Source organism: Rhinopithecus roxellana, chromosome 8, assembly GCF_007565055.1.
Source record: "Rhinopithecus roxellana isolate Shanxi Qingling chromosome 8, ASM756505v1, whole genome shotgun sequence".
NCBI classification, from domain to species: domain Eukaryota; kingdom Metazoa; phylum Chordata; class Mammalia; order Primates; family Cercopithecidae; genus Rhinopithecus; species Rhinopithecus roxellana.
In genome coordinates this window covers 4,109,321-4,165,960 of record NC_044556.1, presented here as the reverse complement: position 1 = coordinate 4,165,960, position 56,640 = coordinate 4,109,321, and the positions used below count along the sequence as shown (strand labels likewise).

At 43.7% G+C, this 56,640-nt stretch overlaps 2 protein-coding genes and 1 long non-coding RNA gene across 7 annotated transcripts; 1 reads left to right on the top strand and 2 right to left on the bottom strand.

The window, feature by feature from the left end:
* Window positions 1-5,744: 5,744 nt before the first annotated feature.
* LOC115899190 (zinc finger protein 799) lies at window positions 5,745-11,513 on the bottom strand. 2 transcript variants are annotated; one of them, XM_030936596.1, is made up of 4 exons: window positions 11,311-11,513; window positions 9,071-9,197; window positions 8,380-8,440; window positions 5,745-7,820 (listed from the first exon to the last, which is right to left on the bottom strand). In XM_030936596.1, exons 1-4 carry the CDS (start codon window positions 11,311-11,313, stop codon window positions 6,179-6,181), a joined length of 1,833 nt encoding a protein of 610 aa, XP_030792456.1. In that variant the 5' UTR covers window positions 11,314-11,513; the 3' UTR covers window positions 5,745-6,178. The 2 variants fall into 2 exon arrangements, with proteins under 2 accessions (XP_030792456.1, XP_030792455.1); XM_030936595.1 differs by lacking the exon at window positions 11,311-11,513 and having other exon boundaries at window positions 9,071-11,302.
* Window positions 11,514-19,077: 7,564 nt separating this feature from the next.
* On the top strand, window positions 19,078-26,433 carry LOC115899195. Its single transcript, XR_004058892.1, has 3 exons — window positions 19,078-19,201; window positions 23,096-23,198; window positions 26,367-26,433. It is a non-coding gene; the product is annotated as an uncharacterized LOC115899195 (long non-coding RNA).
* A 3,162-nt stretch (window positions 26,434-29,595) lies between these two features.
* ZNF709 (zinc finger protein 709) lies at window positions 29,596-48,396 on the bottom strand. Of its 4 annotated transcripts, none has more exons than XM_030936656.1 (5): window positions 48,243-48,386; window positions 43,519-43,563; window positions 33,725-33,851; window positions 33,463-33,520; window positions 29,596-32,465 (listed from the first exon to the last, which is right to left on the bottom strand). In XM_030936656.1, the coding sequence occupies exons 1-5, from the start codon at window positions 48,345-48,347 to the stop codon at window positions 30,728-30,730; spliced, it is 2,073 nt and encodes a 690-aa protein (XP_030792516.1). In that variant the 5' UTR covers window positions 48,348-48,386; the 3' UTR covers window positions 29,596-30,727. The 4 variants fall into 4 exon arrangements, with proteins under 4 accessions (XP_030792516.1, XP_030792519.1, XP_030792518.1 ...); XM_030936659.1 differs by having other exon boundaries at window positions 29,596-32,297; XM_030936658.1 differs by lacking the exon at window positions 43,519-43,563 and adding an exon at window positions 38,256-38,415 and having other exon boundaries at window positions 48,243-48,353.
* Window positions 48,397-56,640: the final 8,244 nt, after the last annotated feature.

Below are 56,640 nucleotides of genomic sequence, written 5' to 3'. Positions count from 1 at the left end.
GCTAACACAGTGAAACCCCGTCTCTACTAAAAAAATACAAAAAACTAGCCGGGCGAGGTGGCAGGCGCCTGTAGTCCCAGCCACTCGGGAGGCTGAGGCAGGAGAATGGCGTAAACCCGGGAGGCGGAGCTTGCAGTGAGCTGAGATCCGGCCACTGCACTCCAGCCTGGGCGACAGAGCGAGACTCCGTCTCAATAAATAAATAAATAAATAAATAAATAAATAAATAAATAAATAAATAAATAAAATGAAAGACAAAACAAATACTTTTTCAAGAATAAAAACATACATATTGAAACAATTTGTTCCTACCACACCAGACCTACAAGATGAAAGAAAGTCCTTATGTCTGAAACCAAACGATGGCAAAATCCATAAGAAAAGACAGAGAACACCATTAAAGATCATTATATGAATATAAAATCCAGACTAAATGTGTATTTCCTCACCTTTCTTCTTACGGATTTACAAAGCAACTGTGTAAAATAATAACTAGTTGGTGAATTCTTGGGCCTAGAACACATAAAAATGTAACGCATGTTTTATATTTACAAATAACACTATAAAAACCTGAGCTAACTAAAAGACTACTAATGGGAAAGCAATAATTATAAGAAAGTACTGTTGGATGTGCAACCCTAAAAGTTATTACACATGAAATGAAACACCCCAGAAAGGCAAAAATATACCAAAGCTATACAGGATAAATAAGTTTTTTGGTTTTTGTTTTTGTTTTTTTCTTTTTGAGATGGAGTTTCACTCTTGTTGCCCAGGCTGGAGCACAGTGGTGCGATGTCAGCTCACCACAACCTCTGCCACCCAGGTTCAAGCAATTCTCCTGCCTCAGCCTCTCAAGTAGCTGGGATTACAGGCATGTGCCACCACGCCCAGCTAATTTTTATATTTTTAGTAGAGACGGGGTTTTACCATGTTGGTCAGGCTGGTCTTGAACTCATGACCTCAGGTGATCCACCCACCTCGGCCTACAAAGTGCTGGGATTACAGGCGTGAGCCACCGCACCAGGTGGATGAATATGGAATTTATCCATAAATTACTGGAAAACTGTCCCTGATTGTGATATTATCATTTACATGATAAACACTTGAATAATCACTACAAAAACCCAAAACAAGTATAACAAAAAATAGATCATCCCATACATTGCAAAGACATACTATGTGAAATCAGAATTTATGGTCCTTCCTTAATTAAATATTGACTCTACATCCATTCCATAACATTATGGCCCCAAGGTTTCCTGCATTCATCCAACTTGGAAATTTCCATGTTTTCTTTTTTTCTTTTCTTTTCTTTTTTCTTTTTCTTTTTTTTTTTTTTTTTTTGAGACAAAGTCTTGCTCTTGTCACCCAGGCTGGAGTGCAATAGTGTGATCTCAGCTCACTGCAACCTCTGCCTCCGGGTTCAAGTGATTCTCCTGCCTCAGACTCCTGAGTAGCTGGGATTACAGACACCTGCCACCATGCCTGGCTAATTTTTGAATTTTTAGTAGAGATGGGGTTTCACCATGTTGGCCAGGCTGGTCTCGAACTCCTGACCTCGTGATCCGCCCACCTTGGCCTCCCAGAGTGCTGGGATTACAGGCATGAGCCACCGCGCCCAGCCACATATCTCTTTTTCAACATTGACTCTGCTTTTAAAATCAGAAAATTGGCCGGGCGCGGTGGCTCAAGCCTGTAATCCCAGCACTTTGGGAGGCCGAGACGGGCAGATCACGAGGTCAGGAGATCGAGACCATCCTGGCTAACCCGGTGAAACCCCGTCTCTACTAAAAAATACAAAAAACTAGCCAGGCGAGGTGGTGGGCGCCTGTAGTCCCAGCTACTCGGGAGGCTGAGGCAGGAGAACGGCGTAAACTCGGGAGGCGGAGCTTGCAGTGAGCAAGATCCGGCCACTGCACTCCAGCCTGGGTGACACAAAAATAATAATAATAAGATATTATATATCAAAAAATAATAATAATAAGATAAAATAAAATCAGAAAATTATCTCTTGTGCAGGTCATGATCCCTTTCCATCCATTTCTTGAATTTGCAGCCCAAGAACAGAATTACAAGTCAATCATCTCTAATTGTTGCATTGCCTATTTCTGTGTTATTATGCTAGTACTAAACTGTTTTTATTAGTATGGATTTGTAATAAGTTTTGAAATCAGGAAGTGTGAGTTCGCCAACTTTGTTCTGGCTTTTTTTTTTTTCTTTTGAGACCGTCTCGCTCTTTGCCCAGGCTGGAGTGCACTGGCATGATCTCAGCTCACTGCAACCTCCACCTCTCAGGTTCAAGTGATTCCCCTGCCTCAGCCTCCTGAGTAGCTGGGATTACAGGTGCGTGCCACCACACCCAGCTAATTTTTGTATTTTTAGTAGAGATGGGATTTCACCATGTTAGTCAGACTAGTCTCAAACTCCTGACCTCGCGATCCACCTGCCTCAGCCTCCCAAAGTGCTGGGATTACAGGCGTGAGCCACCACATCTGGCCACTGTTCTGGCTTTTGGAGACTGTTTCGTTCATTCAGAGACCCTTGAGATGCCATATATAAAAAAATTTAAAAAAGTTCAAAAGTGGCTCCTAAGAAGGAATCAGGTGGTCAAACCTATCCCTAAAAGGCTACCAGGGAACAAAAAGTGCTATCTCTCAATAAGAAAATACAGGCCAGGAGCGGTGGCTCACGCCTGTAATCCCAGCACTTTGGGAGGCCGAGGCAGATGGAATATGAGGCCAGGAGATCGAGACCATCCTGGCTAACACGGTACAACACTGTCTCTACTAAAAATACAAAAAACTTAGCCGGGCGTGCGGCTGGGTGCCTGTAGTCCCGGTTACTCGGGAGGCTGAGGCAGGAGAATGGTGTGAACACAAGAGGCGGAGCTTGCAGTGAGCCGAGATCCCGCCAGCCTGGGCAACACAGCAAGACTCCGACTCAAAAAAAAAGAAAACACAAACCTAAGATGTTTTGGCATGTCACCTTGGGAAGTTCGTCATAAGGTAAGAACAAGCCAAGAAATCACACACTAAAGCAGAGAGAAGCCGAAGTTCCTCAAAGTGTTAGAGCTGCCCCTGCAGTGATAAAAATGATCCCTCTGGTTCATGATAAACTAAGGATAAAGACTAAGAAAGCATTAAGTGTGTGACTAGAGGACACATCACAGAACCACATCCCTGCTGATGGTAACATCATACTTGAAAAAACACTTAGCCAGGTCAAGTGCAGTGGCTCACGCATGTAATCCCAGCACTTTGGTAGGCCAAGGCGGGTGGATCACGAGGTCAGGAGTTCGAGACCAGCCTGACCAACATGGTAAAACCCAGTCTCTACTCAAAATACAAAAATTAGCTGGGCGTGGTGGCACGCACCTGTAATCCCAGCTACTCAGAAGGCTGAGGCAGGAGAATCACTTGAACCCAGGAGGCGGGGGTTGCAGTGAGCCAAGATCACGCCACTGTACTCCAGCCTGGGCGACAGAGCAACACTCCGTCTCAAAAAAAAAAAAAAAAGAGGCCGAGCGCGGTGGCTCACGCCTGTAATCCCAACATTTTGGGAGGCCGAGGCAGATGGATCACCAGGTCAGGAGATTGAGACCATCCTGGCTAACACAGTGAAACCCCATCTCTACTAAAAATATAAAAAAATTAGCTGGGCGTGGTGGCAGACGCCTGTAGTACTCCCAGCTACTCGGGAGGCGGAGGCAGGAGAATGGCATGAACCCAGGAGGCGACTGAGCTTGCAGTGAGTGGAGATTGCGCCACTGCACTCCAGCCTGGGCGACAGAGCGAGACTCCATCTCAAAAAAAAAACAAAAAACGAAAAGAAAAAACACTCAGCCTCTATGAGCATCACTATGAGGGGGCTGAGGAGAGCAAGAGGAAGGAGTCTAAAGCCAGTAAGTTCTGACTAGGCTAACTATGCAACACACTGCAGCCCAAGAACTTGAAGACCACAGGAGAACTGACATTGGCTGATGCCAGGGAAACAACAGCATTCCTAGAAGAGCTCATAAAACCGAAAAAAGAAAGACTACCTTCCAGAGTAAATCTTGTATTGTCATGAATCAGGCATGTTCTAGAAGATGCCCAATGGTACCTTCCTCCATCAGTGTAGGTACTGGGGTTCGAGGCCTGGAAAGATCACCTTATTCTGGTGCTGTCAGGCCATGCATAAGTTCACAAGAACAAGTGAGGCTTCGTCTACTGAGCGATCACCAGGTTCTTTAGGACAAAAGCAAAACTTCCTGGCCTGTGTCCTGGCAAGAACATAAGAAGGCTTTCTTCTACCAGTGCTTCACTCCTCATGTGATGGAATACCTCAAAAGAGAAGGGACTGCCACTCAAGGTCTTCTTCAGAATTGACAATACTCTGGGCCATCTCTCCAATCTCTTTGTTTTGCCTGAAAGAACATGCAAATGATATTTCTGCCTCCTAAAACTACATCACTGCTGCATCAGTAGATCAAGGCATCATCAAGTGCGTTAAAGTGACTTACATCCACCTGACCTCGGGTGAATTCATGGAGTCTTGATGCTAACCTTGAATGTACCACAGTGGTTTTATTGAAGAGCTTCACAATTACAGATACAATTGTGCTTACTGGAAAGGCTATAGATGCCCTAAAGCCCAGGACAGTCAATGCATGTTATAAGCCATCATGGGGTAAGAGAGTCAGTGATTTCAGGGGCTTCCCCACTATTAATGCAGTCATTAAGAATACGCAAGGCTGGGCGCGGTGGCTCAAGCCTGTAATCCCAGCACTTTGGGAGGCCGAGACGGGCGGATCACGAGGTCAGGAGATCGAGACCATCCTGGCTAATATGGTGAAACCCCGTCTCTACTAAAAAATACGAAAAACTAGCCGGGCGACAAGGCGGGCGCCTGTAGTCCCAGCTACTCGGGAGGCTGAGACAGGAGAATGGCGTGAACCCGGGAGGCGGAGCTTGCAGTGAGCTGAGAGCCGGCCACTGCACTCCAGCCTGGGCGGCAGAGCAAGACTCCGTCTCAAAAAAAAAAAAAAAAAAAAGAATATGCAAAATGTTGCAAAAAAAAGTTGGTGGGGAATGCTGTCTGAAATGACTGAGGATGACGTTAAGGAACACACAGAAGAGCAAAGAGAAACTCTTACCAACTAGGAACTACAAAGTCTGCTGAAATCCACTACAGATGATGATGATCTAGAAAATTTAGAAAACACAGAGCCACTGATTTGGACACTTGAAAAGTTTGCCACAGTTTTTCAGTAGGCAAAGGTGAAAAAGAGGTATGATCCTCAAAGATCCTACAACGGAAAAAAGCTTTCACTCCACCCGAGAAATAACATGCCTATAAACACTGTAAGGTTTATTTTTTTATATATAAAGCAAAGGAAAAGAAGAACTAGCTTCCTATAACTAAGAATCTGCAAAGAAGACGGAACATTCAATGGTTACAGATCTTCAGCCCTCAAGCCAAACAGATCCTAACATTAGCATTACATAGCCTCCTCAAATGAGTCCACATCTATAATCATAGTTGGTTCTTCCAACGTAAATGATAGTCCTGATGGCCTGTCAAGATTCAAGTTAACCTGATGTCTCACTACTTGCCCACAATGCCATACATCTAGTCATCTCAGCACATCAAAACATTAGGTGCCACAGAATAATCATCATTGTTATAATCACTATACTTGGGTTATCAAGAGAGAAGACCCAGGGTTTTGGTGAGTGTTAACATATTAAACAAAAGCAATATGGGAGGGTTGAAACAAAGAAACTTTAATGTTCTGGCTGACATATACTATGTTGACAGGCTCACAATTACTGCATCTATACTGAAAACAGACTCTTTTCCTTATGATTCCCTAAACAATACAACTATTTGCACAGCTTTTACAATGCATGAGGTATTTTAAGTAATCTAGACATAATTGAGAGTATACAAGAGGATGTGGGTAGGTTACATACAAATATGTCATTTTATAAAAGGGAGTTGACATGGCTCACGGAGTGCTGGAACCAATACCCAGCATGTATCAAGGGATGACTGTATTGGAAAGAAACTGAAATACTTAAGGCTTTACCAAGTGCTTACATTCACAGGGTTTATCTCCAATGTGTTTCTTCCAAGTTTCTGAAATGACATAAAACTAATAAATGCTTTCCTACATTCCATACATTTAGAGAGAATGCTAGTGAGTCTTTTTATGTCTATGCAAGGAATTGAGAGAAGCAAATGCTTTCCCACATTCCTTACATTCATACGGGTTCTCTCCAGTGTGAGTTTTTTCATGTCCTTGAAGGAAACGGGAATGAGTGAAGGCTTTACCACATTGTTGACATTCATAGGATTTCTCTCTCATGTGAATTCTTTCATGTCGTAGAAAGCAAGTGAGCCAAGAGAATGCTTTCCCACATTCCTTACATTCATAGGGCTTCTCTCCAGAGTGAATTCTTTCATGTACTTTTAAGTTACCAAAATGACTGAAGGCTTTCCTACATGTTTTACACTCATAAGGTTTCTCTCCTGTGTGAGTCTTTTTATGTTGAGAAAGATATTGGAAACAACTGAATGCCTTCCCACATTCTTTACACTCATACGGCTTCTCTCCAGCGTGAGTTGTTTTGTGATTTTGAAAGGAATAGAAATCAACAAAGGCTTTCCCACATTTACATGTATAGGGTTTCTCTCCAGTATGAGTTGTTTCATGTCTTTGAAGGGAACTGGAAATACGGTAGGCTTTGCCACATTGTTTACATTTATAGGGTTTCTCTGCAGTGTGAGTCCCTTCATGTCTTTGAAATACGCTGGGATAAACAAAGGCTTTCCCACATATCTTGCATTTGTGAGGTCCATCTCCAGTGTGCATTGTCATGTGTCTTCGAAAGCTTGAGCTATGAGATAACGCTTTCCCACACTGCTTACATTCATACAGTTTCTCTCCAGTGTGAGTTCTTTCATGACTCTGCAGTGAACTAGGACAATCAAAGCCTTTTCCACATATCTTACATTTATGAGGTCCATCTCTCGTGTGCGTTACCATGTGTCTTTGAAAGCTTCCCAGATGATGAAATGCTTTCCCACATCGCTGACATGCATAGGGTTTCTCTTCAGTGTGAGTTGTTTCATGCCTTCGAAGGGAAGTGGAAGCACTGAAGGCTTTCCCACATTGTTTACATGTATAGGGTTTCTCTCCAGTGTGAGTTCTTTCATGTCTTAGACAAGAACTGTAATCAGGGAAGGCTTTAGAACACTGCTTACATTCATACGGTTTCTCCCCAGTATGTGTTCTTTCATGTCTTAGATAGGAACTGTAAAAAGAAAAGGCTTTAGAACACTGCTTACATTCATATGGTTTCTCTCCAGTGTGCGTTCTTTCATGCATATGTAATAAACTGGGCCAAAAAAAGGCTTTCCCACACAACTTACATTTATAAGGTCCATCTCCACGCTGCACTGCCATGTGCCTTTGAAGGTTTCCCAAAGAGCTGAAGGACTTCCCACATTCTTTACAATCATATGGTTTCTTTCCAGTGTGAAGCCCTTCAGGTGTTTGAAATGAGTTGTGGTAACTGAAGGCTTTCCCACATTGTTTATGCGTATCTGGCTTCTCTCCACATTCATGATACTCATGTGGTTTGTGCCCAGCACCAACTCTGATGTAACAATTAAGGGATGAATGACCCAGGACGATTTCTCCACTCATATTGCTTTCACATGGACCTACTCCAGTAAGAGTGTTCTTCGTCACAATACTATCTTGAATCTGGTTAGACGTTTCTCCCCATTTACTTCCATCTTTATTTTCACCAAATCTCTCTAACATACGACATCTGTAAAAAAATGGGAAACATATTGGCGGGCGCCTGTAGTCCCAGCTACTCGGGAGGCTGAGGCAGGAGAATGGCGTGAACCCGGGAGGCGGAGCTTGCAGTGAGCCGAGATTGCGCCACTGCACTCCAGCCTGGGCGACAGAGCGAGACTCCGTCTCAAAAAAAAAAAAAAAAAGGGAAATATATCACTAAAGGTCTGTTTATAAATCATTTATGGGTATTAATAGGTATTGGATGTACATTTTTAACACTATCATGCAAAGTGTAGGCTTCGTGTCCTGCTTGAACGTGAATGGATGGAATGTTGTGCAACATAACTGGACCACAGGTGTTCTCAAGACAATGATATTCATATGTGGATACATAATATTGTTGCCATGGGAACTATTTTACAAACACTGAACAGCTATGGAACATTTAAGTATGTGTTTTTGGAGAACATTTTCTAAGAATAAATAAATTTAAGCTAAGCTTGTTCATTTTCTTTGCTTGTTTTTAAAATTTCATGTCATTCTCAAAACAGCTCCAGGGACATATCTGTTTCTTATGTGTAAATTACCTTAGATTTTTCCGGGAATATTTGTATTGATCTTCAATGTTCTGATCTTTCCATTTCATTCCTAAAAGGTAGACCCAGAAATATCATTATAAATTTGTACAAAATTATAGACACAGTAAGATTTTGATGTACACTGCACTCGTACAAAATGCATTCATTGAAGTACAGCTGACTCTTGAAAAACAGAGGTTTGAACTGCACAAGTCCATTTGTATATACATATATATACTGAATGTTCTTCAGTCTCTGCTACCCAAGACATAAGACTAGCCCCTCCTCTTACTCAGCCTACCCAATGTGAAGACAATGAGTATGAAAACCTTTCTGATGATGCACTTCTACTTAATGAACAGTAAATACGTTCCTCTTCCTTATGATTATCTTTTTAACATTTTGTTTCTAGATAACTTTACTGTGAGAATATAGGATGTAATAATATGACATCAAATATATGTATTAATCATTGCTTATGTGACTGATAATGCTGCCCATCAACAGTACGCTAAGATGCTGTGGACATAAAATTATACGAAGATGTACAACTGCTACAGGAGCTGGCACCCCTAAACTCTGGTTTTTTTTTCCAGGGTAAACCATGTCCCCTTTCCATACTCTAAATCTTTGAACAGCGTGAATGACCAAGAAATAAATGTCTCCAATTAAATAAGTGGAAATGTGATGTCATCCTTACCTACACAATTCAGGTTCCTGATGGTTTCCTGCATCACATCTTTGTAGAGATTCTTCTGACAAGGACCCAGCAAAGCCCACTCTTCTCGGGTGAAGTTCACAGCCACATCCCCTAAAGCCACTGAGGCCTGATCCATCCCACATGTACAGAAGAGGAAGGGTGAAAATCACAGTACTGAGAATCTATACTCACTTCATACATTTCGCAAGATGCTGTGGTTTCCAACCATTTTATTCAATGACATGGTAAACCCACTCTTATTCTGTCTACATTCACTTTCTCCTACACAGTAACTCTGAAGCCAGAGTTAAACATGTTTGGTAAATTAACAGTCGAACAGAAACATGCCACTTGGTGAACTAAGTGAGTGAATCACATAGCCTGGATCACCCCTAATGTCTATTTCCACAGTGGATCTGCAGTCCTTGGCACGATAAAGTCCTACTACTTATTGTGCAAAAGAGAGTTACCATTAGCAGTGCTGAGAGTGCGTGTCCTTACAAATGCTTGTTCACAAAGTTGGGCCTTTCATGGTGTCTAGACAATGTATTTAGGGGAGGGCCCCATGAGCGTAACTAATAACAGGGGTAGAGTGTGGCTAAATTGTTTATGCAAAAAAATATAGTATTTCCTTAACTCCCATCTTCCTTCTGAGAGTTTGGCATTTTGTTACATACTCAGCAGAAGGAGTGCACCTGATCAGTCACTGCTAGGTTTGAAATGCACACTGCATATTAATCTCCAAAGTGGCAGTAACAAATAAAAATAAAAGAAAAAAGAAAAAAAGGTGGGGCTTTAAGAGGCGATTTAGTCCTGAGGGTTTGGACCTCATGAATAGATTAATCCATAATGTGTAAATGAATAAATGAGCTATCTCATGTCCTTCTGAGAAGAGAAAGAGATCTGAGCTAGACTGCTCAGCTCCCTCACAATGTGATACTCTATGCCACCTAGGGACTCTGTAGCTAATTTTATTATTATCATTTATACTAGAGACAAGGTCTTGCCATGTTCCCCAGGCTGGTCTGGAACTACTGGGATCAAGCAATACCTCTGCCTTCGTCTCCCAAAGTGCTGGAATTACAGGAATGACCCACCGTGTTCAGGAACCCAAAACAATTCTTTCAAGAAAAAGCCATATGCATTGCTAACTGAAAACAAGATAACAAACTAGTGAAATATCGCCTGAGAACCAAAGAGTTCATACTGTTGCTGTGAATTAAGGAGAGAAAGTAAGCCTGGGAAGTCTCTGGAAACCAAGAGATTTGCTGCCAGACTTAGGAGGAGTTAGGATGAGAGAACACAGTGGTGGATTTGAGACCCTGCTGCACACATCTTTGGAAGACTCAGAGGGGAAACGGTCGCCCTTGGAAAGAAAGAAGGGACTGAGGACCAAAGATAACACAGATCCTCCCACACACAAACCCCACACACGAGTCTAGATTCAGCCTGGTGACTCGTCGTCACCGTGCAGCCTCCTCACCGGGCTCACAGGAACTGCCAGTCAGGCTGGAGGCGAGATTGCAGTTAGATATTAACCAGGTGCTCTCAGCCCCGCTGCCTCACGGGGTCGCCTCCCTGAGAGTCAGGTCACAGCAGACGCTGACCGCCGGCTTCCCCACTGTGCCTGGGGATAAGATCTCTGAGAGTTACTCAAGAGTAGCCGGAATTCTGTCTCAGATCCTGAATTCCAGTGGAAAGGCTGGCGCCAAACAGGCTGAAGACCCCACGAGGGAGCCCACTCAGCAGAAGAATACGTTTTCTTCACCTCCTGTCCCAGGATTCGCCCGTCACGTCCCCACCAATCAGCGACCCTACATCCCAGCCGCCCCTGACCAGACCCCAAATCCCTCAGGGAGGCGGATCTGGGGGTGTCCTCCCCTCTCCGGCTATTTAACTGTTTCTGCTGCAGCCCTCAGCGTCTCGGTGCAGTGACTCGGGCCGCAAACCTCTGTTGCTTACAGCCGCACAATCTGGGGAGACACGGAGCGGCGGCCTCGGAGTTGCCCAGAGAGGGCGCGAGGGCCGCAGTCGCCGCGCAGGAAGGGGACAGGACGCCCGGAGTCCCGGCTGCAGGCCCAGCCCCACTCTGCGGCCTAAGAGGGCCGAGCTACTCCAGGGGGGCCCGGGTCCGCAGATCCCGGAGTCGCCCGCGGGGAGGCCCAGTCCAGCCACAGCCGAATACGGCCGGTTCCACCCAGCCCCTCCCCCGCCTCGGGACGGCGGCCCCGGACACGCACCATTTCCCGACTTCCGCGGTGTCCCAGGTCCTCCCAACGGCTCCCGTTGCCAATGCGGGTTCCAGCGCGACAAAGGTTGCCACAGAACTTCCAGATCGTCTCTCAGCGACAGAGCCGGAAGCCGAGCACAGGTGAGAGCAAAAGACGCCGCGGGCTTTTTCAACCACACACACTCCTCCGGGAAGCGCGCCTGATTGACGGTTCCCACGAACCCGCCCCATGGCCCTGATTGGCTAGAGCGTTAGGTCCCGCCCCCTGTGGATTGAGTGACACAAGAAGCGATTTTGCACAGCTGCGTAGAGCCGGATGAACAAGTTCCTGACACAGCCGTTGGCAGGGCGGGCTTCATCCCTGCACTGTGATCTGAATCCTCCAGGGGGATATTTGCACTTCAGCGGAATTTTCTGCCTGTACTCAATAGGACCTCCTGCTTCTTCCTACTGGACATGGCTGACAAAACAATTATACTTTTTTTTTTTTCTCTAGAAGGAGTCTTGCTCTGTCGCCCAGGCTGGAGTGCAATGGTGGGAGGCTCACGGCAACCTCTGCCTCCTGAGTTCAAGCAATTCTCCTGCCTCAGCCTCCCAAGCAGCTAGGATTACAGGTGCGTGCCACCACGCCCGTCTAATTTTTGAATTTTTTGTTTGTTTGTTTGTTTGAGATGGAGTCTTGCTCTGTCGCCCAGGCTGGAGTGCAGTGGCCCGATCTCAGCTCACTGCAAGCTCCGCCTCCCGGGTTTACGCCATTCTCCTGCCTCAGCCTCCCGAGTAGCTGGGACTACAAGTGCCCGCCACCTCCCCTGGCTAGTTTTTTGTATTTTTTAGTAGAGACGGGGTTTCACTGTGTTAGCCAGGATGGTCTCAATCTCCTGGTCTCAATCTCCTGACCTCGTGATCCGCCCGTCTCGGCCTCCCAAAGTGCTGGGATTACAGGCTTGAGCCACCGCGCCCGGCCTAATTTTTGAATTTTTTAGTAGAAACTGGGCCTCACGATGTTGGCGGGGCTGGTCTTGAACTGCTGGCCTCAGGTGATCCACCTGCCTTAGCCTCCCAAAGTGCTGGGATTATGAGCATGAGCCACCATCTCCGGCCCTCTCTCTTTTTATCTAATAATATATGTTTTCTATATCTTAGTGCTCCAATGTTGGGTGCATATATGTTCACAATTGTTACATCATCTTGCTGAATGGACCCCTTTATAATTGTATAATGACCTTCTTTGACTTTTCTTACAGTTTTTGTCTTGAAATATATTTTGTCTAAGTATTGCTACTCCTGCTCTTTATTGGTTTCCGCTGGCATGGAATATGTTTTTCCATTCCTTTATTTCCAGTCTGTGGGTTTCTTTATAGGTGAAGTGTGTTTCTTGGAGGCAACAGATCATTAGGTCTTGTTTTTAAATCCATTTAGCCATTCTATGACTTTTGATTGGATAGTTTAGTTCATTTACATTCAGTGTTATTATTGGTAAGAACTTACTCCTGCCAATTTTGTTATTTGTTTTCTGGTTGTTTTGTCATCTTCTCTCCCTTCTTTCCTTCCATCCTGTCTTCTTTTTAGTGAAGGTGACTTTCTCTGGTGGTATGATTTAACTTCTTACTTTTTATTTTTTGTGTATCTGTTGTATATTTTTTGACTTGAGGTTACCATGAGGTTTGCAAATACTATCTTATAACACATAATTTTTTTTTTTTTTTTTTTTTTTTTTTTTTTGAGATGGAGTCTTGCTCTGTCGCCCAGGCTGGAGTGCAGTGGCTGGATCTCAGCTCACTGCAAGCTCCGCCTCCCAGGTTCACGCTATTCTCTTGCCTCAGCCTCCGGCGTAGTTGGGACTACAGGCGCCCGCCACCTCGCCCGGCTAGTTTTTTGTATTTTTTAGTAGAGACGGGGTTTCACCATGTTAGCCAGGATGGTCTCGATCTCCTGACCTCGTGACCTCATGATCCACCCGTCTCGGCCTCCCAAAGTGCTGGGATTACAGGCTTGAGCCACCACGCCCAGCAACACATAATTTTTTTTTTTTTTTTTGAGACAGAATCTCACTTTGTCGCCCAGGCTGGAGTGCAGTGGCACCGTCTTGGCTCACTGCAAGCTCTGCCTCCTGGGTTCACGCCATTCTCCTGCCTCAGCCTCCGAGTAGCTGGGACTACAGGCACATACTACCATGCCTGGCTAATTTTTTGTATTTTTAGTAGAGACGGGGTTTCACCGTGTTAGCCAGGATGGTCTCGATCTCCTGACCTTGTGATCCGCCCGCCTTGGCCTCCCAAAGTGCTGGGATTACAGGAATGAGCCACCGCGCCTGGCATAATACATAAGTTTAAGCTGATAACAACTTAATGCTGTTTGCATAAACAAAGAAACAAACAAAAAGAAATCTAATGACAACTCTATGCCTTAACATCATACCCCTGCTTTTTAACTTTCGTTTCTATTTATATATTGTTTATACTGTCTGTGTTTTGAAAAGTTGTTGTAGTTATTATTTTGCATTGGTTCATCATTTAATCTTTCTACTTAAGAATAATTTACACACCACAGTTACAGTGTTACAATTTATTTATTTATTTTTTTTGAGACGGAGTCTCACTCTGTCACCCAGGCTGGAGTGCAGTGGCACGATCTCGGCTCTCTGCAAACTCCGCCTCCCAGGTTCACGCCATTCTCCTGCCTCAGCCTCCTGAGTAGCTGGGACCACGGGCGCCCACTACCATGCCCGGCTAATTTTTTGTATTTTTAGTAGAGATGGCGTTTTACCATGTTAGCCAGGATGGTTTCGCTCTCCTGACCTTGTAATCTGCCCTCCTCGGCCTCCCAAAGTGCTGGGATGACAGGCATGAGCCACCGCACCCAGCCTTTTTTTTTTTTTTTTTTGAGATGGAGTCTTACTGTGTTGCCTGGGCTGGAGTGCAGTGGCATGATCTCAGCTCACTGCAACCTCCACCTCCCAGGTTCACGTGATCCTCCTGCCTCAGCCCCCCTAGTAGCTGGGATTACAGGCACACACCACCATGCCTGGCTAATTTTTGTATTTTTAGTAGAGACAAGGTTTTGCCATGTTGGCCAGGCTGGTCTCAAACTCCTGACCTCAGGTGATCCACCTGCCTCAGCCTCCAAAAGTGCTAGGATTACAGGCATGAGCCACCACACCTGGTGTACAATATTATTTTTGTGTGTGCATACTTACTAATACCAGTGAGTTTTGTATCTTCAGATGATTTCTTATTATACATCCTTTTCTTTGTGATTGATGTACTTCCTTTAGTATTTCTTGTAGAACAGGACTGGTGTTAATGAAATCCCTCAACTTTTGTTTGTCTGGGAAAGCCTTTCTTTTCCTTCATGCTTGAAGGATATTTTCACTGAATATGCTATTCAAGGGTAAAAGATTTTTTTCTTTCAGCACTTTAAATATGTCATGCCACTCCCTCCTGGTTTGTAAGGTGTCTACTGAAAAGTCTTCTGCCAGTTGTATTGGAGCTCCATTGTTTGTTATTTGTTTCTTTTCTCTTGCTGCTTTTAGAAGCCCTTCTTTATCCTTGACCTTTGGGGGTTTGATTACTAAATGCCTTGAGGTCGTCTTCTTTAGGTTAAATATGCTTGGTGTTCTATAACCTTCTCGTAGTTGGATATTGATATCTTTCTTTAGGTTTGGGAAGTTCTCTGTTATTATCCCTTTGAATGAACTTTATACTCCTATCTCTTTCTCTACCACCTCTTTAAAGCCAATGACTCTTAGATTTGCCCTTTTGAGGCCATGTTCTAGATCCTGTGGGCATGCTTCAATGTTTTTTATTCTTTTTTCTTTTGCCTCCTCTGACTTTTTTTTTTTTTTTTTTTTTCCTGAGGCCGAGTCTCGCTCTGCCGCCCACTGCTGGAGTGCAGTGGCCGGATCTCAGCTCACTGCAAGCTCCGCCTCCTGGGTTTAGGCCATTCTCCTGCCTCAGCCTCCCGAGTAGCTGGGACTACAGGCGCCCGCCTCGTCGCCCGGCTAGTTTTTTGTATTTTTTAGTAGAGATGGGGTTTCACCATATTAGCCAGGATGGTCTCGATCTCCTGACCTCGTGATCCGCCCGTCTCGGCCTCCCAAAGTGCTGGGATTACAGGCTTGAGCCACCGCGCCTGGCCTCCTCTGACTATTTTCAAGTAGTCTGTCTTCAGGCTCACTAATTATTTCCTCTGCTTGATCAATTCTGCTATTAAGAGACTCTAATTCATTCTTCAGTATGTCAATTGCATTTTGAACTCCAGAATTTCTGCTTGATTCTTTTTTTTTTTTTTTTTTTTTGAGATGGAGTCTCACTCTGTCACCCAGGCTGGAGTGCAGTGGCATGATCTCAGCTCACCACAACCTCTGCCTCCCAGGTTCAAGCAATTCTCATACCTCAGCCTCCCAAGTAGCTGGGATTACAGACATGCATCACCATGCCTAATTTTTGTATTTTAGTAGAGATGGGGTTTCACCATGTTGTCCAGGCTGGTCTGGAACTCCTGACCTCAGGTGATCCACTCACCTCGGCCTTCCAAAGTGCTGGGATTAAAGGCATCAGTGACTGTGCTCGGCCTTGATTCTTTTAAATTATTTAAATCTCTTCATTATATTTATCTGATGGAATTCTGAATTCCTTCTCTCTGTTATCTTAAATTTGAGTTTCCTCAAACAGCTACTTTGCATGCTCTGCCTGAAAGGTCACAGATCTCCATTTCTCCAGGATTGGTCTCTGGTGTCTTATTTAGTTCATTTGGTGAGGTCACGTTTTCCTGGATGGTTCTGATGCTTGTGGACATTTATCCCTGTCTGAGCATTGAAGAGTTAGGTATTTATTGTAGTCTTCTCAGTCTGGGCTTGTTTGTACTCATCCTTCTTGGGAAAGCTTTTTAGATATTTGAAAGGACTTAGGTCTTGTGATCTAAGGCATCTCTACATTAGGGGGCATTCCAAGCCCAGTAACACTGTGGTTCTTGCAGACTCTTAGAGGTACTACCTTGATTATCTTTGATAAGATCCAGAAGAATTCTCTGGATTACCAGGCAGAGATGCTTGTTCTGTTCTCTTTTTCCTTTTTTTTTTTTTTTTTTTTAGATGGAGTTTCACTCTTGTTGCCCAGGCTGGAGTGCAATGGCACGATCTCGGTTCACCACAACCTCCACCTCCCGAGTTCAAGCGATTCTCTATGTCAATTGCATTTTGAACTCCAGAATTTCTGCTTGATTCTTTTTTTTTTTTTTTTTTTTTTTGAGATGGAGTCTCACATCCAGCTAATTTTGTATTTTTAGTAGAGATGGGGTTTCACCATGTTGGTCAGGTTGGTCTCGAATTCCCAATCTCAGGTGATCCATCTGCCTCGGCCTCCCAAAGTACTGGGATTAGAGGTGTGAGCCACTGCACCTGGCCGATTCTCTTCTCTTTACTCCAAACAGCATGTCTCTCTCTTGCTGTGTTCTGAGCCACCTGGAGTTGGGGCTGGGGTGACATAAGCACCCCAGTAGCCACCATCACTGAGACTGTGCCGGGTCAGACCTGAAGTGAGCACAGCACTGGGTCTTAACCAAGGCCTGCTGTAATCACTACCTGGCTACCACCTGTGTTTGCTCAAGGCCCTGAGGCTCTACAACCAGTGGGTGGCAATACCAGCCAGGCTTGTTTCCTTCCCTTCAGGGTGGCAGGTTCCCCCAGGCCCTGTGTGGGTCAAGAGGTGCTATCCAGGAGCCAGTGACTGCAGTAAAATAACTCAGAAGTCTACCTGGTGTTCTAGTTGTACCATGGCTGAGCTGGCACTCAAATCATGAGATGCAGTCCTTTCCACTCTTCCCTCCCCTTTCCGCAGGCAGAAAAGCCTCACCCCATGGCCACTACCACCACAGGTCCATGGGGAGTACTGCCAGGCTACTGTCAATGTTCTCTTAGAGACCAAGGGCTCTTGAGTCAGCTTGTGGTGAAGCTGCATGGCCTGGGACTCACCCTTCAGTGCAGTGGGCTCCGCTCTGGCTCAGGGAAGGTCCAGAAATGCCATCCAAGATCCAAGGCCTGGAATCAGGGATCCCAACAGCCCGCTTAGTGCCTGCCCCACTGTGGACAAGCTGGTACCGAACATGCAAAAGTCCCTTTTGCTTTTCCCTCCACTTTTTTCAAGCAGAAGGAGTCTCTCCCCATAGCCACCACAGCTGAGAATGTTCTGAGTTTCACCCAAGGCCTATGGTGTACTACCAGGGTATTGCTGCTGGTTATTCAGGGCCCAAGGACTCTTCAGTCAGCAGATGATGGGTCCTTCCAGGACTGAGTCCTTTCCTTCAAGGCAGTGGGTCTCCTTCTAGCCCAGGGTGTGTTTAGAAATGCCATCCAGGAGCTAGGGCCTGCAAAGGGGACCTAATGACTGTGACTGGTGCCCTATCCTCCTGTGGCTGAGCTGGTATTCAAAGTACAAGATAAAGTTCTCTTTACTCTTCCCTCTCCTCACCTCAAGCAGAAGGAAGGGGCCTTTTTGGAGCTGTGAACTATGCTGCCTGGAATTGGGAGAGGGGTGGCATGAGCACTCCCTTAGCTGCCCTAACTGTTGTCTTAGTAGGTTGCATGCCCCCCAAGTCCACTGGCTCTGAACCAGCTCAGTACTAGGAATTGCCTCAGAGTTGCAGTCCTTGTGGCCTAGACTGCCTTCAAGTTTATTTAGGATTCCAGAGCATTTTAGTCCACAGTGGTAAGGCTCACTGGAACTCAAGTTCCAGCCACTGGCATGGATGATTCCCCTCTGACTAGAAATGATTATTTATTTATTTATTTAGAGATGGAGTTTGCTCCTGTTGCCCAGGCTGGAGTGCAATGGTGCAGTCTCAGCTCACTGCGACCTCCACCTCCTGTGTTCAAGCTATTCCCCTGGCTCAGCCTCCCAGGTAGCTGGGATTACAGGCATGCACCACCATGCCCAGCTAATTTTGTAATTTTAGTAGAGACAAGGTTTCTCCATGTTGGTCAGGCTGTTCTTGAACTCCTGACCTCAGGTGATCTGCCTGCCACGGCCTCCCAAAGTGCTGGGATTACAGGCATGAGCTACTGCACCCGGCCAAAACTCAAGTTTCTTAAGAGAGTGGGCAGGAAGGTCCAGCCCACCTTACCAGCCACTAGAGCTGATTTAAATGCTCCCACTGTGGGTGGGCATCAGCTGAATTCAGCCTGGTTTTGCTTTCTACTTGTTGGTAGAAGAGCTGAGGCAAGACTGGCTTGTCTGTCCTAATATAAAAGAGTCTTGGAAGATGTCTGGGATCCAGGGTCTAAAACCCTTCATGGCCTTTGGAACATGAAGCTCTGTGCCAAAGGGTGGAGGGCTGCCCTGCCACACCACAAATCCAAGCCCAGGGCATAAAACCCCTCATGGCTTAGATGGAATCCAAGGCTCAGGGCATAAAACCCCTCGTAGCCTCTGGAAGGTGTACAGACTTGTTGGTTGCTTTCCCAGGCTCATAAACATATTCTGTATTTTCTCAAGCAGCAGAGCACATTCTATGTGCATCAAAGAAAATGCTAAACCGTCACAGACACTTGATGCACCGCTACCTTTCTATCCTCACGCCCACACCTGTTTACCCCCACGTCCTCACGACCTGCTTCTTTGTTTGATCACCAATAAACAGTGTGGGCTCCCAGAGCTCGAGGCCTTCGCAGCCTCCATACCAGCGTTGGCCCCCTGGACCCACCTCATGCACTCTCACTCTTAACTTTCTCATTCCTTTGACTCTGCTGGTTTGTAGCCCCCCATGGCCTGGTGTTGGGTCTGATCACCCCAACATTTCAGGCACCCAACGTGGGGCTATGAACACCCCGGTGAAGGAACACTAGAGCATGTGGAAGCAGAAGACGCATTGTCAGAGGACACCTGAGGACAACTGAAAGAAGCTCGGTAGGTAAGCTGGGCACTTGGAAGAACCCAGATAACAATGGGACAGAATGAAAGTAAACATTCTGCTTACTTAAATTTCTTAAGGCATTTATTATGGAGAGGGGTAGTGAAAGTTAGTACTCAGAATTTATTAACACTCTGTAGTACAGTAGAGCAGTTTTGGCCATGGTTCCCAGAACATGGGACAATGGAGCTAGATGAATGGGAAAGAACTGGCAGACATTTTAAAAAGGCATATATAGAAGGAGCCAAAATTCCAGTTTCTGTTTGGTCAGCATGGGCGTTGATAAAGGCAGCTCTTGAGCCATTTCAAACAGATGACGAGGCAAATTCAGATGAGGAAGAGGTAGACGAGTGCAAAAAATTAACTTCAGATTCTGAATATGAGGAACAGCAACCAGAGGAAATTGAAGAAAAGAAAGGGAAACTGAAAAAGATATATTTTACTAGCTTTCCACCTGCTGAATTAAGTGAATGGCCACCTCCTCCTCCTCCTAATGGGTGAGAAGATGAATTAGCTATAAAACTTACTGCTCCGGTAGCTGCAACATTAAAACCTGGAGCATTGAGAGGCCAAGGCAGGTGGATCACAAGGTCAGGAGATCGAGACCATCCTGACTAACATGGTGAAACCCTGTCTGTACTACAAATACAAAAAAAAATTAGCCAGGCGTGGTGGCGGGCACCTGTAGTCCCAGCTAGGAAGGCTGAGGCAGGAGAATGGTGTGAACCTGGGAGGCAGAGCTTGCAGTGAGCTGAGATCGCACCACTGCACTCCAGCCTGGGCAACAGAGCAAGACTCCGTCTCAAAAAAAAAAAAAAAAATGCCTGGAGCAATTGGTGGTGCTATACAAAATTCTATTCAGAAGGCTAGAGCTGAAGGAGACCTAAAAGCATGGCAATTTCCCATTACTATAATCCAGCGAGGAGGATAGAATATAGCTAGTTGGGCCACCTTTTCTTTTAAGTTGTTAAAGGAATTCAAGCAAGCCATTAGTCAATATGGGCCAAATTCTCCTTTTGTACAAGCTTTACTAAAAAATGTGGCTCTTGATAATAAATTAATACCATATGACTGGGATACTTTAACAAAATCTGTTCTCACTCCATCTCAGTACTTGCAGTTTAAAACTTGGTGGGCTGATGAAGCTCAAGGCAAGAGAAAACACACAAGCACAGCCTCCTGTGCCTGTTTCCTTTGAACAGTTAATGGGCTTGGGCCCTAATTGGGGCCGATTAGACAATCAAGCAGTAATGAAAAATGTTTCCGTTGTTCAGTTACGCACTGTGTGCTTACAGGCATGGAAAAAAAATGTTATGGGGAAAAAATATCCTTCTTTCATTAGACCTATGAGAGGGAAGGCTCATTTGGCTGAGTATATTAAGGCTTGTGATGGCATTGGGGGAAATTTACATAAGGCTACTCTTTTGGCTCAAGCTGTGGCTGGACTAAAGGTGGGAAAAAATATGCCCCATTTCTCAGGCTCTTGTTTCAATTGTGGGCAATTTGGACACACAAAAAATGAATGTAGAAAAGAAATCAAAAGGCAAAAACTATTACCATCAATCAACAGAAAAGTCCCAGTGTATGCCCCTGATGTAAGAAGGGCAGTCACTGGGCAAATCAATGTCATTCTAAATTTAGCAAAGATGGGCAACCTCTTTTGGGAAACGGGAAGAGGGGCCCAAGACAAACCGAGGCGTGTCCGGCACAGTCAGTGCCCTTACAAACGTACAATAGTTGTCCCCCACCACAGCAGTGCTGCCATAGATCTCTGCAGCACAATTCCTGTTTCCCTACTTCCTGGGGAGCTACCAAAGAAGGTCCCCATGGGAGTTAGGGGCCCTTTACCCTCAGGAACAGTTGGTCTATTGCTTGGAAGGTCTAATTTAAATTTAAGAGGTGTCACTGTACTCTTCTGAATCACTGAATCATCAATAATTGTACTCACTGAATCATAAATAATTGATTCTAATTATACTGGAGAGATTCAATTAGTTATTAGTTCCTCAGTTCCATGGTCTGCTTCCCCAGGAGAAAGAATTGTTCAGTTGTTACTGTTGCCTTATACGAAACTGGGAAGCCTTATACAAAACACAGTAAAAAGAAAAAAAAAAAAAGGAGGCTTTGGTATGAATCCAGCAGGAAAAGCTGTATATTGGGTTAATCAAGTGTCTGATAAAAGACTTATTTGTACAGTAACCATGCAAGGAAAGGACTTTGTAAGGTTAGTAGATACTGGAGCTGAAGTTTCTATTATTGGTTTAAATCAATGGCCCTGGCATTGGCCTAAGCAAAAGGCATCCGTTGGTGGTGTTGGAGTAGGGGCTGGCTCAGATTTTTTCAAAGTTCTTTAATTTTGCCATGCCAAGGGCCGGATGTCCAAGTAGGGACAATTCAACCTGTTATTACACCTATTCCTGTCAATCTATGGGGCAGAGACTTATGACAACAATGGGGTACTAAAATATCTATTCCTATGGATCAGTATAATAATAACAGTAAACAAATGATGAGAAAAATGGGATATCTCCTGGGGAAGGGACTGGGAAAAAAAAATAAAAATGGCCAACCAGAACTTTTAGAATTAAAAGGGCAAACAGATTGAACTGGATTAGGGTATCATTTTTAGGAGCGGCCATTGCTGAGCCTCAGGCTCCCATTCTGCTTGTTTGGTTAACTCCCAGACTGGTTTGGGTGGAGCAATGGCCGCTGAAACAGGAAAAGCTAGAGGCTTTAAAAGAATTAGTGCAGGAACAATTACAAAAGGAACACATAGAGCCTACTTTCTCCCCCTTGGAATTCTCCTGTGTTTGTTATTAAGAAAAAATCAGGGAAGTGGAGAATGTTAACAGATTTGAGGGCCGTTAATGCTGTAATTCAACCCATGGGCGCACTGAACCAGGGCTGCCCTCTCCAACAATGATCCCAAAATACTGGACTCTTATAGTAATAGATTTAAAAGATTGCTTTTTTACCATTCCTTTAGCTACTCAAGATTATCAAAAAAATTGCTTTTACTGTTCCCGCTATAAATAACAAAGAACCAGCGGACAGATACTATTGGAAAGTACTGCCACAAGGCACGTTAAATAGCCCGACTATTTGTCAAACTTATATTGGAAAAGCTATTAAGCCAGTTAGAGAACAATTTTAAAAATGTCATATTATCCATTACGTGGATGATATTTTATGTACAGCTGAAACTAGGGAGGAATTAATGCTGTGCTACAAACAGAAAAGGCTGTAACTACAGCAGGGTTAATCATAGCCCCGGATAAAATCCAAACTTCTACTCCCTTTCAGTATTTATGAATGAAAGTAAAACAAAGTACTATTAAGCCTCAAAAAGTTCAAATCAGAAGAGATAATTTAAAGACTAAGTAATTTTCAAAAATTATTAGAAAACATTAATTGAATTTGTCCCACTTTAGGCATTCCTACTTATGCTATGTCTCACCTCTTTTCTACCTTACGAGGTGATTCTAACTTAAACAGTAAATGCTCCCTGTCCAAAGAGGCATTAGAGGAACTTCAATTAATTGAAGAAAAAATTTCTTGTTTTATTCCATTAGTGAGGACATCTAGGATGATGATGAATAGCAGTGGTGAGAGGAGGCATCCTTACCTTGTTCCTGATCTTAGTGGGAAAGCATCTAGATATCAAAATTAAGTATGATCTTAGCTTCAGCTTCTTTTTAGAGGTTCTTTATCAAGTGGGAGAAATTTGCTTCTATTTGCCATTAGGTTTATGGGCCTAAGCATGCCACCTAGTCATTGTTTTTCCCTTTTCTTTCTGTAAAAAATCCCTCAGAATTCATAGAAAGTTGCAAGTGTCAGGTTGGTTGGTTCTGACTGATCACCTGTGTTATGGACCATCTGTGTGATTATAGGGAAAAGTTCAGAACACCAGCAACCTACATTGGATGGGACCACTTCTGACTCCAGGGATTGCCACTCAAAATCTTTCTGAGATTAACACCCACATCCAATAAGGTAATTTTGTCTAAGACCCTGGTGGGGACCAGCAGCCTTATGATCTCAAGATAATCCCTTTGACATGCTGGTAAGCAGCAGTACTACAGAAAACAACGTAGGCCCCCTGGCTACTTGTTTTGCTTTGGGAGAACAGTTGCGTTACCTCCTCTCATGCTTTGGAAAGGACTGATACCAAATGTACCTTCTTTTCTTTCCTCATCAGTGCCTGACCATGGGGTATCATGGATGTGCATGTTTCAATAGCCTCCCACTCACCCCATTAGTGAGACAGGAATTAGGGCCGTAGGGCTATTTAGGTAGCCTAACACATGATATCCATCACTGGACAAATGCAACTAACAATAGTTTATTAGTCATGTATATTCACAGCCCAGATGAGGAGGGTACCATAAGTCATGCAGATCCACAAAGAAAATGCATTTGGGAGCAGAGGGCCCAAACATGGCTGTGGGAAACAGGCTTTGTAGTATTAAAAGGGTGAATTAACCCTTAGTTCCCCTGGGAGGATGTGATTCACTTCTTTGAATAATGTGTGGGTTAGCAAGGATCTGAAAACCCTTACACAAGAGATACAGACTATATAACTATGCTATAATAGTATAAAACTGTATTATGCAGTATAGCATAATAGTAATTATATATTTTAGTTATACATAACATATACCAGTTATGTATAATATATACAATTATATATCATTATGCAATATATTACATATATACACAAATATATCTATAAATGTACATGTAAACACACTATAGGCTATACTAGATAATGCTATACTATATAGTAGAAAATGGTCCACAAATACCTCTTTTGAATATAGCTGCAGAGGCCCAAAAAAATACCAGCAAATTGAATCCAGCAATATAAAAAAAGACCTATACAACATGACCAAATTGGATTGAGCTCAGAAAAGCAATGTTGGTCTCACATATAAATATATATTAATATACCATATTTACAGAATAAGGGATCTATTATCATAGGATCATCCCAAAAGGCACAGAAAATGATCTTTTTTTTTTTCTTTTTTTTTCTTTTTTTTTTTTTTTTTAAGACAGGGTTTTGCTCTGTCACCTAGGCTGAAGTGCAGTGGTGTAATCGTAGCTCACTGCAGCCTTGAACTCCTGGGCTCAACTGATCCTCCCTCCTCAGCCTTCTGAGTAGCTAGGGCTACAGGCATGCACCACAACACTCAGCTAATTTTTAATTTTTTTTGTAGAGACAAGGTCTTGCTCTATTGCCCAGGCTGATCTCAAACTCCTGGCCTCAAGTAATTTTTTTTTTTTTTTTTTTTTTTTTTTTTGGGCAGTGCCCAGTACAGGTGGCGGCACACATTAGGACTTCAAAATCCAGAGATTCCATGATTCTGAGTTACATGAGTTTGGGTAGAATCCTGTGCTCTGTACTTAACTTTCTTCATTTGTAACATGGGAGAACTGATTGGTTGGGCAATCAAATGAGATACTCATAATTATGAAATCACAGTGCCAAGTACTAACGTAAGTTATCACTGAAAAAAATGGACAAAGATTTATTTCCTTTGCTCAAATTTAATAAGACACAAATATTTGACTTTCCCCCCACTCTTCCCAAACGTGAATACCAAATTGGGATTTGGGGGCTTTCCGCATCATTGAAACAAAAAGATTCAAACTACTCCTCTTGTAAGAAGGCATTAAATTTTTCCTTATATGACACCAGATATTCTTCCTTTCTACTAAATTAGGCTATTATGCAAAATGATTCCCTGTCTGCAGCTCACCTCCATTATTTTTTGAAAATTACCCTCTAAACATCCATAGATCTTTTGGGTGGTACATATTGGGTGATTCTGTCTGCACAACAGCAAAATGATCATGCCGCATATCCAAGGCAACTTAAGAATCTTTCAAATGACATTAAACGGAAATGTCAACAGCACCAATACCTGTGGCCCAAATCAATAGGACATCTCAAATCCTAAATACTCACATCCAAACTCATGATCACACTTTACATGTCTCAAAACTTTTATCCATTATAAAAATAAAGATGAACCATATCTACACCTTTGTTTATGGGGAATCATTACTGTTCATCCCAGGGATGTAGGACTGTATTGTTCACCAGTATACATCAAACCTGAGCAGTTCCTCAGTGTTTTAATATGATGTTAGATAGGCTGGGTGCTGTGGCTCATGCCTGTAATCCCAGCACTCTGGAAGGCTGAGGTGGGCAGATCACGAGGTCAAGAGATTGAGACTATCCTGGCCAACATGGTGAAACCCTGTCTCTACTAAACATACAAAAATTAGCTGGGTGTGGTGGCACACACCTGTAGCCCCAGCTACTCAGGAGGCTGAGGCAGGAAATCAGTTGAACCTGGGAGGCGGGGTTTGCAGTGAGCTGAGATCGTGCCACTGCACTCCAGCCTGGTGACAGAGTGGGACTCTGTGTCAAAAAAAAAAAAAGAAAACAAAAAAAGGGCCGGGTGCAGTGGCTCACGCCTGTAATCCCAGCACTTTAGGAGGCCGAGGCAGGCAGATCACGAGGTCAGGAGATCGAGACCATCCTGGCCAACATGGTGAAACTACGTCTCTACTAAAAATACAAAAAAAAAATTAGCTGGGCGTAGTGGTGGGCGCCTGTAATCCCAGCTACTCGGGAGGCTGAGGCAGGAGAATGGCTTGAACCCGGGAGGCAGAGGTTGCAGTGAGCCAAGATTGCGCCCCTGTACTCCAGCCTGGCGACAGAGCTAGACTCTGTCTCAAAAAAAAAAAAAAAAAGATATGTTAGATAATGAAAATAAATGATCAATGACAACATTCTTACTCATGGTGGTCCCCACCTTCCAAAGCTAAGGTATCCAACACAACCATAGCTTCCCTATTGATCTCACAGGTTGGTTGTTATTTCATTTCCTTCAAAGATCTTAATTGCTTTCTAAAAACCAAACCCTTACCTTTTATTAACCATCTCTCTTTTCCCAAATCTATAAGCATCAGGAAGGCAAGAACTTGTTTCACGTTTCTATATCCATAGCATGGAATGTCTTGATCATTGTGCTGAATTGTGTATGCTTTGATACTACAGTGCCAGGCCTATCAGAAAGGTTAAAAAAATGAGCATCAAGAGCAACATGGCTTGATTTGAACAGTGATTCTGTCTTTCCATCTTGCTAGGTTTGTGGTCTCTGAAAACTTATCTACACTTATTGGACTCTGCTAGTGCACAAAGGAGAAAAAAAGGTATTATATAGTTTGCTAAAGACTAAGTGAACTTACATATTTTAACTGAGATATTTTGTGGAAAACATTGTCCAATACACCATAAGAAATATTTCCATGTTTAGATAATAAAAAAGGTTAAGAACAGTTCCACAGGACTAGGATCTGACCTCACACTCAGGTTAGGCCAAGTCTTATCCTGTTGAAAAATGTCACACTTCCTTCATCAGACAAAGCTACTCAGAAACCATGATGGATCAAGACAAAAACAATAACCTTGTCTCTAAAAATGGTGAAAGAGAACAGAGTTGAAGCCATTCAAATGACCAAAATTGCCCTCTAATCACTAATCCAAGTGAGTGGTTTCTTAAGAATTAGGTGGCCGGGCGCGGTGGCTCAAGCCTGTAATCCCAGCACTTTGGGAGGCCGAGACGGGTGGATCACGAGGTCAGGAGATCGAGACCATCCTGGTCTACACGGTGAAACCCCGTCTCTACTAAAAAATACAAAAAACTCGCCGGGCGAGATGGCGGGCGCCTGTAGTCCCAGCTACTCGGGAGGCTGAGGCAGGAGAATGGCGTAAACCCGGGAGGCGGAGCTTGCAGTGAGCCGAGATCACGCCACTGCACTCCAGCCTGGGCAACAGAACGAGACTCCGTCTCAAAAAAAAAAAAAAAAAAAGAATTAGGTTTAGCTCCACTTCATTCTTCCTGCCTCTAGATAAGAATTATGATTACCAGTGACACAATTAAGTTCACCTCACAGCATGCAACACACCCAGGAGTGTCTCAGTTTGTTGATTAGCAATCAAGTCACCTAACAAAAATCCAAATCCAAAAAGAAGTCTTTTTGAGCACCCCCTTTTTTTTTTTTGAGACGGAGTCTTGCTCTGTCGCCCAGGCTGGAGCACAGTGGTGTGATCTTGGCTCACTACTACCTCCACCTCCTGGGGTTCAAGCAATTCTCCTGCCTCAGCTTCTTGAGTAGCTGGGATTACAGGCGCACACCACCATGCCCGGTTAATTTTTGTATATTTTTTAATAGAGACGGGGTTTCACCATGTTGGCCAGGCTGGTCTCGAACTCCTCACCTTGTGATCTGCCCACCTCGGCCTCCCAAAGTGCTGGATTACAGGCATGAGCCACCGCGCCCAGCCGAGCACCCTCTTAGTGATACTCCCCAGAGTAATTTATGGTTTATGATCATTCTTATTACTACAATTCTTAACACTCCTCTCTTGACTACAGGTGTGATCCTGGTGATCTTTGAAAAAAAGGCACAGAAACAACCATGATTTAAGTTTTTGGTATGATGAATGCATGAGAAATTGACTTTCTGGGACGAAATCATAACTATATTAACAATAAAAAATAAAAAATTCCTAAGGAAAATACTTGATCTTGTATGCACATAATATTGACTCAAAATATATGAGGATTAACTCAATAAACTTAAAAACTTAATCTGAAAATCTATAATTGCAATGGAATATTTTAATATATCCTTGCAGAATATTCGAGACAAGTGACAGCATACAAGTTATTTGAAAACAGTTAATAAAATATTTCTAAGAATCATCTACAGAAGTTTCTGTTCAACAAAAACATACACATAGTTTTTAATCACATATAATGAAACAAAACTGAAAATGTACTGAGAGATTACATTCAACTGTAATAGGAAACACCAACGATCTGCTTGATATTAGGAAGGTGCTTATTCTTACACTGCAGGACTGGGTAAGTGCATTCAATACACAATGCAGTGGAGAGACAAACACCCATGTAGTTCTTTTTGACTGCATCACTGTAGTTGTCATGGTGGAATCAGAAACACATAGTCACTTGTATTGTTAACAAAACATGGTGTTTATTACATAAATAATACCTTTGATAAATTCAACCTAGAGATGAGGTAAGTCAGAGCATCAGAGAATATTCCCAACCTTAAGAGTCTAAATAGTTGCCTGGTGGACATATTAGAGTTTCTAGGAAAATCCAAACTGCAGTGCATCTTTGAGTAGAACTTTTGAAGACAATCTGTGGAAAACTACATCTCTGAAAATATGGCAGCTGGGGCCATGCACAGTGGTTCATGCCTGTAATCCTAGCACTTTGGGAGGCCAAGGTGGGCGGATCATGCAGTCAGGAGTTTGAGACCAGCCTGGCCAACATGATGAAACCCTGTCTCTACTAAAAATACAAACAAATTTAGCTGGGTTTGGTGGCGGGCACCTGTAATCCCAGCTACTTGGGAGGCTAGGGCAGGACAACTGCTTGAACCCAGGAGGCAGAGGTTGCAGTGAGCCAAGATCACGCCACTGCACTTCAGCCTGGGCAACAGAGCAAGACTCCATCTCAGAAAAAGAAAGAAAAGAAAGGGAAAGAAAGAAGGAAGGGAGGGAGGGAGGGAGGGAGGGAAGGAAGGGAGGGTGGAAGGGAGGGAGGCAGGCAAATATGGCAGCCAAGCAGTTAATGGTGGTTCTAAGAATACTCTCAGCTGGCAGAGCAAAGAATCAGGACAATGTGGTGGAAGCAGGTGTCCCTGAAGCTCCTATGCATCCATCTGTCTCCACATATGGTGGCTATAAAACCTGACTAATGCTTTCTTTACTTCTGCCTTCCATATCTCCTGCAAGTAGGCTATTGGTCAATTATACCATGGAGCCATAAAAGGATAGATTACAGAAAACATAAGTCACAACATCACCCATGTTAACACAATCCAGGACAGCCATTTCCAGCTATAGGTTATATGGTTCTATCTCAGGTCTCTCTTATTAATGCAAAGCCTATTATCCAAATCACAGCCAGAAAGAATTCCAAATAGCAAAGAACAGAAAATGAAAATAATAATTCCAATGAGAGAGTATACTGCATGATAAACTTTGCAGACTCAAAAATTTATTATGATTATTTTTTAGCATAAAAAATAGAAAAAAGGGTATTCTGTCTTCCTCTAAAAAAGCTTCTTTTGGTCAGAAAGAAAGATGAAATACATATAATGATATCTAGTACCTGCCACATAAGGCCAGTAGGAAATCCTAAAGATTACCAAATTGTCATTTTTTGATGGTCCGTTACAGCACAACCAAAAATTGCCTAAAAATCAAAACTACTAGCTTATTACAAATACACTTCAATTCACTCATGAGTCTAACAGACTTCAATATGGAAAGATAAAATTTCAGAAACTGATTTAATGAAAAAATACTATCAATTCAACTTGTGTACAACTGTATAAGAGCTTACAGAATTATCTCATCTCAATGTTCTTTTGTGAAATAGAAATCCGTAATTCAGAGATCCACTTTAAGAATCAGTAACTGACAATATATTTTATAACACTTCTGTCATGTTGTGAATTTTCTAGAACAATATACATGAATTAATTTGCATCAGGCTTTCCCATATTATCTACATTTATACAACACCTCCCTAGTGGGAGTTTCAACGAGATTGAAATTTCACACATAAGGGAGTATCACATGAGCATTTGTTAAAATTGAAAACATTGTTATTTCTCACTTTTATAGGATTTCTATCCAGTCTGCATTCTCACATATAAGTATGTGGGCCAACTGAAGGCTTTCTCACAATGTCTATATTCAAGAAGTCGCTTTCCAGTGTGAGTTTGTTCATGGCTTCCAAGTAAACTGAGACAAATAAAGGTTTTTCCACATTCTTTACAATTACAGAGTTTTCCACATTCTTTACATTTTTAAAGTTATTAATTCTTTATATTTATAGGGCATATGAAAATTCTTTACACTTCATATGCCTTCTCATGGTCCTTAAAAGGTCACATGACCATTGACGGTTTTCCCACATTGCCTACATTCGCAGGGCTTCCTGTCCAGTATGAATGCTTCCTCATATTCACATGTAAGAATTGAAGGTATCCCCATGTCTTATAGTCATAGGGTTTCTCTGAAATATGAATAATTTCATGTCTTCAAAAGGAAATGGGGGCTGGATGTGGTGGCTCACACCTGTAATCCAACACTTTGGGAGGCCAAGGCAGGCAGATCGTCGGAGGTCAGGAGTTCGAGACCAGCCTGGCTAACGTGGTGAAACCCCATCTCTACTAAAAACACAAAAATTAGGTGGGCATGGTGGTTCACACCTGTAGTCCCAGCTACTCAGGAAGCTGAGGCAGGAGAATCACTTGAACCCAGGAGACAGAGGTTGCAGTGAGCTGAGATTGCACTACTGTACTCCAGCCGGGGTGACAGAGTGAGACTTCATCTCAAAAAAAAAGAAAAAAAATGGAATAGGACAACTGAAAACTTTGCCATATTGCTTACATATATAGGGTTACTCTCCGCTATGAACTCTTTCATGTATTCGAAAGGAACGCGAACACTTGAAGGCTTTACCACATTGTTGACACGCATAGGGTTTCTCTCCAGTGTGAGTTCGTTCATGGATTCGAAAGGAACGTGAGCAACTGAAGGCTTTATCACATTGTTTACATTCATAGGGTTTCTCTCCAGTGTGAGTCCTTTCATGCATTCGAACAGAACTAGAACAACTGAAGGCCTTACCACATTGTTTACACTCATAAGGTTTCTCTCCAGTGTGAGTCCTTTCATGTATTCGAATGGAACTGGAACAACTAAATGCCTTACCACACTGTTTACATTCGTAGGGTTTCTCTCCAGTGTGAGTCCTTTCATGCATTCGAAAGGAACTGGAACAACTGAAGGCTTTACCACACTGTTTACATTCATAGGGTTTCTCTCCAGTGTGAGTCCTTTCATGCATCCGAAAGGAACTAGAAAAACTAAAGGCTTTACCACACTGTTTACATTCATAGGGTTTCTCTCCAGTGTGAATTCTTTCATGCATTCGAAAGGAACTGGAACAACTGAAGGCTTTTCCACACTGTTTACATTCATAGGGTTTCTCTCCAGTGTGAGTCCTTTCATGTATTCGAACAGAACTGGAACAACTGAAGGCTTTACCACACTGTTTACATTCATGGGGTTTCTCTCCAGTGTGAGTTCTTTCATGCATTCGAAAGGAACTGGAACAACTGAAGGCTTTACCACACTGTTTACATTCAAAGGGTTTCTCTCCAGTGTGAGTTCGTTCATGGATTTGAAAAGAACTAGGACAATCAAAGGCTTTCCCACATTCCTTGCATTTATAAGGTCCATTTCCAGTGTGCATTATCATATGTCTTCGATAGCTTGGAAGAGAAATGAATGCTTTCCCACATTCCTTACAATCATAGGGTTTCTCTCCTGTATGAATTCTTTCATGTTTTCTAAAGGAACTAGGAAAACTGAAGGCTTTGCCACATTTTTTACATTTATAGGGTTTTTCTCCAGTGTGAATCCTTTCATGACTTCGAAAGGATGTGGGACAACTAAGAGCTTTACCACATTGCTTACACTGATAGGGTTTTTCCCCAGTGTGAGTCCTTTCATGTATTTGAAAAGTTTGGTAATATCTGAAGGCTTTTCCACATTGTTTACATTCATAGGGTTTCTCTCCAGAGTGAGTTCTTTCATGATTTCGAAAAGAGCTGGGATGACTGAACGTTTTCCCACATTCTTTACATTTATAGGGTTTCTCTCCTGTGTGCATTCTCATGTGTCCTCGAAAGGTTGTGTGATAAATGAAGGCCTTCCCACATTCTTTACATTCATAAGGTTTCTCTCCAGTATGAGTTCTTTCATGTATTTGAAAGGAACTGGGCCAACTGAAAGCCTTACCACACTGCTTACATTTATAGGGTTTCTCTCCAGTGTGAGTTCTTTCATGGATTCGAAATGAACTTCGAAAGCTGAATCTTTTCCCACATTCTTTACATTCATATGACTTCTCTCCATATTTGTGATACTCATATGATCTATGTTCAGTATGAGATCTCATGTGCCTATTAAGAGACGAATGACACATATAGTCCTTTCCACACACACTACATTCATATGGTTTTACTCTAGTAAAAGTTTTCTTGTTTGGTTTAGGATTTGGAGTCTGACTGATGGTTTCTCCAAACTGACTACCTTCTTTCCTTTCACAGAGCCCCTCTACCATATGACTTCTGTGAGAAAAAAAAAAAAAAGCACACAATTAGTGGCTTTTTAAATTAATAATTTTATAATTATTATTTCACAATCATTAGTAGGTAGTAGAATTACACTTTTGCCATTTTCAGGGGAAGTGTATGTCATGAATGCTCAGGAAGGGTACTTGACCAGAGCTATTATCAAAACAATAAAACTCATAATATAGAGTTTCTTTTTTTTTTTTTTTGAGAAGAGTCTTGCTCTGCTGCCGAGGCTGCAGTGCAGTGGCACGATCTTGGCTCACTGCAACCTCCATCTCCTGGGTTCAAGCAATTCTTCTGCCTCAGCCTCACGAGTAGCTGGGATTACAGGAACCCACCACCACACCTGGCTAATTTTTGGATTTTCAGTAGAGGCAGGGTTTTGCCATGTTGGCCAGGCTGGCCTCGAACTCTACACCTCAGGTGATCTGCCCATCTCAGCCTCCCAAAGTGCTGGGATTACAGGCATGAGCCACCATGCCTGGCCAAAATTCATAATATAGAGTTTCTTAATATTGTTTCCAGGTGAAATATTTTTCAAATACTGAACAACTGTACCATTTTTTTTTTTTTTGAGACAGAGTCTCGCTCTATCCCCCAGGCTGGAGTGCAGTGGCGCGATCTCGGCTCACTGCAAGCTCCGCCTCCCAGGTTCACCCATTCTCCTGCCTCAGCCTCCTGAGTAGCTGGGACTACAGGCACCCGCCACCACGCCGGGCTAATTTTTTGTATTTTTAGTAGAGATGGGGTTTCACCTTGATCTCGATCTCCTGACCTTGTGATCCACCCGCCTCGGCCTCCCAAAGTGCTGGGATTACAGGCGTGAGCCACAGCACCCGGCCATCTATACCATTTTTAAGAAAACTTTCTTGGCAACAATTTTCAACAAATAAATATGAAATGGGGCTTCTTCCAATTATTCATTTTTTAAACTTAATGACATGCTAAGATTCTCTCAGAAGACAGTATTTCTTCTGTAAGTACAACTCACCTTAGCTTTCTCCCCTGATTTTTGTGGTCTTCAGTGTTCTTCTCCTCCCAGTTTTCCCCTAAAATGCAGGCCCAGAAAAATCATTAAAACTATTTGAAATTATAGAATAATTATTAGATTCTAAATCTAGGATGAGCTGTTATCCTGTCTGGTTTATTTACCAAAGTATTCCCTTTCAACATCCTAAACCTTGGAATCTTGTTGATGAACAAGAAACACTTGTTCTCTAATTGACTAAGTGAGGGAATAATTTCAGTCTTACCTATAGAGGCCAAGTTAACAAAGGTTTCTTGCATCACATCTCTGTAGAGTTTCTTCTGAGAGGGACCCAGCAAAGCCCACTCCTCCTGGGTGAAGTTCACAGCCACATCCTCAAAGACCACTGAGTCCTGAAACATCCCACATGTATAGAGGAGAATGGGTGAGACTGACAGCACTGAGGATATATACTCAGTTCACTAAAAGTCCATATATAATTCATTTTTCTCCATTTATCCTGTAACTTTGACATCAGAACTCAAATCTCTGTCCACACTTACTTCTTCATAAATTTAACACCGCCATGAATATTTGGAAATTATTTTTACATTTTTACTATGATCACTTCAAGTCTTATGCTCTCCAATGACAGGATACACAGCATCTTGGAGAAATGCTATAGAAATGAAACAAGTATTTCCAGTTTAAGACGAACAATTCCTTGTAAGAAAAATACTTTTTATCTCCTGCCTTATCTTGTACTATATCACTCACCATCCCATGAAACACATGGTCAAATCTGTACGAGATTTTTGTGTGTGTGTGTGTGAGATAGAGTCTTGCTCTGTCGCCCAGGCTGGAGTACAGTGGCGCCATCTCTGCTCACTGCAACCTCCACCTCCCGGGTTCACACCATTCTCCTGCCTCAACCTCCCCAGTAGCTGGGACTACAGGCACCCGCCACTATGCCCGGCTAATTTTTTGTATATTTAGTAGAGACGGGGTTTCACCATGTTAGCCAGGATGGTCTCGATCTCCAGACCTCGTGATCCGCCCACCTCGGCCTCCCAAAGTGCTGGCATTACAGACGAGGTCAGGAGATTGAGACCATCCTGGCTAACACAGTCAAACCCTGTCTCTAATAAAAATACAAAAAAATAGCTGGGCGTGGTGGCAGGCGCCTGTAGTCCCAGCTATTCGGGAGGCTGAGGCAGGAGAATGGCGTGAACCCGGGAGGTGGAGCTTGCAGTGAGCCGAGATCGCGCCACTGCACTCCAGCCTAGGTGACAGAGCGAGACTCTGTCTCAAAAAAAAAAAAAAAAAAAGAAGAGTGGCTTAGTGCACCTAAATGGTTTATGGAATCAATAGAGTATATACTGAACTCCTTTTTTCCTTCTTAGAGTCTGGACTTTTTCACATGCCAGGAAGATGCCTACTTGATCAGCCCCCCAAAAGCACTGTGAGCACTGGGTCTCTAATGAGCTTCCCTAGCAGACAATATATAGTATCACAACTTGTTGCTTGGGGAATTGAGCCCATTCCATGTGATTATATGAGGAAAGAACATTTAAAGGCTTGCATCTGCTTTCCTCCACACCAACTATGACTAAATAAGGCTAATGAAGGATATTTAACAATCCCAATTTAAAAAAATGTTATTGGGTAAAGTCAAAGGAGAATTAAATTAAGGTGAAAGTTGGTACATGTTCTTAGAACAAACTCAATGTCAACAAGATGCCACTGCTCCCAAATGATATCTTTATAAAATTCTACAAATCCATAAAACAGACTTATTAGGAGTCAAGAAAAACTACTTTTCCAAACCTAAGAGGAACAATAAATGTCAAACAATGGGTAAAGTCTTTTGAAGAGCAACATGAATACTTGCCTAGTATGTATCAGGGATCTTCAAACTATAACCCTCCTAACAGCATGACACGCAAAGAGATAAATAGAATAAGGGAGGGGGAAAGTGTCTTCAATGGACTGGCATTTATAAGGAAAATTGATTAATGATAGAGCAAGCATTGTAGGGGAATGGAAGAGATCACTAACACTTTAATACATGTAGAAGAGACAAACTGTTATCTAATTGGAAAAAGCATTGCATTAGCTCTATTCCATAGATAATAATCAATTTAATGTAGATTTAAATGTGAAGAATATAATTAAAACTCTTTCAAAAGTCACAGGCAATTTTTTTTAAATGCAAGAGTAGGGAGAATTTTCTTATGTAAGAGTAAGCCATAAAGGATGAGACTGAAAACTTCAAATATACTAAAATCAAGAAAGTTAAAAGACAAACCACAAAGCAGCAGAAAAATATCTGACATACGTGCAATATAAATGAACTAGTATGCAAAGTAAAAATAAATGAACAGGGCTGGGCGCAGTGGCTCACACCTGTAATCCCAGCTACTTGGGAGGCTGAAGCAGGAGAATCGCTTGAACCCAGGATGCAGAGGTTGCAGTGAGCCGAGATCGCAGCACTGTACTCCAGCCTGGGCAACAGAGTGAGATTCTGCCTATAAAAAAAGAATCTAGCCGGGCGTGGTGGCTCACGCCTGTAATCCCAGCACTTTGGGAGGCCGAGGCAGGTGGATCACGAGGTCAGGAGATCGAGACCATCCTGGCTAACACGGTGAAACCCCGTCTCTACTAAAAATACAAAAAATTAGCCAGGCGTGGTGGCGGGCACCTGTAGTCCCAGCTACTTAGGAGGCTGAGATAGAAGAATGGCATGAATCCAGAAGGCAGAGCTTGCAGTGAGCCGAGCCGAGATGGCGCCACTCCACCCCAGTATGGGAGACACAGCAGACTCCATCTCAAAAAAAAAAAAAAAAAAAAAAAAAGAATCTAAGCATCTACATTAGGAAAGCAAGAAAATATGAGCAAATTAAACCCAAAGTAAACGCACAAGAGAAGAAACAGTAAAAAGAGAAATTAAACAAAACCAAAGGTGTTTCTTTGAAAAGATCAATATATTTGATCAATGTACGGTTAAGCTAACTGAAAAACAGAGAGAGAACAGAAATTACTAATATCACAAATATAAGTGGGAAAAATAAAAATGAAAAAGTTATGGGCAAAATCCAACATGCATTTATGATAAGAAACTGGAGACAGAGAGACCTTCCTCTTTTTGGGAAGCAGTATTTATAGGAAACCTGCCGCTAATATCATATTTAATAGTTACAAACTAGATGCTTTCCTGGTAAGATGAGGAAATGGGCAAAGATGTCCCCTCTTACCACTCCTACTCAACAGATTATACTCAAAGTGTAACTAATGAGAGGAGAGGAGAGGGGAGGGGAGGAGAGAAGAGATACAGATAGGGAAGGAAGAAATATCACTGTCTTTGTCGCATGTGACATGATTGTCTAAGAATAAAATCTCGCCGGGCGCAGTGGCTCACGCCTGTAATCCCAACACTTTGGGAGGCCGAGACGGGCGGATCACGAGGTCAGGAGATCGAGACCATCCTGGCTAACACAGTGAAATCCCATCTCTACTAAAAACACAAAAAATTAGCCGGGCGTGGTGGTGTGCGCCTGTAGTCCCAGCTACTTGGAGGCTGAGGCAGGAGAATGGCATGAACCCGGGAGGTGGAGCTTGCAGTGAGCCAAGATTGTGCCACTGCACTCCAGCCTGGGCGACAGAGCGAGACTCCGTCTCAAAAAAAAAAAAGAATATATATATATATACACACACACATACACACACACACACACACAAGTCAATTGCTTTCTTACAGACTCACATTGGTGTAGTATAGACTCAATGAGTCATCTGATTTTCAACAAATGACCAATGGTAACTCAATGAAAAAAGATAGCCTTTGTCAACAGTGTTGGAAAAACTGAACATCCACATGCAAAACACAATGAAAAAAACACAAATCTAGAAACAGATGCTACACCTTAAACAAAAACTGGCTCAAAATGGATCATAGATCTAAATGTAAAATCTAGGCCAGGAGCAGTGGCTCATGCCTGTAATCCCAGCACTCTGGGAGGCCATGGTAGGAGGACAGCTTGAAGTCAGGAGTTTGAGACCAGCCTGGGCAACTAAGTGGGAACCGATCTCTACAAAAAATACAAAAATTAGCCAGGTGTGGTGGTGCACGCTTGTAGTCCCACCTACTCTGGAGGCTGAAGTGGGAGGAGTGCTTGTACCCAGGAGGTTGAGGCTGCAGTAAGCCAAGATTGCACTACTGTACTCTGGCCTGGGCAACAGAGGGAGACCTTGTCTCAAAAAAAAAAAAAAAAAAAAAAAGTAAAGCTATAGGATACCTAAAAGTTAACAAAGAAGAAAACCTAGGTGATCCTGGGTTTGGTGATAAATTTTTAGATATAAGCAAAATCCATACAAAATAAATCAGTAAGTTTGACTTCATTAAAATGAAAAAGCTCCTCCTCTATGAAAGCTCTGTGTTAAGAGAATGAAAAAGACTCTAGAGCCTTTTGTGGTAGGGGTACCCATTTAAGGTGGGCCAATTTGCAAGTAACAGCATAAATGGGCTTAAGTAAAATTTATAAACAAGGACTATGTTGCCTCCAGAACATCAAAAGAACCTAGAAGATGCTGTGGGTAGTCAGAGGGACAATAGTTATTTCATAGTAGTGTCAGGGATGGAGCGGCCCTCCTTTTACCAAATGGTTTTTGGGAATTTAACCAAAACATAAAGGTCTCTTATTTTATATGTGGAGCCATGGAGTTTTTGTAAGCTCTATTTTTTTTTCAGTATTTATGTATCCTGAATGAATGTCAAAACAGTGTCCTCAGACAAGGCTGTCATTAATGTAATGTCATACCTGTGCTCCTGGAGAAAGGTGGATGCAGTTCAGATTTTGCATGCAAAGACTGTGCGATGGCAAGGCTGTTGAGGTTCCCTTGGGAAACTAGGTAAAGGTGTGTAATCAGCCTTCAGAGGTAAAACTGCAAACTACAGCTAAGTGGCTGCTGAAATAAGCACTAAACAGAACAGACATAAACAAATCAGTGAGATGGTGAGAAACAGAACAGACATATACAAATCTGTGAGATGGTGAAATCTGTGAGATCAGTTGGATGGTGTCAGTAATTTCCATGTTGGGTATTGGTATAGGGGCTTAATGAGTGCAACCACAGCATTAAGGTTGTGGTAATTCATTGTGGGTTGCCATTCATTCTTTGCAAGTTTAAGAAAGGCCAAACTGTACTGTTAAAACAAGAAGCAATCACTTCCTCACTAAATAGGTTTTATATAATATTTTTCAATCCTTCAAGGCCCTGTTCAATTTATACTGAGCCATCGTAACTAATTTAACTAGGGAGTAAGTTCCATAGGGTCTCATTCTGTCAAGCCAATTTGAAAGTGCCAAAGATTTTATTTAAATTTAATTTAAATTTCACTTATGCCTCACTGGTTTAGAGTTTACCTGTTCACTCTGGGATATTTTAGGACACTGGATGCCATGAACATGGGGAATTTAGGCACAGTTATGATGGCTAAGATGAGAAATACTTATTTGTCCTCTATTTTATATTCAGTAACTCCCTTAAGATTATCAGGGGACACCCAGCTTAAATTTTAGTGGGTCTCCCAGATATAACCATAATTTGAGCCTTCATATTGGCTAATCCTATAGTGTGTCAACTAATACATTACATAAGATGTTAAAATTAATACACAGCCTGTGATAATAGAGGCTCTTTTATCTTTTTTGTTGTCTAAATTCCTTCAGTCTATTTGGAATTTCCAATTGGGTCAAACTGTGGACCTCTTTCTCAGCATTTTTTCTTTTGTTCCTTTCCTTCCAAACATGTTTGTTTTGTTTTTGTTTTTGTCCCTGGGTATATTTTGACAGCAAAATCCTCTCTACAGGGGAGGGGTGTTCTTTTCCCTCCAGAGAGCCACAAATCACTGTTATCAGACTTAGGGGCCTGTCCCTCATGGCTGCTTTACAGAGTTTAAGGACCTGGGCCTTAAGCTGGCTTTGAATGAACCCTTTGCAATGCTGCAAAGGAACCATGAGTGTACCCTATAATCCTGAGGGTCAGCATCCTTGCTGCAATAGAGCAACAGCAGCAGCACTTAAGGATCCTTGTGAGACCTGTGCTATTAGGAGTGTGGACTCGGCCCACCATCTAACAGCTGCCTTTCGCCCTCTCTTTTGTCTCTTTTTCCAAAATGACTGCTCTGGCAGGTAGTCTTTCCCATGAGCACCTTGTATGTCAGGTCAGCAGCAGTCACAGCTTCACTCCAAAACACACAGATAAGTCTAGGCCAAGAAACACTACCCAGGACCACTTTAAGGAGTATCCCAATCTCATATTCCTCTTCCTAAAAGCCAAAGAATTATCAAAACTGCCAACTCCAGTTGGCTAAACATAGAACCCAGACTTGGCAGGGCTCAACATGCAACACAGAGTAGCACAACTCAAAGTACTAGCTTCCCAGAAAGCAGCAGCTGAAAGTGCATGCTGGCCATCAAGCAACAGAGCAGGTAGCAATTCAGTGCAACAGACCCATGGGGTGACGGTCAATGTCTGAACACTATGTTCATGGTACCAATTCCTATGTTGTTCCAATGTTGACACTAGTAACAGCGTGGAAAACAGATACCAAAAGGGTATGAAAAGACTTACTACTGTGATCACTGAGGTCCTGGGGAAAGCAGGGCAGGCTGGTCAAGCAGGTGTGACATAGCTTCAGAGAGCAAAGAAAGCCTCCTGGCCTGGGTTTTTATTGTAGTTTGGGGGTGGGGCTACAAGAGAGTTCCTGCTCAACAGCAGGAGCTTCTGTGGTTTGAATTTCCTGCTCCCAGACTTTTTCAGCTTGCCCAGGTGTGCAACATGAGGAGAAGAGAGAAGGGTGAGGCTTATGATGTCCACAGCCAAAATCAAAACATGTGGAGTCCAACTACTCATTACAGAACCAACAAGAGTATGAAAAACATGCAGTTGAAATTGCTTGTTTTTATAAAAAGAAACACTCACAGTACGCTTAAGAAATTATTGAAAGGCCAGGCACAGTGCTTTATACCTATAACACCAGTGCTTTGACAGGCTGAGGCAGAAGGATTGCCTGAGCCCAGGCCAGGAGTTCAAGACTAGCCTGGGCAACATAGTAAGACTCTATCTCTACAAAAAATTTAAAAATTAGCTGGGAGTGGCAGGATACACCTGTAGTCCTACCTACTCAAGAGGGTGAGGTGGGAAGATCACTTGAGCCCAGGAGGTTGAGGCTGCAAAAAGCTATCATCACGTCATTGTACTCCAGCCTAGGCAACAGAGCAAGACCCCATCTCAAAAAAAATAAAAAATTATCAAAAGTGAGTATTTGGGGGTGGCGAGAGCAAGTGCCCGGGCTTGGAGTGGACCAGGATATGCTGGCAGTGAGTCTTTTCAAATTACACTCAACTATTGTAGATGTTTTTCAAACTTCCACATGCATGATTTCTTTAAAATAAACAGCTAAGGCCGGGCGCGGTGGCTCACACCTGTAATCCCAGCACTTCAGGAGGCCAAGGCAGGTGCATCACGAGGTCAGGAGATCAAGACCATCCTGGCTAACACGGTGAAACCCCGTCTCTACTAAAAATACAAAAAATTAACCGGGCGTGGTGGTGGGCACCTGTAGTCCCAGCTACTCGGGAGGATGAGGCAGGAAAATGGCGTGAACCCAGGAGGTGGAGGTTGCAGTGAGTCGAGATCATGCCACTGCACTCCAGCCTGGGCGACAGAGAGAGACTCCATCTCGGGGGAGAAAAAAAAAAAAGCTAAATTTAAATAAGCCATATTTTACTAGTTAATAATCTTCATTTTTAATAAACTTACTTTTGCTTTTTAAATTTTGATTTTAAATTTTCTTTTTTTTTTTTTTTTTTTTGAGACGGAGTCTCGCTCTGTCACCCAGGCTGGAGTGCAGTGGCCGGATCTCAGCTCACTGCAAGCTCCGCCTCCCGGGTTTACGCCATTCTCCTGCCTCAGCCTCCCGAGTAGCTGGGACTACAAGTGCCCGCCACCTCGCCCGGCTAGTTTTTTATATTTTTTAGTAGAGATGGGGTTTCACCGGGTTAGCCAGGATGGTCTCGATCTCCTGACCTTGTGATCCGCCCGTCTCGGCCTCCCGAAGTGCTGGGATTACAGGCTTGAGCCACCGCGCCCGGCCTTAAATTTTCTATGTATGAAATAATTCTAAGACTTAATCCAGACTTGGCACGATGGCTCATGCCTGTAATCCCAGCACTTTGGGAGGCCAAGGCAGGTGGATCACGAGATCAGGAAATCAAGACCATCCTGGCCAACATGGTGAAACCTCATGTCTACTAAAATACAAAAAAATTAGCTGGACATGGTAGTGCATGCCTGTAGTCCCAGTTACTTGGGAGGCTGAGGCAGGGGAATTGCTTGAACCTGGGAGGCGGAGATTGCAGTGAGCTGAGATCGTGCTACTGCACTCCAGCCTGGCGACAGAGTGAGACTCCGTCTCAAAAAAAAAAAAAAAAAAAAAAAGACTGAATCCAGCTGGGCGTGGTGGCTCATATTAGGGAATTTTGGGAAGCCAAGTTGGGAGGATTGCTTGAAGCCAGGAGCTCAAGACCAATCTGGTCGAGAGTGAGACCCTGTCTCTACAAAAAAGTATATATAATTAGCTGGGCATGGTGGCTCATGTCTGTAATTCTAGTTACTTGGGAGGCAGAGGTGAAAGGAGTTCGGGGCTGCAGTGAGTTATGATTGTGCCACTAGGACAACAAAGTGAGACCCTGTCTAAAAAAAAAAAAATTAATACTTTAAACACTGACAGTCACAAAAGTGCAAAATTTTCAAATCTCTTTCTAACTATAATGACAAGGTGCATTACTATGTGTCCTACCATCTCACACTGGGAGATGTTACTGGGAATGAGTAGCATATTATAATGCATTAGCATTTTATCTTAAGTATATTAGGATTTTCAAATATATATATATAAGCTTTGAGTAGTCATTCTACCAAATAAAGAAGTTTAGGCTGGGCGCGGTGGCTCATGCCTCTAATCCCAGCACTTTGGGAGGTCAAGGCTGGCGGATCATGAGGTCAGGAGATCAAGACCATCCTGCCTAACACAGTGAAATCCCGTCTCTACTAAAAATACAAAAAATTAGCCGGGCGTGGTGGCGGGCACCTGCAGTCCCAGCTACTCAGAAGGCTGAGGTAGGAGAATGGCCTGAACCCGGAGGCGGAGCTTGCAGTGAGCCAAGATCGCACCACTGCACTCCAGCCTGGGTGATAGAGTGAGACTCGGTCTCAAAACAAAAAAAGTTCAATTGCATTTTCCTTTTAATTCAAGTGGAAATTCATTTGCAATAGAAATCATATGGACTTTGAGGTTTTTTTGTTTGTTTGTTTTTTGTATTCGTTTTTTTTGGAGACAGGGTTTTAATCTGTCACCCAGGCTGAATGAAGCACAGTGACTCAATTTTGACTCACTGCCACCTCTGCCTCCCAGGTTCAAGGGATCCTCCCATCTCAGCCTCCTGAGTAGCCGGGACTACACCCAGCTAAAATTACCACACCCGGCTAATTTTTTTTTTTTTTTTTTTTTTTTTCTGTAGAGACAGGGTTTCGTCATGTTGCCCACACTAGTCTCAAACTCCTGGGCTCAAGCAATCCACCTGCCTCAGCCTCCCAAAGTGCTGGGATTACAGGCATGAGCCACAATGCCTGGCCTCTTTTAAATTTCAAAATACTTTGGCCAGGCGCGGTGGTTCATGCCTGTAATCCCAGCACTTTGGGAGGCCGATGTAGGCAGATCATGAGGTCAAGCGATCAAGACCATCCTGGCTAACACGGTGAAACCCCATCTCTACTAAAAATGCAAAAAAATTAGCTGGGCATAGTGGCAGGAACCTGTAGTGCCAGCTACTCAAGAGGCTGAGGCAGGAGAATGGCATGAACCCAGGAGGCGGAGGTTGCAGTGAGCCGAGATCATGCCACTGCACTCCAGCCTGGGCAACAGAACAAGACTCTGTCTCAAAAAAAAAAAAAAAAAATTTCAAAGTACTCTATGACATGCACATACAAAAACCAATCTAAAAATGAAAAATGTACCTGAGAATGTAAATACATCCATCTCTTATCTTGAGGTTCTCTTGCCTAAAAGAAACAAATATTCTGTTTGGTTCCAGAATTTTCTTTCTTTCTTTCTTTCTTTTTTTTTTTTTTTGAGAAGGAGTCTCGCTCTGTCGCCCAGGCTGGAGTGCAGTGGCCGGATCTCAGCTCACTGCAAGCTCTGCCTCCCGGGTTCCCGCCATTCTCCTGCCTCAGCCTCCCAAGTAGCTGGGACTACAGGTGCCCGCCACCTCGCCCGGCTAGTTTTTTGTATTGTTAGTAGAGACGGGGTTTCACCGTGTTAGCCAGGATGGTCTCGATCTCCTGACCTCGTGATCCGCCCGTCTCGGCCTCCCAAAGTGCTGGGATTACAGGCTTGAGCCACCGCGCCCGGCCCTTTTTTTTTTTTTTTTAGAGATGGGGTCTTACTCTGTTGCCCAGGCTGGAGTGCAGTGCACAATCTCGGTTCACTGTAACCTCCCCCGCAACCCGGGGTTCAAGCGATTCTCCTGCCTCAGCCTCCTAAGTAGCTGGGATTACAGGCGCCCACCAAAAATTACATGTCTGGTGAATTTTTATATTTTTAGTAGAGACAGGGTTTCACCAAGTTGGCCAGGCTGGTCTCGAACTTCTGACCTCAAGTGATCCCCCTGCCTCGGCCTCCCAAAGTGCTGAAATTAGAGGCGTGAGCCACCACACCCAGCCTGGTTTCAGAATTGTCTTGCCTTAGTTGCATCATACCTTTCAATTGACTTACATTTTCAAACCCAAGAAACAAAATTTAACACACATATGGAATAACATTAAAAAGTGTTAACAGGCCAAGCGCGGTGGCTCAAGCCTGTAATCCCAGCACTTTGGGAGGCCGAGACGGGCGGATCACGAGGTCAGGAGATCGAGACCATCCTGGCCTACGCGGTGAAACCCCGTCTCTACTAAAAAATACAAAAAACTAGCCCGGCGAGATGGCGGGCGCCTGTAGTCCCAGCTACTCGGGAGGCTGAGGCAGGAGAATGGCATAAACCCGGGAGGCGGAGCTTGCAGTGAGCCGAGATCACGCCACTGCACTCCACTCCAGCCTGGGCGACAGAGCAAGACTCCCTCTCAAAAAAAAAAAAAAAAAAAAGTGTTAACAGAAACTAGAATTCAGCTGCTGTAATAGTCAGCAAATAAAGGAATCCAAAGGAAAAAAAAAACACTAGCCTGGACAACAGTGAGGATCTACAAAAAATTTACAAATTAGCCATGTATGACAGTGCACACCTGTAGTCCTAGGTACTTGGGAAGCTGAGGTAGGAGGATTGTTTGAGCCAAGAAAGGTATTCGAGGTTAGTTAGCTGTGATCACACCACTGCACTCTAGTCTGGGTGACAGAGCAAGACTCTGACAAAAAAAAAAAAAAAAAAAAAAAAAAAAAGGAAGAAAGAAAAGAAAAGAAAAAAGAAAAGGAAAGAAAACCACACCTGTAATCCCAGCACTTTGGGAGGCCAAGGTGGGAGGGCTGTTTGAGGCCAGCATTTTGAGATCAGCCTGGCCAACAAAGTGAGAACCCAGCTCTAAAACACACACACACACACACACACACACACACACACACACACACTCTCTCTCTCTCTCTCTCTCTCTCTCTCTCTCCTTCTCCCTCTCTCTCTCAAGTCAGCTCAGACTAGCAGCCTGCTTCCCCGCAATTCAGAAGGAAAACCCACACTCAGAAAGCTAAACACATACACAAGCTTGGGGCCCACATTCTTGCTGTTGGGCAACAACCCTTAGTGTGAGACAGTCCTTGGTGACAGAGGGCAGGGGCACCTGAGGAGCCAAAGGAATGAACTCTGGGAGCTCCACACACTCCCTCACCCCAGGTGACAGTGAAATCGCCCCTTCAATTGTCATGAGGAAACTCTCAACTGGACTGAGATTAAGGTTCTGACCCAAATGAACTCCCCAATTCATTCATCCTGTGTCCAGGAGGCAGATCTCCTAGACTTTACAGACTTTCTCACTATAGAAAAATTACACTGAGTGCACCTACACGACAGATGCAAAACTCAAACCTAATGTCTAAAAAGAGGCCCAAGGAAACCACAAGCATGCCCTCAGGAAGGGCATCACTCGATTCAGCCAATCCCCTAATGTGCATTCAGACCCCCAGTTTTCCAGTGCTCAGCAGCTTCTCTCAGTATAAAGGGCTCCTTTAGGCCAGGCGTGGTGGCTCATGCCTGCAATCCCAGCACTTTAGGAGGCCGAGGCATGTGGATCACCAAGTCAAGAAATCGAGACCATCCTGGCCAACGTAGTGAAATCCCATCTCTACTAAAAATACAAAAAAAAAAAAAAAAAGGCCGGGCGCGGTGGCTCAAGCCTGTAATCCCAGCACTTTGGGAGGCCGAGACGGGCGGATCACGAGGTCAGGAGATCGAGACCATCCTGGCTAACACGGTGAAACCCCGTCTCTACTAAAAATACAAAAAAAAAAAACTAGCCGGGCGAGGTGGCGGGCGCCTGTAGTCCCAGCTACTTGGGAGGCTGAGGCAGGAGAACGGCGTAAACCCGGGAGGCGGAGCTTGCAGTGAGCTGAGATGCGGCCACTGCACTCCAGACCGGGTGACAGAGCAAGACTCCGTCTCAAAAAAAAAAAAAAATTAGCCGGGTGTTGTGGCGGGCGCCTGTAGTCCCAGCTACTTGGGAGGCTGAGGCAGGAGAATCTCTTGAACCCAGGAGGCAGAGGTTGCAGTGACCGAGATTGCGCCACTGCACTCCAGCCTGGCGATAGAGCGAGACTCCATCTCAAAAAACAAAAACAAAAACAAAGGGCTCCTTCCACAGTAGGTATGAGCAGGTAGGACACCTGCAGGGGAGGCTCCCTAGGAAGAAACAACTGGGCCTTCAATTACATCACTTGGCAGACCCAAGGGTTGGTCTTAGAGCTTGGAGTCACTGACCTCAGTCCTCCAGTCCTCTTTGCTCTCCAGTCAAGTGACCTGGACCACTACTGATATTTAAATGAGACAAACCCAGTGTTTGAAGAAATCAAAGGGGAGGCTGAGGCAGGTGGATGACTTGAGCCCAGAATGGAATTCCATGTGAAATCACCCAAAAGGAAAGAACAGACCTGAGGAACTTGCTACACATGCTCAGAAGAAAAATAGAGAAACAAAATTTTTAATAAATGCAATATAATACTGCGATATTTTATTATTATTATTATTATTTGCTGTTTTTGAGACAAGGTGTGAGACTTTGCTCAGCCTGGAGTGCATTGACACAATCAAGGCTCAAGGCAGCCTCAACCTCCCCAACTCAAGCAAACCTCCTGCCTCAGCCTCCCAAGTAGCTGGGGCTACAAGTGCAGGTCATTACGCACAGCTTTTTTTTTTTTTATTTATTTCTAGTAGAGACGAGGTCTCTCTATGTCACCTGGTCTTGAACTCCTGAGCTCAAGCAATCCTGACTCAATCTCCCAAAGTGCTAGGATTATAGGCGTGAGCCACTGCTCCCAGCTGGGTATTTTACTATTTTCTGAAATCTATCTCTTTCCTTCCATCTTTGGAAATATTTTATATCCACTCTAAATGTTTATTTTACTTTTTTTTTTTTTTTTTTTTGAGACAGAGTCTCACTATGTCGCCCAGACTATAGTGCAGTGGCGCAATCTCTGTTCAACTGCAACCTTTGCCTCCTGGGTTCAAGCGATTCTCCTGCCTCAGCCTCCTGAGTAGCCAGGATTACAGACGTCCACCACCATGCCCGGCTAATTTTTTGTATTTTTAGTAGAGACAGGGTTTCGCCATGTTGGCTAGGCTATAGGTCTCCTAATTATATATATTTTACATTTTTTGAGAATCAATTAAGTGAGTAAATCTTTTCACGGTGAAAAGCCCAGCGAGGGGAAGCGCTGCGCTGGAAAGGACAGATCGCCCAGAAAAGTTTCCAAAAAGGAGACTCAACCCAAAGGAGTTTCCATAGGATGTCAGGTCCCAGGAGAGATACTGGCAAGAGAGGCACAAGCATTTTACACGAGGTAGCTTCAGGTCCTTCTCCCCGTCTTCCTCTCATGTAAATACCCAAAGCATACATTAAATCTTGTAAAAAGAACCATCCATTCCTCTGTACAAAAAGGATAATTAAAATACTGCGTCTGGTTGAAATGCCCCACAGAAGACAGTTAATAACGACGTTGTGAACTGGAGCGAAGACACCGGCATTTGAAAGGGATCTAGAAATTTAGGGATTTATTCCCAGCTCTGGGAAGAACCAGGCTGGAAGACAGGGTCGTGGATTTGAGATCTAGCTTCCCATACACTTGGAAACCTTGAGAAACGAGTCCTCCCTTGGGAAGAAAAGAGGGCCTGAGGACCCCACACAACACTGCTCCTCCCACGCACCAACCCCACGACCCAGGCAGGATTCCCCCCATGACCCTCCCGTGCCCCCGCACAATCTGGGGAGACGCGGGACTGCCGGCTCGGAGCTGCCCAGAGAGGGCTCCGGGGCTGGGGCCGCAGTCGCCGCGCAGGGACTGGACAGGACGCACGGGGTCCCGGCTGCTGGCCCAGCCCCACCCTGCGGCCAAAGAGACCGAGGGCCGAGCTGCGCCAGGGGGACTCGGGTCCACAGACCCAGGAGACAACGGCGGGGAGGCCTGGGTCCCACCACAGCCAGATCCGGCCGGTTCCAACCCGCCCCTCTCCCCCATCTCAAGACGTTCAGCCCCGCACACTCACCATTTCCCAGACTCTGGGATGTCTTGGTGTCCTGTCCACTTCTCCCGCGGCCAGCACAGCTCCCACCACCACCCGAGAGGCCCTTTTGGGGTGAGGAGACCCCATAGCGGAGCGCAGCGGCTCGTAGAGACGCCCTGGCCGTTTGCGCAGCGTCCCCTCCGCCCGCCTTCCAGGAGGCGCCCCTGATTGGACGTTGCACTCTTGGACCCGCCTTTCTTGCCTGAGTGACAGCTTATCGGGAAGTCGTGTCTCTAAGCAACCGGCATTCATCCGGGGTCAGGAATCTGTTCCCCTGACACGGATATTTGCATCTAAGCAGAATTTGTTAACGTACCCGGGGTCGGGCACTGGTGTCTGCCTGCAGCTCCTTCTGAGCGCAGAGACACAAGCGTGCACGGCGCAGGAAATTCCAGGCTCAGTTTCCAGATAAAGAGAGGCTCTTTGTCCACAGCAAAAAGGGCGCCCGGGGCCATGCCAGACTGGAGCGGGAGGGTCAGATGCTCCCAGACTTAGCATAAGGCTGTGAGGTCATTCATGGGTTTCTAACTCTTGTTTACAAATACAGACACTTAGAGTGACCTCATCATACCTAACAAAGAGTCTGACTACGTTTTAATCTTTGACAACTGACAGGGTTTAGGGCATCACCCACCCCTTCCCTCCCCCGCCACACTTTGTTCTAGTGGAAAGTTTGGACCCCACAGCCTTAGTCTGAGAGAAGGAGTTCCTCTTTTTTTTTTTTTTTTTTTTTTTTCTGGTAGAGATGGCGGTGGGGGGGCGGGTCTCACTATGTTGCACAGGCTAGTCTCAAACTCCTGGGCTCAGGCGATCCTCCTTGGCTTCCCAAAGTGAAGGGATTACAGGCATGAACCACCATGCCCGGTGAGGAATTCTTTTCAGTTCAACCCAAAGCCATGAGATGTGTTCAGTAAAACTGAACACTGGAAGGATATTTATTTCGGACCAGTTTTTGACTGTGTCCCTAGAGAACTTTTGTGGGTCCTTTATGTTTGTTTGGTTTGTGGTTGTTTTTGAGACAGGGCCCCTTTGTCCCTCAGGCTGGAATGCAGTGGTGCAATCAGAGCTCATTGCAGCCTCGACCTTCTGGGCTCAAGCAATCCTCCCACCTTAGCCACCTGAGTAGCTGGAACCTCAGGCGCATGCCACCATGCTTGACTAATTTCTTTCTTTTTATTTTTATTTTGTAGAAACAGGGTCTCACTATTTTGCCCAGGCTGATCTTGAACTCCTGGGCTCAAGTGATCTGCTGTCCTCAGCCTCCCAAAGTGTTAGGATTACAGGCGTGAAGCACCGCACCCAGCCCCTAGAAAACTTTGAAATGTAAATGGCTATGATATCCATAAGGCAATTAATTCTTATTTTGACTGAGATTATTTAAAAAACCATAAAAGGTTATGTAAATTTGGCATGTACCAGGAAACTCAATATACTTAAGATACTGGATCAAAACTACGAATGGGCTGAGCATGATGGCTCACACCTGTAATTCCAGCACTTTAGGAAACTGAGGTGGGAGGGCTGCTTGAGCCCAGGAGTTTGAGACCAGCCTGGGCAACATAGTCAGACCCCCCCTCCCCCGCATCTCTAACAAAATTTTTAAAAATTAGCAGGGCATGGTGGTGCACACCTGTAGTCCCAGCCACTGGGGAGGCTGAGGCCTGAGGATCGTTTGAACCCAGGAGGCCAAGGCTACAGTGAACTGTGATCCTGCATTCCAGCCTGGGTGACAGAGTGAGACTCTGTCAGAAGGAAGGAAGGAGGGAAGGAGGGAAGGAGGGAAAGAGGAAAGGAAGGAAGGAAGGAAGGTAAGAAGGAAGGAAGGAAGGAAGGAAGGAAGGAAGGAAGGAAGGAAGGAAGGAAGGAAGGAAGGAAAGAAGAAAGGAAGAAAAAAAAAAAGGAAACCCCTGTAGCCTTTGACTGTCACTGTCCTATCTTCTCATCTTCCTCCTCCAAGCCTCTGTCCTAAGCAACCATTAATTTACTTTGGGTTGCTATATAGCTTTCCCATTCTAGACTTGGAATGGAATCATATACTATGTGTTCTTTGTGATTAACTTCATTCACTTAGCATAACTGTTTCTTTTTTTTTTTTTTTTTGAGACGGAGTCTCGCTCTGTCGCCCAGGCTGGAGTGCAGTGGCCTGATCTCAGCTCACTGCAAGCTTCGCCTCCCGGGTTTACACCATTCTCCCGCCTCAGCCTCCCGACTAGCTGGGACTACAGGCGCCCGCCACCTTGCCCGGCTAGTTTTTTGTATTTTTAGTAGAGACGGGGTTTCACCGTGTTAGCCAGGATGGTCTCGATCTCCTCACCTCGTGATCCACCTGTCCTGGGATTACAGGCTTGAGCCACCGTGCCTGGCCGCATAACTGTTTCAAGGGACATTTACATTGAAGTTTGTATCAATACTTCATTTGTTGTTTACAGTGAAACAATATTTCATCGTATGGATTTAGCCCATTTTGTTTATCTATTCATCCATTAATAGGCATTTGGTTTGTTTCCACCTTTTAGCTGTTATTAATAAGGTTGCTATAAACATCCATGTACAAGTTTTTCTGTAGACATACGATTTCATTTCTCTTGGGAATACACTTAGGAGTGGAATCGATGGGTTACATGGTAATTCTGTCTTTAACAGTTGAAGAGCTGCCAGACTCTTCTCCTCTCCTTTGGGAAATTCTATTACACACATATTGGTGAACTAAATAGTGTTCTGCATATTTCTCAGACTCTGTTCATTTTTCTGTTTTTTGTTTTTGTTTTTAAGATGTAGTCCTGGGCCGGGCATGGTGGCTCACATCTGTAATCCCAGCACTTTGGGAGGCCGAGGCAGGCAGATCATGAGGTCAGGAGATCGAGACCATCCTGGCTAATACGGTGAAACTCCATCTCTACCGAAAATGCAAAAAACTAGCCGGGCGTGGTGGCGGGCGCCTGTAGTCCCAGCTACTCGGGAGGCTGAGCAAGAGAATGGCATGAACCCGGGAGGCGGAATTTGCAGTGAGCCAAGATCGTGCCACTGCACTCCAGCCTGGGCGACAGAGCGAGACTTGGTCTCAAAAAAAAAAAAAAGATGTAGTCCTGTTATGTTACCCAGGCTGGACTGCTTCAGCCTCCCAAGTAAGTGGGTCTACAGGTGTGCACTAGCATGCCCAGTTTAAAGAAATAATTTCTTAAATCAGTGTTTGGCATTTTGCAGATCCCCTCTCCCTCCCCCAAGAAAATCTTTTTTTTTTTTTTTTTTTTTTTTTTGAGACGGAGTTTCACTCTTGTTACCCAGGCTGGAGTGCAATGGCAGGGTCTCGGCTCACTGCAACCTCCGCCTCCCAAGTACAAGTGATTCTCCTGGCTCAGCTTCCCAAGTAGCTGGGATTACCGGCACCTGCCACCATGCCCGGCTAATATTTTTGTATTCTTAATAGAGATGGGGTTTCACCATGTTGGCCAGGCTTGAACTCCTGACCTCAGGTGACCAACCTGCCTCAGCCTCCCAAAGTGCTGGGATTGCAGGCATGAGCCACCATGCCTGGCCCAAAAAATCTTATTCTCCAGCTATCTCCCGAAAACCAGTAGGCCTACAGTCTACACTATACCTTCGTTAAATTCCTAGATCTCTTCCCAATTGATTTTCACTTCTTTTTTGAGACAGACTCTCACCCTGTTGCCCAAGCTGAAGTGCAGTGGCAAAATCTCGGCTCACTGCAACCTCTGCCTCCTGGGTTCAAGCGATTCTCCTGCCTCAGCCTCCTGAGTAGCTGGGACTACAGGTTCCCGTCACTGCTCTGGCTAATTTTTGTATTTTTAGTAGAGACCAGGTTTCACCGTGTTGGCCAGGCTGGTCTTGAACTACTGACCATACGTGATCCGCCCGCCTTAGCCAAGGTGGAACCAACCCAATTGTCCATCAAGGAATGAATGAATCAACTAAATGTGGCCTATCCATACAATGGAACACACACACACACACACACACACACACACACACACAGATATGATTTGCAAAATTTTCTTCCATATATATACTGATCCAAAATCAATTTCCTTCCAATGTAAAGTATACATGTGGTTGGTTTGAGAAGAGCCCAGTGCCCAGGCTAGGGTTGTAGGGTTCAAACTCCGCATCAATGTCAAGGGCTCAGGTGTTATAGTGATTCCTTTTCTAAAGTGCCTCGATGAGTAGAGGTGGGAAAGGGATGTGTGGAAGCCTCAAGACCATCAACAGTAAAAGTTAAAATGGATAGGATGAGGTCACTTTAAATGTCTGTGTTTGTAAACAAGGGCCACAGTTCTTTTTGTTTTGCTTTTTTGAAAATAAAAAAAAAACACTGCCTGGTCTCTCAAAGAAGGTTACTACATAATGATAAACAGGTCAATTCAGCAAGAGCATATAAAAATTGTAAATATATTTGCACCCAACACTGGAGCACCCAGATATAGGAGTAGAGAATACTTCCAAACTCAATCTACAAGGCCGCTATTACCCTGATGCCAAAATCAGACAAAGACACACCAAAAAAAAGGAAACTATAGGCCAATATCACTGATGAATGTTGATGTGAAAATCCTCAACAAAATGCTAGCAAACTGAATTCAACAACACATTAAAAATATAATGTATTGTGACCAAGGGGGATTTATCTCAGGGTGCAGGATTGGTTCAACATATGCAAATCAATTAATGTGAGACATCATATCAACAGAATGAAGGACAAAAACCATACGATCATTTCAATGGATGCTCAAAAAGCATTCGATAAAATTCAACATCTCTTCATGATAAAAATCTTCAAAAAACTGAGTACAGAAGGAATATGCCTCAACATAATAAAACCCATATATGGGCCAGGCGTGGTGGTTCATGCCTGTAATCCCAGCACTTTGGGAGAACGAGGTGGGTGGATCATTTGAGGTCAGGAGTTCGAGATTATCCTGGCTAACATGGTGAAATGCTGTCTCTACTAAAAATACAAAAAATTAGCGGGGTGTGGTGATGGGCGCCTGTAGTCCCAGCTACTCAGGACGCTGAGGCAGGAGAATGGCGTGAACCGGGGAGGCAGAGCTTGCAGTAGCCGAGATCGCGCCACTGCACTCCAGCCTGGGAGACAAAGCAAGACTGTCTCAAAAAAGAAAACACCATATATGATAGACCCATAGCTAGTATCATACTGGATAGGCAAAAACTGAAAGCCTTTCCTCTAAGATCGAGAACACAACAAGGATGCCCACTTTGCCACTGTTATTCAACATAGTACTAGGTGGAGCAATCAGACAAAAGAAAGAAAGAAAGGGCATCCAAATTGGAAAGGAAGAAAGCAAATTATCCTTGTTTGCAAATGATATAATCCTATATCTGGAACAAACTAAAGACTCCACCAACCAGCACTTTGGTAGCCCAAGGCAGGAGGATCACAAGGTCAGGAGTTTGAGACCAGCCTGGCCAATATGGTGAAACCTCATCTCTACTAAAAATACAAAAATTAGCTGGGCATGGTGACGTGCACCTGTACTCCCAGCTACTCCGGAGGCTGAGGCGGAAGAATCGCTTGAACCCAGGAGGCGGGATTGCAGTGAGCCGAGATCGTACTACTGCACTCCAGCCTGGGCGACAGAGACTCTGTCTCAAAAAATAAAAATAAAAAAGACTCCACCAAAAAACTATTAGAACTGATAACCCAATTCAGTAAAGTTCCAGGATACAAAATCAACATAAAAAAATCAGTAGCATTTCTGTATGCCAACAGCAAACAATTTTAAAAAGAAGTCATTAAAGTAATCCCATTTATAATAGCTACAAATAAAATTAAATACCTAGGAATTAACTTACCCAAAGAAGTGAAAGATACCTACAATGAAAGCTATAAGACATTGATGCAAGAAATTGAAAAGGACACAAAAAATGAAAAGATACTCATGTTCATGCATTGGAAGAATCACTATTGTTAAAATGTCCACACTAACTAAAGAAATCTAGAGATTTAATGCAATCCTAATCAAAATACCAATGACACTCTTCACAGAAATAGAAAAAACTATCCTAAGATGTATGTGGAACCAAAGAAGACCCAGAATACCCAGAATAGCCAAGCTATCCTAAGCAAAAAGTACAAAACTGGAGGAATCATATTACCTGACTTTAAATTATTTAAATATGACTATAAATCATATTATCTAACTTTAGAGCTACAGTAACCATAATGGCATGGTACTGGAATAAAAACAGACACAAAGATCAGTGGAACAGAACAGAGAAGCCAGAAATAAATCCATACATCTATGGTGAACTCATTTTTGACAAAGGTGCCAAGAACATACATTGGGAAAAGGACAGTCTTTTCAGTAAAGAGACTGGGAAAACTGGATATCCATACACAAAATAATGAAACAGACCCCTCTCTTTCACCATATACAAAAAGCAAATCAAGATCAGTTACAGACTCAAATCTAAGACCATAAACTATGAAACTACTAAAAGAAAATATAGGGAAATTCTCCTGAACATTGGAGTGGGCAAAGATTTCTTAAGTAATACCCTACAAGCATGGGCAACCAAAGCAAAAATAGATAAAGGGGTCATATTAAGTAAAGAGCTACTGTACAACAAAGTGAAAAGACAAGCTACAGAATGGGAGAAAATATTTGCAGACTACCCATCTGACAAGGAATTAGTAACCAGAATATAGGCCAGGTGCAGTGGCTCACACCTGTAATCCCAGCACTTTGGGAGGCTGAGGCAGGAGGATCACGTGGTCAGGAGTTTGAGACCAGCCTGACCAACATGGAGAAACCCTGTCTCTACTAAAAATACAAAATTAGCTGGGCATGGTGGCACATGCCTGCAATTCCAGCTACTCTGGAGGCTGAAGCAGGAGAATCACTTGAACCCATGAGGCGGAGGTTGTGGTGAGCACCATTGCACTCCAGCCTGGGCAACAATAGGGAAACTCCATCTCAAAAAAACAAAAACAAAAACAAAATTTAAAAAAAAAAACAGAATATATAAGGAGCTCCAAAAAAAATCTATAGAAAAAAATCTAATAATCGGATTAAAAATGGGCAAAAGATCTGAAAAGACATTTCTCAAAAGAAGGCATGCAAATGGCAAACAGTTATATGAAAAGGCCAACATCATTGATCATCAGAGAAATGCAAATCAAAACTATTATACAATGAGATATCATCTCACCCCTGTTAAAATGGCTTTTATCCAAAAGTCAGGCAGTAACAAATGCTGGAGAGGATGTGGAGAAAAGGGAACCTTTGTACACTGTTGGGGGGAACGTAAATTAGTACAACCACTATGGAGAACAGTTTGGAGGCTCCACAAAATAATAGAGCTGCCATTTGATCCAGCAACCCCACTTTTAGGTAAATACCCCAAAAAAAGAAATCCATGTATTGAAGAGATATCTGCACTCCTATGTTTATTGTGGCATTATTCACAATCGCCAAGATTTGGAAGAAACCTAAGTATCGCTCAACAGATGAATGGATTTAAAAAAACATGTTCCAAATACACAATGGAGTACTATTCAGCCATAAAAAAGAATGAGATCCTGTCATTTGCAACAATTTGGATGGAATTGGAGGTCATTATATTAAGTGAAATAAGCCAGGCACAGAAAGACAAATTTCACATGTTCTCACTTATTTTGGGGAGGAAAAATTAAAACAATTAAACTCATGGAGATAGTAGAAGGATGGTTACCAGAGGCTGGAAAGGTGCGGGGGTGGGAGGAAGAGGAAGTGAGGATGGTCAATGGCCACAAAAAATAGAATGAATGAGATCTGGTATTTGCTAGCATAACAGGGTGATTATAGTAAAAAATAATTTGGTTGCACATTTTAAAATAACTAAGAGTATAATCGGCTGTTTTTAACACAAAGGATGAACGCTTGAGTTGATGGATTCCCCATTTACCATGATGTGATTATTACGCATTGCAAGCTTATATCAAAATATCTCATGTAATCCATAAATATATACACCTACTATGTACCCACAACAAAATTTAAAATTAAAAATGTAAACATTGCCTGGTCTCTGTGAACCTACAGGGTCACAGTTCTGAGTGTCCTGGCAGCATGATGCCAAGCCACTGTCCTCTGGAGAATATCTGACTCTCCTGATCCAGTATGGCCTTGCCTCCAGGGCACTTTTGCTGTGGATTTACTCCTCAAAGAGTTGCTCATCAAGGGATTCGCTTTATCTGGAAACTCTGTCTGGCATTCCCTGCGCGCACACCTATGTCCCCGTTCAGAAGGTTCTTCAGGTAAACTCCAGTGTCCGGCCTGAGGGCCTTTATATCTAGCATATAAAGTTCTGGTAAAATGCAAATGTCTCTGTCAGGCAGGTTCGGGGACAAAAGCGGAAGCGG

Coding starts and splice junctions, on each gene's coding strand:
- ZNF709 (XM_030936656.1), bottom strand. CDS start 48,347: ATGGGGTCTCCTCACCCCAAAAGGGCCTCTCGGGTGGTGGTGGGAGCT. Junction 33,852..43,518: donor GGATGTATTTACATTCTCAG/GTACATTTTTCA, acceptor GGGATGTTTCAG/GACTCAGTGGTCTTTGAGGA. Junction 32,466..33,462: donor AATCAGGGGAGAAAGCTAAG/GTGAGTTGTACT, acceptor TTTTTCTCACAG/AAGTCATATGGTAGAGGGGC.
- LOC115899190 (XM_030936595.1), bottom strand. CDS start 9,206: ATGGATCAGGCCTCAGTGGCTTTAGGGGATGTGGCTGTGAACTTCACC. Junction 8,441..9,070: donor CAGGAACCTGAATTGTGTAG/GTAAGGATGACA, acceptor TCTACCTTTTAG/GAATGAAATGGAAAGATCAG. Junction 7,821..8,379: donor TATTCCCGGAAAAATCTAAG/GTAATTTACACA, acceptor ATTTTTTTACAG/ATGTCGTATGTTAGAGAGAT.